This window comes from Apium graveolens, chromosome 3 (assembly GCF_009905375.1).
Source record: "Apium graveolens cultivar Ventura chromosome 3, ASM990537v1, whole genome shotgun sequence".
NCBI classification, from domain to species: domain Eukaryota; kingdom Viridiplantae; phylum Streptophyta; class Magnoliopsida; order Apiales; family Apiaceae; genus Apium; species Apium graveolens.
Window position 1 is genome coordinate 36437318 of NC_133649.1, and position 60948 is coordinate 36498265.

A 60948-nucleotide genomic window follows, 5' to 3' on the forward strand; every position below is an offset into this window, starting at 1 on the left:
GACACACTGGGCCTTATCATTCCATTATCTAATAACTCTTGCAGTTGAGAAGCTAGTTCCTTCATCTCAACTGGGGCTAGCCTATATGGGGCCTTGATACTGGTGCCGTTCCTGGTGCTAATTCTATAGCGAACTCTATTTCTCGGTCATGTGGCAATCCTGGTAAGTTTTCTGGAAATACATCCTCGAATCTGTTTACTACGGGTATGTCCTGTATATTAGGGACTTCCTTCTTACTATCTATCACATAAGCCAAATAGGCCACGTTACCTTTTCTTAACAATCTTTTTGCCTGTAGCATGGTTAGAAATTTATGGTTCTGTCGTTGACCTTTAAACACTACTTTTTTTTCATTTTGCACTCTTATCTTCACTCTCTTCCATTCACAATCTATTTATGCTCTGTTACTGGATAACCAATCCATTCCTAAGATTACATCAAATTCTCCTAACGCGAATGGGATTAGGTCAACCTCGAAGATCTTCCCTTCTAATTTCAACTTGCACTTAGGGTGTATTTGATTTACAGGAATTATTTCTTTGTTTGCTATTTCCACTCGTAATATCCCACATAAGGGTATGGCATTAAGCTTTAACTTTTTAGCAAAATCTTGAGATATAAAAGACTTGGTTGCTCCAGAATCAAATAGGACATTTGCATGTTCGAAATTTAACAAAAGGGTACCTGCTATCACGTCGGTGTTTCGGACAGCATCCTAAACAGTCATGTTGAAGGTCCTAGCAGCTGGGGGTCGGTTGGATGCAGCTCTGCTCATACCTGAGACTGGGGGCTTCATTATCGGGAAATCCTTCCTCATATGTCCTACTTTCCCACACTGGAAACACGTCTTGCTATATTGGGGACAGTTGTTGGCAAGGTGTCCGGGTTGGTCGCACCTGTAACATTTCAGAGGGGCTCTCGCCTGGTTGCATATCCTAAGGTGTCTTCTCTTACAGGTCTGGCACTCTGGTATTGGGGCACGGGGTTGGCTATGAAATGTTGCCCTAGATTGTCCGCCGCCCTGGCCAACACTCTCACTCGGGGCCTTTCTGAATCCGGGGCCTCGTGCAGGTTGGGACACCGCTCCCCTGACGAACCTGCTCGGAAAGCTCATATTCCCGGTTCCTATTCCTTGGCTTCCTATCTTCCTTTTCCTTATTTTTCCTTCACACTCTGCTCACTGCCAGCTTCAATAATCGAGGCTTTTTGCACTAAGATGGCATAGTCTGTCAGCTCTAACACCGCTACTCAGTTTTGTATCCACTGCTTTAGACCAAGCTGAAACCTTCACGCTTTCTTTTATTCGGTATTAACGAACTCAGGCACAAATCTCGACAACTCAGTAAATTTGGCCTCATATTCTGCCACAGTAATCTTATCATGTTTCAACTCCAGAAACCTAATCTCCATCTGGGTTTCCATAAACCTAGGAAAATACTTGTCTAAGAACAGTCGGGTAAATCTATCCCATGGAATCACAGCATCAGTCTCTAGGTTTCGTTTGGACTCCCACTAGTAGTTAGCTTCTCCTTTCAGCATGTAAGAAGTGAAAATAGTCTTATGTCGTTCCTCAACTCCTAGTATCTCGAAGGACTTTTCTATCTCCTTGAGCCAGGCCCATGCTTCAACGAGGTCGGAAGATCCTAGAAATTCTGGAGGTTTGAGAGATTTGAAGGCTCTAAAGGAAGTAGCTGCAGTCTGTTGGGCAGCATGTGGTTGTGGTGGAATAGGCTGTTGGTTCAGATTTGCTCTTAACAGTTCCATAAATTCATTCATGGGGTTTCCTCCCTGATGGGTATCCTCAGCCTCTTCTTCTACATATTCTTCCTCATCATATTCATTTTAGTCTAGGTCTTCTTCACTTTCCTCATTCACTACAGGGTCAGGTTCACCTCGTTGTTGGTTAACAGATTCTGCGAGCTGTGCCCTGGTTCCTCTTCTACGGGGTGGCATTGTTCTGATATTGAAAATTGGTCAATATAGTTGTAATTATAACAGTTGGATTATTTTATTCGTATGTAAGCATGTCATTTATTATCTAGCAGGTTTTTATAAAGTGCAATAATATAGACATCATTTCTTAATAACTGTTTAGATATATATTAATAAGATCTCCCACTTATATCTTGGGGATGAAACAACTAGCCGAGTTCATACATGCCTGATTACAATCTATCACTACTAGTTCTGAATACTGAAATGAAAATACATAAGCCGTGTACCCTGAAGGGCTAGGAACGATATCTACTACTAGCTACTCTATCAAAATTGGTGACAAGTCACCCAGCCTTCTTCAAGGTCTATATCTAGTCACTAGTCTCTCAGTTACTATCACTGCGAGTGAGGTCACACACCCTCCTCATCGCTCATGCAATCATCAGCTCTGCATCAACTACCAGGATGTATCCTCCTACTGCTGTCATCTTCATCTGAACCCTGGTACGGAGCTCGATCCCATCGATCTCTCTGCGGGCTATGGCTAGGGAAGCAGCTCTGAAATCTCCTGGGTATCCTAGTCGGGTGGCTCTCTCAGCTGTCAGTGCCTGGCATAACTCCGCAATGCGAGCAGATGCCGCAGTGATCTCAGCGTTAAGCTGACCCACTATCTAGTCGTGTACGGCTACATACATGGTCGCCGGTGGTGGTAGAGGTGAATCTGGGTCCCAGAGGATATGTCATGAACCACGTAGAACTGTGCACGTATCGCCTCCTCATCATCATCATCAGTATAGGGCATAGGGCTCTGGATCCCTGGGGGTGGTGTAGGAGAGCGAATAGCCTGGTGAGGGTACATCTCTACATCCCTCCATACTACGCCATTAGCTATGGGGATAGGAAGGTCAGTCTCCTCCTCTAGGACATCCTCAGTAGGGTCATCGTCTGAATCATCAATGGGTGGGCTCTCTGGCTCAGGAATAGGGTCACGCTCAGGAATCATGACATCATCAACATGATCAACCTCCCTTCCAGGCTCCACTGGTACCTGACACAATAGGCAAGGTGTTACTAACCTAGAGTTGGAATTCCATTGAGGGTAAAACGGTCAAGACTACCCGTGTAGCCCGACGACGAACTCGACTTGAGTTCTAATTAATTATTTTATTATTCTTATGTCTACGTATTTTATATCCGATCGTTTCCAAGATTTGATAACCTAAGGCTCTGATACCATTTCTGTGGCGCCCCAAAACCCGGGGTCAGGAGTCTCGGAGGCCACGCCATCTAAACTCACACAACTCACACTACAGTATATAAATACTCACGCTTCACAACCTCACACTTATCACACACACACACACTTACAGGTTATTGTCTTGGAAACGAACCATCATAACTAGAGTAATTGTCAATCATCAAGTGATATTTATTACAACCCAAAAGTAATTAATCTTACAGGGGAGTAACCTTTAAGTAAGGCTAGTCCGCCGGCCAAATATACGTTTCTTGTTTCTTACCTTACATAAGTCATACTTATAAATAAGCCGAACTATAAACAACTGAAAACTAATCCAGCTTATTCTAACTACCTGTGGTACAACACCAAATAATCTACAGAACAGCTGGCCATTTCCTACCCGTTTCCTGGCTGTGGGTCTCATGGCAGGCATCTTGATTCACTGTCGTGTTGTGTCAATTTAAGAAAACAAGTGTGAGCTATAATGTTCAGCATAATAATGTACAGTATGAGAATGACTGTATGATAATCATCATATATGATATTTATGTTTTATTCGAAAAATAGTTATCCTTGGTGATACACACCTTCTTATGAAAACAATTCCTTTAAGGGATTTTAATATCCTGCAAATACCTTAATAGTAATCCCAGCACCTAGGCTTGGGTTACGGTATTGCATCTCAATTCCAATTGGAAGAACTAGGACACTCGTTGGAGCCACCGTATACGATGATCAGTCGTAATACGATAATAGTAACCTTTTCTACTAGTAGAGGGACGACACCTTCACATCTTGGTTATCACCCTTGCCGCATACGGGCTATGTGTCCTCATTTCGGGTATACACACACTTCGCAGGTCCATAGGTACATATTGTACCGTCTCCTACGGTACCAGTAGTCTATCCAATACACAAAGTACTTGGATCCTATCCCTCCCTTGTCCATTAGGAGATCCTATCATATCTCGAGAACTCGAATCACATCGAAGTTCCTCCAAGCATTTTGCTTGTTGATAGGCATAGCTTTACTATATATATATATATATATATATATATATCTATGTACTTCCGAAAGTTTCGGAGGAAGTACTAAGGATGTGAGTTGACCGTTGTCAACAGATAATTAATAAGGGGGGAAATTTCTCCTTAAAACTATATTCAAAATATTAATAAGTCGGGATAATATTCACCGACGATCTGAAATTATTCGAATGATATTCCGAAATCAGAAAGTATGTTTCAAATCATGATCTATGATTTTTAATCAATAATAAACCCTTTCGTAAATAATACAGAATTAAATGATGATCGATAAATAATTAAACCTCGAATGAGTTTACTCTTTAAAAGAATATTTAAGAATAATATTCCTCAACTAGTTTGTGTCTACATAATTATTAATCTTTAATGATTAATCAGGTTTGAAATAAGTAATTATTGGGGTATACTACTCCCATGATAAAGGAATAAGTACGTAATATTTATTATTCAAACAATAAAATATAGTTGAGGGAATATGATCGTTGGGAAATCGTTTTAATAAAAGTTCGAGGTATTTTAATGTTTCGTAAGTGGACGTTGAGTCGCTTTAAAAGGTACTATTATGGACTTATAATCGTCCTATTATATCATCGGAATGATTCCCGGGTTTTACCTTAAATCCCGACCGACTCTCGGTCTCATATAATATGTCACGCTTAAAGCGAAATAAACATTTCACGATATATACTTATTGTACAACATCGCTACATTATGCGAAACTTCAACAACTATGTATCATGGCAAGCATGGTATTTATGCAATGATAGTAAAAAAATCCTTTCACAACACAACAGTAAAATGGAGTTGGGTTCGTAAACTTGCCTGGGTATCTCGAGGTGGAAGATACTCTAGGTTCTGCTCGGAAATCTATAACCATAACACAATTCATTTCGTTAGGTCCCGTTCTAATTTACGGCGACTCTCACTCAAGTGCTACTTATTGTGCACCCTCTCAACTTATACTACCCTTATTATTCCTTTAAATCATATTCACATTATGGTCACTTCATTTTTCTAAGTATTTTAGGTTCATTCTCATTATCGTCGTCGGCTCCGCTTATGGATTCTTACGGTTTCTACTCGCGCCGTCTCGGCTCCGACATTTTTATAAAATTGGAAAATCATTATTTTCACTTGAAATTTTTATGACAGTTAGGAAACTCAATATTTTACTCTATGTAAAAATTTCATGATTTATGAACACTTTTAAGTTGATCCTTAATATTTTCAAAATTCGTGATTTGTAGCAGTTTTCGTCGCGTAAATCGCTTTTAGTAAAATGGCCATAACTTTTGATCCGTAAATCAGAATCAAGCGATTCAAGCGCCTAAACGATCCTTATAACATTTTATATCCTAAACAAAGGTTATTTTTCAAGAAAATGCAGTTTAAAACTTCGGTACTTTCTGCAGAAACTCAAAGTTACGATTTGTTGGTTTTAACGAAGTTACGTTTACGATCGGGGTTTCGTTTACGCCCTAACTCTTAACACAACCACCAACAATCATCATATCATCATCAACACACAAACTCCTCTCAAGAACATCATATTATTGAGGCAACAATAATCAACCTTAATCTACTTAACTTAAACACCAAGATTTCATCAATACCACTCATTAAACTAGGTTTACTATCACATACTAAATGGATCTTAAAAATGAATCTTAAATAAAGTTGGGCCAAAGATTTTTACCTTTCTTGAAAGCTTGATATGTGTTCTTGAGGATGGTGGAGGCTTGGAAGTGCTTGGTATGATTTTTAGAACCTAAAACCACCATTGAAATCAAGAAACCAAAGAGAGGTTACTATTCACACTATTGATTAGTGAGTTTCTTGAATTTATTCCACCCATCAAACCTTGATAAAAAGAGATGAAAGAATTTTATTACCTTAGTTTAATTGCTAGGAGGCTTGAGAATTAATTGAAGGATTTAACAAGAGCTAGAACTTGGAGTTTTGAATTTGATTTCCCCTTCTTTTGCATTAGGGCCGAATGGAAGCATCAAGGGGGGTATTTATACTCCTCTTGGTTGATTTGCTAGGTACCTTCTAGGAAGATGGGTTGATATCTTGCAATTGATTTTATTCTCCTAGTATAGCATTCTAGGTTGATTCTTGGTTGCAAATCTTAGGGACAAATCTTTGTAGCTTGCTAGCTTACAAGCTAACTACAAGGTTTAGCTTCCTTAGCACACTATTTTGCTAGCTAGCTTGATCATCCTATGGTTAGCTCACTATTTGATAAAGTAACCATGGTTACTTCCTTACCATGGTTTAGTTAGTGCGTTACGTTTATTTAATCGCTTACGCGTTCGCTCGGTTACTTAAACGTTCTTCGTAATACTTACTCGTAAATGGTTCGCGACGTAATTTCTTTCGTATTTATTCCTTATACTTTTAATTATCCTACTTAAATATAAATCCGTAGGGTTTTAATCTCGTAATTATATTGTGATTCCCATAATCCTCGATGAGTCATAAATACGGTCGTTTTTCAAAATTCGTTTTCTTTGAAAACTAATAGCGTTTACATACACTCATTTGATACGTATAGTCGTAATATCAACTCCGAAACTCATTTTCTCATGCACTACATAGTGTGGGCTCAAAAGTTTTTCCCGTCCGTCAGGGTTACTATTCATTAAACGTTTTACAAGGTCTCAAAAATTCGAGTTATTACACAAATCCACCAGAAAATTTTAAAGCTTGTGTTTTATTACCTAGTGTTTTGATTTTTATTACTCTTTCATTCCACATTACAACAAATCAAACACTGTTATATATATTAAGCTAGAACATTTTTAAAATCTCAAAAGTAGCCAGAATTACATTCAACCCCCTCTTCTGTAATTCTTGTTATATTGTTAGGGAATAACATAACCTACTACTTATGAAGAGGCTTCTACTGATCCCAGATGAGTTACACCTATGTCTAAGAAATTTGAGGCTTTAGACCATTATAATGCTTGAATTTTGACTGATTTACTACACGGTAAGAGACCTATAGGATGTAACTATAGGATGTAAGTGGGTTTATAAGGTTAAACTCAAGTCTGATGATAGTGTTGAGAAATTTAAAGTAAGACTAGTATGTAAGAGTTACAATCAACAGTGAGGATAGATTATGAATAAATATTTTCATCAGTAGTGAAAATGATTACAATCGGGTGCTTAGCCCTTTGGAGTAATACGATGGGGGGCAAGACTTGCTATTGATGCTAGCCAAAACCGGTCATTGTATCAACTTGATGTAAATAATATTTTTCTCCATGATGACCTGTTTGAAGAGGTATAAATGACTCCACAACTTGGTTTTCATAATCCACACAATAAAGTACACAAACTTATCAAATCTTTCCATGGCCTTAAACAAGCATCTAGACAGTGGTTTGCTAAGTTAGTGGGGGAATTGCATACTATAGGCTTTATTTAGTCTAAGCATGACTACTCACTTTTTATCAAAAATAAAAATGGTCATATGACTGTAGCTGCAGTATATGTGGATGATATAATCTTAAGAGGAGATGATTTACATTAAATCTAAGATTTAAAGATGCATCTGGATAAGATTTTCAGCATAAAAGATCTAGGAAAGCTTAGCTATTTTCTTGGAATTGAGATTGGATACTTGAATACTGATATATCAATATCTCAGAGAAAGTTCACTTTGGAGTTGCTGAAGGATTCTGGGATCACTGAGTTCAAATCTGTAGTTACTCTGCTCACTATAAATCTGAAATTGAGTGCAAATAAAGGAGAATTGTTTCATGATCCTAGTCTCTATAGGTGTCTTGTTGGAAAGTTAAATTTCCTTACTCATACCAAATCTGATTTATCATTTACAATACAATATCTCGGTCAGTTCGTACATAATCCTAAAGTGCCACACTATAATGCCTTAATGCACACATTGAACTATGTAGTAGGAACAACGGGACAAGGAATAATTTTAAATGCTGGTTCTCAACTTACTCTTTTTACTTTTTCAGATTCTGATTGGGGAGCATGTATCGATACTAGAAGATCTATATCAGGATATTTGATGAAGCTTGGCAAGTCACCAATCAGTTGAAAATCTAAGAAGCAAAATGTAGTTTTTAGAAGTTCAGCTGAAGTTGAATACATATCAATGTCTGCAGACTGCAGCAGTTTCACACGTTAAATTGCTCATGAGTTTGTTATAAGAATTGGAAGTTACAAATCTTCTACCTGTTTTACTCCATTTTGATAACCAGAATGCAATACACATTTCTAATAATTCAGTGTAACATGAAATAACAAAACACATAGAAATTGATGTACACTGTACCAGAGATAAAATGTTAGAAGGGCTAATTCAGATTACTTATTTACTACCTCCAGTCAAATTGCTGATGTTTTTACTAGGATGCTCCCTGTTCAAATCAAGTAGTTACTTAGACAAACTAGGAATGTCTCAATCACATTCCAGTTTAAAGGGGACTATTAAGAATAATGCATAAAATAAAAGTGACAACTCGGCAAATAGAAACAGCGTATCCAAAAATGACTTGACAGATCGAGATAGTTAGCTATAACAGAATATTCCATCAACATATTAGTTAGTTACTCTTTATGTCCCATTTAATTCTATACATTATTTTTTGACACATTTTTTAATATTTTTTTAAAATATAACTCTATAATATTTTTTATTTTATCTTTTTTCTGAGTAAAAGTTTTATGTTTAAACTTTTATTCAAAAAAAATAAAAAAAAACAATATGAAACTATATTTAATAGAAGTCTCGAAATACGTTTAAATAGTAAACATATAAAACTAACGGAATAGTATATAATCAAAACATAACAGAGTGCATTGAATATTGATTCATTCGGTTTTGATCTTAAAAAGCACACACACTATTATGTGATCTTCTCTCTCAAGAATTGTGATGAGTAACTAGTTAGTAGATTAATGAATTGATCTTAGTTTTATTTTTTAATAATTTGTGCAACTCTACATTTGTAATAACTTGGAACAGATATGTGAGGTTTAAAGGCGGAAAGACATTTTTTATTCATGAATTTCACAATTCACATTGTTATATTTTCTCTATTTGGTCAGTGACGACATTCAAATTTTGTGTTCTATTTAAAGTATACTGCTATTTAAAAACATTTGATTATATTTTATCTTAATTGTTTACAATCTAATAGCTTAGTATGATGGTATAGATTTTTGTTTAGTGGATCAGCAATTATTGCAGTTTTTTTTTCACCAAGCAGTCGCAGTCGCAGCTTATTATTAGTCATTAGTAATCAGCCAATTTTGAATTGATGACGGTTGGTTGACATGTGTACACGCTAAATATAAGTTATCAATTAGAAAAATTTAGAACAAAACATGTATTTAACATGTTTTTGTGTGTAAACACCGAGTCCGTGTAATATTTTAGCTGATTGGTATGTGTTACGTAATTATGTACTCCATATATACTAGCTTAAATTCTTCCCGTTTTTATTTAAAAAATGTATTTATCCCTTCATATAATAATATTAAAATATTTATATAAATATATAATAATTATAAAGTTATAATAAAAATAATAGAATAACATATAGTCGTAATTTAGTAAAATAAGTAAACTATATCCCGTAATTTAAGAATTTAATTATTTAGCGGATATATAACATGTAGTCATAATTTAGTATGATAAGTAAACTATGTCCGTAGTTTAAGAATTTAGTTGTTTAGAGCATATCCAACCATAATAACTAAAATGGTTACCTAAATCAACATTATCTAAAATTTTATTGAACCTGTAATGTTTGTTGCTACAGTGATATTAGCTATATTGATTAGCTAAATTCAACAATAATATGTTATATGTATTTTCAAATTATTTTATATATATGAAAATTTCACATGTTAAAATAAATTTAAATATTTAATTAAATACAAGTAAAAATAAAAAAATTATTTAATGAAAAAAATTGAATATATATTTAAATAATTATAAAAGACACTTATATGTGTAAAAAACATATATACTTATATGTATAATAAAATTTTAAATTTAAATTTATATTAAATTTTATTAGATTAAATTAGATTAGATTTATTAATATTTTTATAAATATGTAATATTTTTTAAAATAATTAATAAAATTGGTCAATAAAAAAATCATATTTTGACACTTAATATAACATAAAGTTAAAATATTAAATATGAAATAAAATTTCAACATATATATATATAATATAAATATAATATGAATATATGTGTGTATTGATGTGCAAAATTAGGTTAAAATAAGGTAGAAAGTTAATACAGGATATCTAAATATTTTGCTAGCAGGTACCATGGCTGGAGTAGTATATTTTTTAGCTAATATGGATATAATGTGTCACCTAGACTTTTTAGCTAACATGTGTAGATGGTTGGAGATGTTTTTAGCACATGCATACCACAATTTATTTATTTTATTAATAATAAGATAAGTTGTAGTCGTAGTTTAGTAATATAAGTACTCTAAATCTAGTAGTTTATAGGATATATAACACTATTTATTTACTTTTTTAATAAGTAAAATTAGGGGTTAACCGTTGAACTAAATTGATGATTAGCTTATAGATACCTTGATTAAATGTGGAAGACAATTCGAGTTGGTTTTTTCTTCCATTTAAATGGGCTTATTGAAGTCGAGAATTTACGGTCAATCTTGTGATTCCGATTATCATATCTAAGTTTTTTTTAATTTGTTTTTATTTGTTTTTATTTCGATTTTTGGCCTGTATTTTCAGGTTATTTTCTTCTTGGTGAGAGTTTTGTTTTTCGCTTCTTGATTGTAAGCGGATGTCTTAATTCAGTAATAAAATTTTGTATGAAATTGCAATTCTGGTTGATAACACAAACAATAGCTCCTTTGGAACATGACAAAGAGTATACCAGTAATTCAACGAAACGAGAATGCATGAAGTGAGTACTTATATATATATATATTAGTTACATGAGAACATCCAATTACAATTTACTATTTGTTCGACTCGATCAAGGATATTGATGACGTATGATTTTTTAATAATGAATTAACATCTTTGTTCTTTCAGAAAAAAAAATGTTTGAAGTAAATTGTATATACTCCAATTTAAACGTATCAGTGTATAACTAATACTAGTTGGTAACCCGTGCTAAGCACGGGTCCGAAATTAAAAATAATAGTATCACATTATTATTTGCATAAAACTGAAACTCATAATCCGTGCAAAATACAGATCTAATTATAATAGATAAAATGCTGTTAAGATATGTAGTTAAAAAAAATCGAAGTTAAGTTTAACTCTAAAATTTCACCGTATAGTTTTAGTTATACATGCAACTAATTATTTACTTATACAAATCTAGCATGTTAACTTACTAATACGATTATTTTAAAGCAAACTGACGCTTGGATGTTCAGCAACAAATAAAAATTGAAGGAAAATAAAATTTACAGAGAGTAGAAGTTAAATTTTGTCAGTTGAGATTTTATTACATAAAATTTTAAAAATAGTTGTATAATTTTTTAGTGAGTGCCCAGATTTGGGACTTAAACATGATTTGACTGTTTAGTATAGATAGTTGATAGTTGATAACCCGAAACACGAGCCCGAGACTAAAAATATCGAATTAATATTTGTAGAGAATTATTCATAATCTTTATGAAACACGAATTAAAATTAATATATTGATATCAAATATTAAATTGGTACTTGCAAAAAATAGTTATGTGGTTAAAAATCGAATCAGTTATGAAATTTTTCACTATAATTCTAGTTTTGCATTGTTTTACTTGATATAGAAATCTAACATATTAGTTCTATTTTTGTGAAACGAATTGTATTTCTATCTTACGACCCAAATATCTGCTCTTTAGATAATTTAATATTAATTAATATTATTTGATAATTATCTTTTAATTAGTCTTTTCAATATAGTTTATTTATTATTACCTAATTATCGATAAAAATTAATTTACAAATTAAAAGTAAATAGATGTTATTAAACTTAATTTAATATTACTTAATATAATCTAAATACAACCCATAAATTTGTTATTGTTAAAATATATTTTTTTAATTTTAAGTAAATAAATGTTGTGATGGGCAGTAACAAATACGATCCTTAAATCAATAATTTTCAGTTTATAAATGTTACTAAAGTCATTTGTTATTACTTAATTATTTTTAAAATTATATTATCCAATTTAAAAGTAAATTAACACTAGGATTGACACTAACTAATAGAAAATAAAGTTTACAGAGAATAGAAGTCAATTCGTGTTAATAATTTACTTTGCGGTTAGTAGTTTTCCAATATAATTTATAAATAAATAAAGTTTACAGATAATATAAGTCAATTCGTGTTAATAATTTACTTAGTAGTTTGCAAAGAAAATAAAATTTAAAAGAATGGAAGTCGATTTGTGTTAAAAACAAAGTTTATACAGAATAGAAATCAACTTATATCAGGAAAGTACCGAAATTTGGTAATTTGGTATTTTTAGCATCAGATTTCGCTTATTAATAAAGAGTATAGATGATCTATTTCGCTTATTAATAAAGAGTATAGATGATCTTGTTTTTATATTACCGAAATAGATGATTAGCTCATAAATTCTTTGATTTTTTGTATATACTCCAATTTAATCGTATAGTGTATGGGTGGTGGCCCTAAATGTCACTTTGGGATTGAAATTGGTCCAAAATATCATTTCTGAAAATAATGGCCCTAAATATCACTTTAAAACGGTACATCATGTGACGTTTATGCAAAAGATCCAAAACGGTACTTTGTGTAGCGTTTTGGCACTTTGATTTTTTTTTATATGCGCAAAACGGTATATAAAGTAACGTTTTGGTACAAAACGCTATATGATGTACCGTTTGGAGCTAAAACGATACTTCAACTAATGTTTTGCACATTATAAAAAAAGTAAAAAAAAAAATAAAGTGCCAAAAGGGTACACGATGTACCGTTTTCATTTTTGAAAAAAAATACAAAATGCTAGACGAAGTGCCGTTATGAAATGACATTTCGGGTCATTATTTTCAAAAGTAATATTTTGGATCATTTAACACCCAGAAATGATATTTTGGTCCATTTATTCTGATAAATGTACAGTAGAAATAATAATAAAAAAAAATCCCCATATACATGAGTTGGCTAGACATCGCCCATGTATTACGACTTGGTTGGTTAGTGAAAGTGTTGTCCCCGTACTCTGCCATACATGGCGAATTAAATAATAAAGTTTAGGTGTGCATTGGCGTAAATATCTGCATTGGTGTACTAGTAGTAGACAAGTAGTAGTCTATATAAATACACCTGATTGATAATGTTACTAATATAGCTAAGCTTGTCGCAGTACTGGAGTAAGAATTCATCGACATATATGTCTGTCTTTCTTCAGGCTTCCACAGGTTCCCCTCCAATATTACAAAATGCTGATCAGATTGTTCGTCGCTCTGCGAGTTATCATCCCAGTGTTTGGGGAGACTATTTTCTTGCCTATGACACCGCTCATCACAGGGTAATTCCTTCATTTTAACTTTATTACTATTATCTATTGACTAGCGGCTTCATGATCACTCTTTTCTTTAGATTAATATTCAGCTCACGTGTACAGAATTGTGTTTAAAAAATTTGTACAAAATGATATGATAATTGATGTGAGATGTTTTAATTGGGGTTGTTGATGTGAATACAGGGGTCCATTCCAATTAAAACCTTATTTTGTACACAATTCTATATACCAAGCATTTTACATAAAATATACCGGTGGGTTATTAATTTATAAAGGGTTTATTACGTGAGTAAAAATTGCATGCATGTAGACTTATGCTTTTCATTTGTCTGCACCCTGCACATATAGAAGCCTGACAGTGACACAGAAGAAAAAGTTCAAGCACTAAAACAGGAAGCGAGGAAGATGCTACTAGCAGCAGCTCATCAGCCTCAACAGCAGCTTAAGTTAATTAATGATTTTCAAAGACTTGGTGTTGCTTATCATTTCGAAGCTGAGATTGAGGCAGCTTTAAGCAAAATAAATGATATCTACCATGAGGTCTGTGGTTCTCAAACAGAAGATGACCTTCATATGATAGCTCTATGTTTTCGTCTGCTTAGACAGCATGGGTTCAAGGTCCCTTCTGGTTAGTAGTTGATGACTTAAAGCAAATGAAGTGATATAAACATGCAAAAAAACAAATTGCTTTATTGTTAGCTATATAATTAATTACCAAGTTTAATTTGTTTAACAGAGGTGTTCAGCCAATTCAAGGATAGTGATGGCAAATTTAAGGAGGATTTGAGCAAGGACGTTGAAGGACTATTAAGCTTGTACGAAGCTGCTCACCTTAGAGTACATGGAGAAGATATACTAGAAGAGGCATTGGCATTCACCACTTCTCATCTTGAACATCTTAAGACTCAGTTGCAAAATCTCCAGGCAAAAAAAGTCATGTATGCACTTGAGACCCCTGTCTGGTGGAATGCAAACAGGGTGGAGGCCAGGCGTTACATTTCCGTATATGCTCAAGAAGATTCACACAATGACACACTGTTAAAATTCGCCATTTTAGACTTCAATCTATTGTAGAAACTTTATCAAGGAGAGCTAGTCACTATAACCAAGTAAGCACATATTCATGCATTGGGAGAATTTATGCCGTCTGTTGCTATATTGACTATTATAACGGAAGTAAGAAAGATTATAATAAACGTTGCGTCCCTGAAACCCTAAACCAGGGCGCTTCGCCCCTGGACCCCGACTCGCTGACCGGGCAGCAAGACCCCTGAAGTCCCATCTTTTGGGGGCATTTACAGATTTCCTGAAATCCCAGTGTTTGGGGCATTTACCGATTCAAGGCATATTCTAGCATTGACAATTTTTAATATTTATTATACTCGATATGAATGTTTTTCAATTTCAGGTGGTGGAGAAAAATTAACTTTACGGAGAAATTGCCATTTGCAAGAGACAGGATGGTGGAATGCTACTTCTGGGTATTAGGATTATACTCCGAGCCCCAACACTCCCTAGCCAGAAAAATACTAAATCAAATATTTGCATTCATGATAACTCTTGATGACATATATGATGTCTATGGTACTGTTGAAGAACTCGTAATTTTCACTGATGCAATTGAGAGGTAATAATCAATATCAAAATCTTAAGAACCGTCATCCTATTAATATTACATAGTTCATAATAAAATTGCATGTTCAGGTGGGATATCAGTGCCACGGATCAGCTACCGGAGTACATGAGGTATTTCTATGGAGTCCTTCTGGATACTTTTACTGATATAGAAGAAGACTTGAAGAATGCAGGCATACCCCTATACCGCGTAGATTATGCAAAAAAAGTGGTGAAACAGTTAACCAGATCATATCATTACGAGGCTAAGTGTTTTTACAAAGGCTATGTTCCGACGGTAGAAGAGTATATGGAGCATGCACTTATAACTGCAGCTTTAATTTACTTTGGTACCAATTCCTTCCTTGGGATAACAGGGGACTTGGTTACTAAAGAATCCCTTGATTGGATCTCTAATAATCCTCTCTTTATCAAGGCTGGATCCTTAGTTTGCAGACTCCTTGATGATATGGTGGAATTTGGTTTTAATGAATTGTATACTATATGATTGGTTGAATTTGAAGGCCGAGAAGGAGACGATAGACGCAGCTTCTGCTGTGGAATGTTACATGAAGCAACACAATGCTTCAAAGGAATGCGCATTTGCTGAATTTAACAAACAACTAGTGTGTGCATGGAAGGATATAAACACTGAATTTCTGCGACCAACTGTGGTTCCAATGCCTCTTCTGACGATAGCTTTTAATATGACTCCAGTGTCGTACATTCTCTACCAGAACAATGACGGCTTCACTACCTCAGAAACCAAGACCAAAGAAATTATGACCCCGGTGCTGGTTGATCCCATTCCCATATGAAGCCCAAAAAGGCTTGTGTGGTTGCTGATTCTGCCTACCAGTTATGAGCACTTCCTGTTGATGAAGCGACCCTGTTTCTTCTTAATGATGTTTTGATTTCACTTGTTCAGCCAGAAAGTTGTGTAAGCTTTGAATATTAATTAATGCTTTCATGAGGCTTTACAATGGAAAATGCGTGTTGTATTTGTCATCTTTGGATAGGCCTCAACGGTTTTGAATAAAGAGTGACTCTGTTTTTCTACCGGTAAATCCAGCTTGATGCTAATAACCAGTATTCCAGAAAGTCTCGAGGCGGGGCTATATGGTTAATTAGACACTTTTCATAATTCGGTCAAAATCAACAAAAAATTAATCGGTTAATAATTAGACGAAATTTATAGGAGATTAAGTGGTAAACAAATTAAAAAATTAACAAATTAAGGGTAAAATTGTAAAATATAATATTTTTAATAGAAAATGAAGCTGATATATGAAATAAGAATATTTACCTACTAGATTTGATATTAAAAATGTGGGTATTTATATTTTACTTATATAAAAAAATTAATATTAAAATAATATAAATATAAAATAATATTTAAATACAGCCGAATAATGATCCGATTAATTTTGCAACCAACCGATATATTACTGCACATTTAAGTATTTATTAAAAAATCTTTGTGAATAACTCTAATCACATACGATGGCTGGGATAACACAGAATCATATCCTATTATCAGGGGATACAATGGTCGACAGAACTGTGCCAAGTATACAAGTCATGCGAAAACAAAGCTGAACAGATCCCTGATAATGGAACTAAATCATTGTTGCAGACACTATATATCCCCAGCGCTGCCACTAACAGCACTAGCCATCAAACCAAAAGTAAACTGCAAGCTCACAAGGTGGCACCAAACCCATCTCATAACATTTTACTGTTGGAGAAGGGATGAACCCCCAATCTCTCAAATGAAATTTTGCAAGGGGGTAGGCTCTGTAATCTGTTTGATTCTACAAAGTTAAATTAGCTGCTGAAGTTGTAATATTACTCGTGCTTGTCTGTCAAAACATACATGTAACTCAATCCCTTCATAAGAAAAAAAAAACTCTCTTGAACAACCCTGCTTCCCTTTTCTTAAAAAAAAAGTGTAAAGTTGCTTTGAATACCTCTCCTACAGTGCTCGGAACAATAGTGGAGATGAATAGTAAACTATAATTTTAAATCAAACCATCTCAAGCATGGAACTTCTTCATCTTCTTTACTACAGCCTTCATCTGCTTCTTCATCTTTTTTTTGTATATTATTCACTATCAGCTGCTTCTTCATCATTATGTAGTGGCTTCAACCTTTATACTTCCATCTTGCTGCATCACCACTGGTAATCCCGACTAGTCCTATGCTCCTTGTTTATATCTACTGATATTACAAACACTGTTACTGTCATACTATGATTATCCTGAAAAAGTGCCAAATATCTGGTAATCTTATAACTACTTACAGAAAATGCAGAACAATCTGTCTATAAGTGATAACAGGTTTACATAAGGAGGTTGTACATAATCTGAGATTACAACAATTTGGCAATCTTGAGCACGAAAAAGAATAATAATCAAAAAAACTAATTAAGGAACAAAAATGAATAAAAAAAAAGGCAAAAACTTTACTGGCCGTCTGGCTTGCAGTACCAAGGTAGTATATAAATTTATAAAAATAACAAGAGTTTTGTACCTAACGAATATGCATACCTGCTAATAATATCAAAAAAGTAAAGTACATAATAATTACTCAAAAAGATAACAAATATTAAGTGTTGACAATAAATGACCAATTTGTGTCACCGGAAGCAATCTAAGATTTCATAGTAATCTAATACGTAAATAGCAAAATCTAGTCAAAAGCGAAATCAAAATCACTTGGACTAGAAAAGAGCAACATACCTGAACTGATTTTCAGAAAGCCAAGGCTACAAAGAAAATTTTTAGAGATCTATTTCATCTATAAGGATTTAGCAACTAAACTTAAGGAGATCAATGATATACACAACAATCTAATATATTAGGAAAAGAAGGCCAGACAAATAGGAAATAATAACACAGAGACTTATAAGCAATTTTATGGCTGAGAGGGATATTTATCTTCTGGAATAACACTCATTCACATTGTTTTAGGTTGAAAGGGACGGAATGCATTATGAAGTCACCGGTTGACATTTATGCATCATAAACATTCGCAACTTCATTAAATTTCGCAAAATTTGTTCGAATATTTATTTAATTTCTGGAAAGTCAAGTCACTCCATTCTACACCATTTTTCACAAAGTTTATCTTCTTCCACTTCTATATCATCTCCTCAACTCTTATCTTCTCTTAGCCCCCTCGATCCTCATTCCCCTTCTACCTCTACTTATCCTTCACAACCTCTCTAGTCTCTTCAATTCTATCTTTACTTTGCTTCCAAGCAACCACAACCTAAATGACAAAAGCAACTCTTTTATCTACGAAGTGTAACTATTAATGACCACTTAGATAGTTAGTCTGTACCGTGCCAAATTTTCAATAAAAAGTTTATATCGCGTCAAATATCCATTAGAAATCTCCTCTCTTGTGTATTTAAGGAACCAAAATGGTCAATATTCATTTGTAATATTTAAGCGTGTTGGCCACTGTTCTTTCCTCTTCCATTTACTAAGAATATGTTACAAGGACGCAATACTTTATAATAAGGAACAATGTGTTTTCATTTTCTGTAAACTCGTACCTATTCTAGACCTTGTATTACCTGCTAGATACAGCCTGAAAAAGCTAATCAACTGACAACTTTATCAATTTGAATTGAGAAATTAAAACCAAACAGTCTCTGTCTAGATAAATCACTAAAAACACAAGGAATTTTACATCTTGCAGAAATGTCATTAAATCTGGTTCAGTAAAATCACAAGCTTGCAGTCCCTACATTTTTTAAGTCATTGTGCATGTGTTTAAATACTGCAAGATTACAACACTCAACCTCGCAATAATATTACTTCTCCTTGTAAACATAGAGGTATCATATTAGTTTAGCACAAAAATTTAGAGGTATCATATTACATTTAGCTCTTTTTCTAAAATATCTAAACTGATAAATAGTCAATGTTTAATTGATATCAACAATGGTCATGAATTTACTCTTGTAGGATCCTACTCTACTGATTAACTAATATTTCAGACAAAAAAATTGTGAGGCAGATCTGAACCTATGTGAAATGCTCTCAATATAAAGGGATAGATCAAGGTTTTATTGTCATCCCGGTTTTTGAGATTCCAATGCATCTACGATTCCAATTGTTTAATGTTTGATTGAATCTTTCTAATAGTAATACCGAATGATTATATAATTATATGTGTGATCTATATTCAGCACAACCTTAATTAATGAGAAAGCCAGTGTTGAGTTGAAAATCAAGAAGATTTGAATCAAATTTGGACTCTGAATATATAATCGAACTGAAATTCGATTACAATAGTGTCAGATCCATTGGATAATATTCAAATTTTGACCATCAAAGTTGAAAACTAAAATATTTGTTATTCAACCTCAACAAGCTTAATCATCGACAGAAAATTTAATAGCAAGAATTTTGAGATATTAGCCTAAGGACTTATATACAGTACATATAGTGTTAAGTGGTAAGTGGTAACTTATATTTACATATAGACTTTACATTCCAAATCAATGGATCACTAAGCTAAGGAAGCAAGACCATATACTTATTATGAACATAATAATGGGTTGAAACATGTTTTGAGATTAATGAAGCTCACAGCTTGGAGTTGTGGTCGATTTTGGTAAAATTCTGCCGCAAGATTCTTCTCATAACCTTATTTGTTGCTGTTCTGGGAAGAGATGAGATGGGCACAATATGAGACACCTGAAAATAAAATTATAAATGGAACACGGTTTAGCAATTATATAAGCCTCAAATGTCATATATAAAGGCTGCTAATCAGCCTAGTTTCAACAGAGCTATTAATACCTTAAAAAGAGGGTTCAATTTCTTCTGCAGTGCTGAATTAAAAGATACCCTTAACCTATCTAAATCTGGTGTTGAAACATTTGAATCTTTAAAAACCACAGCAATAACCAATCTCTCGGGTCCACCTCCCTGCGGTGGCACCCCAATGGCTGCTGTCTCGTGTACAGAGTCGTCAACTGCATTTGTGATACGCTCTATTTCAACTGAACTTACCTGCAACAGGATGAAATTGTTATCTTAATTAACCTAGGGCATTAGAGCATCTCCAAAGGCTCTTAGTGCATTCCTTATAAATATTATAAATATTTAGGTTTAAGACGTTATAAGGAAAGACAACTCCAACAACACTCTTTATATATGCTCCTTATTGTTATAATATATATATATAGAGAGAGAGAGAGGGGGGGGGGATTAAAAATGGAGGGAAATGAATATTTTAATCATAAAAATGAAATAAGGGATGAGATAGGGTTCCTTAAAAATAAGGTAGAAGAGGAGTATGTCAATTTTTTAAGGAACAACTAGCTAGTCTCTTGGAGTGAAATTTATGTCAAATTCCTTATATTTTAAATTTAACGGGTCACATAGCTAGTCTCTTGGAGATGCTCTTAGGTCAGTTCACATAAAAATCAACATTTAGTATTATTAAATGAAATGAATTGGCTCCTACATAGCTAATATGGTATTGAATTGCCAAGATTAAATCAATGAGAATAAAACTAAAAGAGAGCTTCCATTTTACTGATCATACATATAAGTGGGTATTCTAAATTAGGTTTCGACTTTGAACATGTGCTCTGGAAGACATGCTAATACGTTATCTTCGTACAACTTACTACAAGAGATTGAATGCAGACCTTGATACCCCCAAGATTCATTGTATCATCTGCACGACCATGTGCATGATAGTATCCACTTGAAGTACGCTCAAACATGTCACCATGTCTTCTTAATATCTAGAAGAGGACAGGTACGAGTTTCTTTTCATTAAAGCTGTAAACCAATACAAACACAAATGGACCTTTATTTACCTTTCCATGCCATGCAGGCATATCTTTAAAGTAGACTTTATAGTGGTTCCCATTCAGTAGCGTGCTTGATGAGCCGAATATGAAGGGGTGAAGGGCCAGTTCACCAATCCCAGGGACATTCGGTGGCTAAATTAAGAAAACGAGATAAGTTCAAATGCTTTAGGTAAGCATTACATAATTATACTTATGAAGTAGCATACTCTCATACAACTATCAAACATAGCAAAATGTCATCACAAACTGAAGTTACTATATTACTGTAATGCATGCTATCGTGGATTAATAACAGGGGAATTACAAGAAGTAAAACTGATAACATTAGAAAACTACAAGTGCTTGACATGATTATTAGTGAGCTGTCAGAAATGATAATAGGCACAAGCACAACTATTGTAGTTTTAAATCTGAAAAGTAGATGAACCATAATTTTATTTGCATTGTTCAGGTATCTGATTTTTTTCTATCCATCTTCCTCATTGATACAATATTCACCTTTTCAAGAGAAAAACAAAAATTGGACTTGGTCTTACACAAAATACACATTTATCAAGTGGTTCTCCGTGAAGGAACCTCTATAGTATTTCATACACGGCTTACTACGCCAACAAGACAGATAGACATGACTGTAATACTTTCTTACAACCTTTCTTTATATCTCGGCTAACAATAATAGCACGGCTAAAATATATTTTTCTTGCAACCACTATAAATTCATCAATATTACTAGTTTGCCTCATATGACTTGAGACCAAATTAGTAGTTCAATCAAATTTATTTACCATGGAAACAAAAAGGTTGATGACATAGGGGACAAAAGCAGAGTCTAGACATTGTATTCTTAAGGAGTTGGAAGACAGCAATTGTGTTACTTGCACATGCTAAACTGAACTCCAAGTTGCAATTTTATTAAGACAGATTAGTATATCATATCCGCATGCAAGATCAGACAAATGCTTACTATAGGAATTCCATCATTGTCAATTATAAATAGACTACATCCCATAGCAGGTGTGCTAAAGGCAGCCAAAGATTGACGCTGCAGTAGTGATCCAGTTACAAATCCACCCCCAATCTCAGTACCACCGCAATACTCAATGACAGGCTTGTAATTGGCTCTTCCCATTAGCCAAAGATACTCATCTACGTTTGATGCTTCACCAGTGGATCCAAAGCAACTTCCAATGAGAAAAATCAAATTTTCAGTATTGAATAGGAAAAAACTATGTATAAATACACTTAAAGCATGGCCACAACATATCCATGTATTTCTAAATTGTTAAAATCTGATACCACAATATTTCCTACTGCAGTATAAGGTCAGGTAAAACACAAATTATTCACTTACCGAATGGCTGACCAATCATACCCATCTGTACAATTAGTAGTTCTCCATGTCCTCACAATACTTGGAATTACACCAAGCATTGTCACTTCCGCATCCTACATGAAGTTGCAGATTTAAAAACTTGTGAAACCCTTATTGGGATAAAGATTCAAAAATTCCCATGAAACCAGTCTACGCCGAGGACTCAAGACATAATGCACTGGAAATTCACCAAAATTGCGCGTCAGAGGTTATATTACAGTGCATTCAGTTATGATCAATTTAATGATCAAAGATCCGGTAGTAGGCTACGTTCTAAGATTAAATACTCTTAATTATTTACACTATTAACAAAATCACAAACAAGGCTTTAATAGCTAACCACACATAACATAGAATATAATTATCCACTGTAATAGACTTCACCTGCAGGAGACTCTTCTTTGGTGAACTTAATCCAAAAGTCTCTGCATTTTACTTGCATAAATTTCAAAAATGTGCAGAAATACACAAGGATAATCTTCCAAAATCAACAATGAACTCCATCTCTAAAATTTAAAGCTTGTATTTTCCTGCACTTAATGGTAGGGGAGAGCATAAAAACCGATTTATAATCGAAACCGATAAAAACTGAGCTGATTAAAACCGAACCGATTATTTTTATATATATCATATTGTATATTATATATGTGTTTTATAAATTTAAAAAATATATTTGTACGGAAAATAAAATTTAGATAGCAGAGTGAAACTTGAGCCTATGATTACATTACATTTACATAACTCACTTAGATTTAGTCCATTACACATAGCATTCTCAGTTTACGCACGAGAGGCGAGAGTTGCTCAGATTTAGGTTTCAATTTAAAGCCGTAACTCTACATTCTAATCATGTCTTCCCAGCAAAATCTTCAACAATAACATGCTAACGAATAAAGAATTGATACAAATTTGTATTTTAGATGTCTCTCAAATGTTAAGTGTTAAATGTTTTGTAGTGAATTAAATGTTAAGTGATTTAATTGGTCAGTACTTACTGCTTGGTAGATCGTGTATATTTGTTGCAACTGATTCTAGTGCCATTTGCATATTCTGCTAAATTGTTTTCTTTTGCCTTTTATTTGCACATGCTCTCGTCTCAGCTATTTTCATTCTTATTAGCTGCTTATTTTATGTGCATACATGCTATTTTTATTTGTAGATGCATGTAAACTTGGAAGATGATGAATTAAAAAGTAATGATAAAGAAGGAAAAATGTGATAAGAAGGGTAAAAAGAGATCACAAGCATGAGATTTTTTAATGAAATGAAGGTTGTCTAATTGGTTTAGAGAGAACAGAATGCATATTATGCAAAGTGATTATTGGATGCAACCTTACATCTGCTATGATGAACCATTTGAAAATGACATGTCTAAAATCACCGCCGCAAGAATCTTGATAATTGCAAAAACCATTGCAATTTGAAAAAATATCCAAGGAAAACAAATTTCATTCGGTTAAAGCTCACACATTTAATCAAGAGAGATCGAGGAAAAAACTTGCCTTAACGTGTATCAAATACAATCAACTATATAGTAGTATGGAACACGACGGATTTAAAGAAATATTGAATGAAGCGGAATCAAAGTTTAAGATGTCAAGGAGATGGACGGTTGCAAGGGATTGTCTCAAAATATACAGTGAAGAGTTAATAAATTGAAAAAATGTTTGGCTTCTCAAAGTCCCCTTCATACGGATACGTGGACATCGATAAAAAAAAATAAATTATTTGTGTCTGACGGGAAGATTTGAAAATTAATTTAAAATTTTCCTCAAATTGGAAGCTATAAAGGAGTTGATATTTAAAACATGCTACTTGACTTATTTGCAAGATGGGGGATAACTGTGTATTTACCATCACATTAGATGATGCATTTTCAAATGATGCCGCAATCGCACAATTTAAACAAGTTTTCTAGATGACCGGAGGCTATCTTGGAGAATTAATTTCTATACATGCGATGTTGTGCTCATATCTTGAATGTAGTGGTAAAAGATGATTTGAAAGAACAACATGATTCAATTGCTAGAATTCAAAATGCCAGTAGATATGTTAGGTCTTCAAGGGAAAGACTTGAAAATTTTGGAAAATGGGTGGGAAAAAAAGAAGATAAAATGTAATAAGATGGTATGTCTTGTTGTTGATATTAGATGTAATTCAAGTTACACCATGTTCAACAAACAATTGCTATTAAGTAGGGGAGATAGGAATAGCTCCAACATCGTGTAAGTTGAATTACATCTAGTATCAACATCAAGACATACCATCTTCTTACATTTTATCTTTTCTCTTTCCACTCATTTTCTATATTTTCAAATCTTGACGGTGAAGACCTAACATATCTAGTGGCATTTCGAATTCTAGCAATTGAATTATTTTGTTCTTTCAAACCATCTTTCACCAATATATTCAAGACAAGAGCACAACAATGCATATGTAGAAATTTATTCTCCAAGGTAGCCTCCGGCCTCTAAGAAACTTTACTTAAATGTAAGATTGTGATAATATTTGAAGATACATTATATAATGTGATGGTAAATACACGAAGTATCCCCCACCGGGCAAATAAGTCAAGTAACATTTTTCAATTGAAACTCTATTACGACTTCCGATTTGAGGAAAATTTAAAATTCTTTTGCAAATCTTCCGATCATCATTTGATCCAATGAGTCGTAAAACACAAATGATTAGTGTTTTGTATCAATATCCAAGTATCCTTAGGGAAGGAGACTCTTTGAGAAGCCAAACATTTTTTTTCAATTTTATTAACTTTTCTCTATATATTATGAGACAATCCCTTGCAATCATCCATCCACTTGGCATCTTAAACTTTGGTTCAGCTTCATTCAATAATTCTCTTAACCCTTCGTGTTCCACAATCTTAAATGATTATTGTCTTTGATACACATACATTCAAGTTTCTTCCTCAATCTCTCTTGATAAATGTATGAGCTTTAACCTAATAGAGTTTGTCTTCCTTGAATAATATTTCAAATTGCATTTTTTTTTATCAAGATTCTATTCAAATTGCATTTTTTTTTATCAAGATTCTTGCCCAGTGGTGATATGGGACATGCCATTTTCATATGGTTCATAATAGAAAATGTACTGTTTTGTGCATGGTTGCATCCAATAATCACTTTACATAATGTGCATTCTGCTATCTCTAAACCAGTTGGACAACCCTTTATTTCGTCGTAAAAATCTCATGCTTGTGAACTCTTTTTACCCTTCTTATCACCTTTTTCCTCTTGTTTATCATCATATTTAAATTCTTCAATCTTCCAAGTACACATGTATGTACAAATAAATATAGTATTTAACAGAAAATAAGCAATTAAGAAGAATGAAAATAACAGAAATTACAACAAATGTAAATAAAAGGCAAAGCAAAAGAAAACATATTAACAGAATATGCAAATAGCACTATAGCAGTAGAATAAATTGCAACCATATATGCACTATCTACCAAGTACTAGCACTAACTAATAAACTCACTTAACACTTAACATTTAACTAATACAAAACATTTAATACTTAAATTTGAGAGACATCTAAAATACAAATTTATATCAGGAGTGAACAATTATCTTATCTCTTTAGCCTGTTCATATTCTTGTTGTTCATATTCTTGTTGAAGATTTTGCTAAGGAATTTACAGAGAAGACATGATTAGAATTTAGAGTTACGGCTACTTGACTTAAGACTTGAAAATTGAAACTGAGTAACTCTTGCCTCTCGTGTGTGTTACTAATTGAAAATGCTCTCTATAATAGGCTAAGACTAAGTGAGTTATGTATATGTACTACTGGACTTGCTCTCTGGCCCAAGTAATTATTAATCACATGCCCAAGTTTCACCCTGCTCTTTCTATTGTTTTCCTTACAAATATTTTTTAAAATTTATAAAACACATATATAATATATAGGCAAAAATTCTGTGAAATACTCTTAAATGGAGTACTAATTTAAGTACTATATGTCATGCAACTTGTTCTGCTTTTTGGTTCAGTTTCGGTTTTTTCGATTCGGTTTTGCTCCAAAACCGAAACCGAACAACTAATATTGGTTCCTTTTAATTTTTGGTTTCGGTTTTAATCGGCTCGGTTTTTATGCTCTCCCCTAGCTTGCCACAAGATACCAAGATATTTTCATTTCTACTACTCTGTCTAGACCTTAGCTCACAACTTAGTAATTTCAATGTATTCCAGTTCAGAAAATTATGGAAAAATTAAGCGGCTCTTAATTTTAGTTTTCACAAATCTTACAAGACAGTCCTCATCTCTGAGCTATAATCATAATTATAAAATAGAAACTATCATACTTGCGCTGTGTAAATATCGACATAATCCAGAATTACAAGCTAAGGGTTAGGTTCAAATTAGAACCTTATACAAAATTAGAACTTAGGACTAATCTCTACCATAGATTTTGTTTAATCAACAGCTGGTATATATCCATTCTGCTGAAGTACACAATATGTAAAGTTTTGCTACAACACACAATATTTATTTGTAAATATAAAGTATGATGTACTTATGCAGCACGCAATATTTTTTTCTAAATTATATTATTTTTCAAAACAATAAATTGTTTTGCACATGACACAACTTGTATTTTACTCTTATAGTACGTTTAAGAATATGATTATCCAAAAAATAATTCTTAATAAATGAATTACTAAGAAAAAGTTTTATGTGCCGCACCATAGTATATATAATAGTTTTAAGGTTCTAAGAATATGATGGTTTTGGCTAAAACATATGTTAATCAGATTCAGAAATGTCAAAAAAAGTCTCCACCTGAACGAACTTTGCGAAGCCAGAACTCAGGGGAACTCCATTATATAATGCTATTGAAGCTCCATTTAACAGAGGAGCATAAACTAGCCAAGGACCCATCATCCAACCAAGATTAGTGGGCCAAGCAACAACATCGCCTTTGCGAATATCCATGTGGCACCAACCATCTGCAGCTGCTTTCAGAGGTGTTGCAAGAGTCCAAGGAATAGCCTTTGGCTCCCCTAAAGAAAGAATATAATTAGGTTACGCATTACTGGCTAGCCTGTGCCATCTACACTTTAAACATGCGGAACTGCATCATGCACTACTCATATTAACAAGCTCTTGAGTATCTTCTAAGGTTTACTGTTAATGTTATTTTATCAAATTGTTAAGACAACTCACATCTGATAAAATTCCAGAAGGATTTTGTATACTGAGATATTAATACCATAACATTCAACTGTTGCATATAATTAATATTACACTAAACTACAATATACTATAGTCTGATCTTATAAAAGTTTATCTGTCCCTAAGGAAGACTGAAGTTCAAGGAGAAGCTATCCGCTTTCAGGATAAACAAGAACTTCCTATTGTCATACTACATAAAATCATCAGTAAGCTTATGCTACTTTTTCACAAATTAGATAAAGAAGTATGCATAGCCTTTCACTTGCCTGTAGTGCCTGAAGAGAATAGAATATTAGTGAATGATTCAACTGGTCTTTCTACAGCAACATATTCAACTTCTCTGCAGGATGACATAAAGTTTGCGTCACCAGTCTAAAGCATGAAAAGGTTTTGAAGGATTTGAAGTAACTTAAGCTAGCAAAGTGACTCTTTAATATCAGTCCAAGAGATTAATGAGATTCTGTTGCAGATACTACCACACGTGAACAGTGACAAAGATGAGTTAGAGGAACCTGGCACGATAAAATTATATATCCCTGCAGATCCTTAAAATTAGAAATAAATCATCAAATTTAGTGAATAAATATCTCTAGTTCACCATTCTGGATTTTTTACCCTTAAATATGCTTTACATAAGATGGCTCTTTGAAACAAACAGGGTATATATCGTTATGATAATGGCAACTGGCGGCCAGAGACATTTCACAAGGAGTGCAGATTTCAGAAGCATAATCATTTCACAATTACATGAGATTGCTGCAAGGGAAAAACATTAGTCTTTACCGCGTGTAGCCTGATGAAGTATGCTAACAGTCTTTCATGAATTTCACCTTTTATTTCTACTCAACAAGTATTTGTGTGTGAAAGTTAACCTGGATGATTCTAGACTGTAGCTCTCGCTTAGATCAAAAGTTCTCAACCACTTTATTGAACTAATTAACTATATTCTAAATTGTTCTTTAGAGTAGGGTGGTGGCAGGAAATATGATAGATATAGTCTGCCAACACTAGTACTACATAAATGTAAAGAACTCGTTGTCACTTTGTAATAGGGTCACAACTACTAGTAATAATTTCCAAACATATTGGAGTATCATAAATTATTTAAATTTAAAGAAAATAACTGAAGTTTTTGAGAAAAAATAAATATATTGTAAGAGAGGAAGGAGATGAATTGGTGCCAAAATCCGGTTGAATTATATATGACATTCATGTGAAACATGATCAAAAAAAAAAAAATCTACTGTCACAACTAGCAAAACATCAAGTTTTATGACAGTTCTGATATCAATAAATCATATGATTTGGGCATAATATATACATAAAATATTGCATACTTGAATCTTTGAACCCTTTTAAGAAAGTCATGCCATGAGATGTCACCCTCGCGTAACATTGTGCTAAAGCTGGAGTCTTTTGTTGGAATTACAATCGCTGTTGGCGATTGGGCATCAATAACTCTACTGCGGATTTGAGCCTATATGTGAGAAACCGTAATAAAATAATAGAGAAAAGTATATATATGATAGGAAAGTGTCCTTGCCTGTACAAAGGTAGTCGCCTATCACCACGGACAATGAAATCCTGAAAATTGAAATAATAATTAATTAGTGGGGAACGAAATTGCACAAGTTGGCAATTCCTAAAGAGAAATGGAGTCAGTTTATGGAATTGATTACAACTCACTAATGGAAAAAGAATAATAGAATAATTTTTAACTTGCAATAAGGAGATAAAGGTTTTAAAAAAATAATTAAGTTGACCTTAATTCTGATCACAACTCACAAATTGACTTAATTATTCATGACTTGAGGTGCCAATACCTAACACTCGTTTATATGCTAAAAAAAATTATCTTCCTCTCCATAGCTGTCTTTCTGAAATAATGGCACCAGACCAGATTAACTATAATTCTTTTGTGGTAATATTCAAGCTTAAGGTACGAATCAAAAGTGCAACTTTACTGCATAACTGAAGAGCCAAAATATTGAAAGAATTAGAGCTCAAACTTTGACTAATATACGTTTAACTAATTTGAATATTGGGGAATCATCCCTTAGCGTGAGAAATCCAACACATTGTTCTTATAAAAGAAAATAAAATAGAAAGTAATTTTGGACCCAGGTACTAAGGTACAAGGAGATAATATCCAAACATCTAACTGTCAAAGAGCATTAGGTCTCATTCTGGAAACACCTGAAATGTAAGAATTACCCTTCCCTACTGTAAAGAGACTGACCTGAGTGAAAATCGCTTTTGCTTTGGACAACGTGAGCCTTGTTGATATCTCAGTTGAAGCAAAACTATCAGCTATTGACACTACTACATAGCCTGCCAGAACAATAGCCAGGTAGATCACCACAGAATTAACATCCATAGGCATATCAATTGCAATTGCAGATCCTTTCTCCAATTCAAGAGTTTCAAGCGCATGTGCGACTAGCCTACAGATGAAGTTTTGATGTAATTTCACTTATAGTCAAACCTCAAACCAACATTCTTGGATAAAGATCAAACAAGTAAAATATAACGCAAAAGTTTGCAATAGATTTTTTACGCCTTGGTGCAGTCTTAGCAATTTCACAAATCCATAACATACAAGTCTACAAATATTGCACCACAAAGTCTACATGTAGTAGACTGAGACAAACTGCTATGACATCTACATATTACTTCAGAAAATTTAATCATTCACCCTTAACAAATAAGTAGAGCTAAAAGCTATGTACAAAGTAACATACCAGACTTCTGAGCACAATTCCTTACGGGTCAACTTGTTGACTGGCATGTCATCATTTCCTTCATTACGCCATACTACCATTATATCATCCAATGTTCTGTTACTATTCAAACACAAGCAATTCTTTGCAGGATTTAGAAATGCTCCAGGAAGCCACTGACCCCCTGGGTGACTCTGCTCGCTTCCAGTACAAATATCCTCCTTCAAAATACATTGAGGCGGCACTGAGAATGATATATTCATTTCTTGCAAGACAGTTTTCCAATACACCTGCAAATTTAATGATGTAATTTAAGTGGTGCAAGCATTAAAGTTTGTCAAACAATGAATCCGTATTTAATAAATTACCTCCGGATTCAAGACTGAAAATTCCTGAAACTCTGGGAAGCTTGATACAGGATCTTTATATCTTGATCCTAAAAACTCCTTCCCACTTTTCTGTAGAAGTTTCCCAACATTCGTTATCATTGCACTATCCCTGTGAATAAATAACTTTATTAATATTCATAATAACCTAACCAGCTTATTGACTACCACTCAATTTCACCGGTCACCTAGGCATGACTAGCATTCTCTAATTTCATGTTATGAAACTATTTAAAGTTAAATGCTTAAAGTTCCTTATAATTTATTTCTTGTATCATTTGCTACTTTTTTATGTAAAACCTTAGAGTACCTTATGAAAGACATGTATTTTACATGCAACAGAGATGGATAAATAAGACTCCAGGACCCAAAATATCAGCCAAATTTATTGCAACTAAATTGTAAAACCATAATGAGGGCTATTAAGTCTAATGGAGACCACAAATAATAATAAAGCTTGCAAATCATTATCGACTTTCCACCTCATTCCCATTCTATTGTTCCCAAATCAGTCCTTTTAAAGAGCATTGTTCTAAGAATCAGCATAGGCAGAGTATAAAAAGCTCCAAATTTGTAAACATAAAACCAATATATGCTTTTCAAAGAAAAACTTGGAATAATCATAATAGGACGGAAAAAATTGGAAATAAATAAGCCTACACGGATTAATACGAAATGAAATACTTCATAAAAAATTTACATTAAACCAAATTGATAGATTGCTAATAGTTACATTAACCACCTAAATCCATCTAGATACAATCTTTCCCTAAAAGTTACTTTAATCGCCTTAACCATTTTTAAACACCATTCAAGAGCACCCAAAATAATCTATACAAAAAAAATAAGTATTTATAAAAAAAAAATACTCAAATTAAAAAGGCCATCCTGATCAAATATTTAATGACACATAACAGAGGACGAAGAAACACATACGGGGCGGGTATCCAAGCAGGTGGGTCGGGTCCAAAGTCGTTGTAGCAACCATAATACATGATTTGATGAAGCAAGAAAGGTAATTTGGGGGTGAGGATGGTTGTACAAATGCTCTGCCATGTATCTGGAGTGGCAGGGCCGTAAATTTGGATAATATTGATGAGTTTATTGTAAATTTCATGGGCAAGTTGTGAAGTTACTCCAGTGGCTTCTATGTCTGAAGAGGTGATACAATCTAGACCTTTGTAAGCCATGTCTGAATAATTTGAGTTGCACAGATTGATGTCTATCTATAATACAAATGATATGACGTGCGTGCATGTATGTATGTGTTGGCTATAATTGGATATGGGTAAATGGTTGTTGACTGACAAGAATGATCTGTGCTTGATGTGTGTGCATTTTTTTTCTTGGATATACGAGTAGTAATTTGGTTTGGGAGGATAAATGTGGGCCCAAAGGCTTTTAAATTGTCATATTTTAAAAAAATCAGTACCCTCCAAAAGACAAAACTGTAATTTGCCATTTTTTTTGTTTTTAGAGCAAATAAGCTTGAAACGAAAAATCTGTACCCCATACACAATAACAATAAACGAAAATATAAGATAATGGCAATTTAGTTTTTTCATGCTTAAACTTGATCTGAAAATAACATTTTTTTTATTATATTACCTAGTTAAAAAAAATAGTTGTAACAGTCTATGCTAGTTTTTTCTTTTAAAAAATTTTGAATCCTCGATAATCCCCTTCAAAAATTTAGAAGAATACAAGACTTGGTAAATTGTGGGTGTTATATACTTTGCTTTCGTGTATTTTCGCATTCCGTGCACTAAGATTCGTGTATTTTCGCATTCCGTGCACTAAGATCAAATATAAAAATTGACTTATTAGAATTCGTGTACTTCCATTTTTGTGCAATTTTATTCCATTTGTTTTTCATGTTAAATTCAATATTAATATATATAAATAAAAATATAAATACTTTTGGTAAAAATTTACAAAATATATTAAATGTACATTTTAGATCATATTTATATAATAAAATATAATAAAATCAAGTATTATTTTAAAAATAAATATGCATATATTTATTATAAATATTAATATTTAATTATAATATTTTTTATGGCATATATTTAATATTTAGACGTATACTCTGAAAAAAATACAAAGCAGACACTAAATTTCGATCTTATACTTTTAAATTCATTTACTTATTTACTTATATATCGTATACCTAAATTATAAATATAAACACTAAATTTTCATATGAATCAAATTGCCAAAAGTCCACACTAAAGTCGTGCCATTTTTTCCATTAAATAACCTTTTTCAAGAGATTAACTTATTTAATTGAAATATTCCTAATAATATTTTCTCTTGTAAAGTAAATTAATTATTTCATTCAATTTATTTGACAATATTGGACAGTATTCCTAATAACAATATTATATGGAATGATCAAATACAAACTAATATTAAAATAGACGTAGGAATCAATCTAAGCCATTAGATCTACCTAATCTAATGGTCTCCCTAAATCACCCCACCCAACTACTCTGCACCCTCCCACACCCAATTTCATCTTTTCTCCTCCGTTTTTGATTTGATTTTTCCCGTCAAACCGTAATTGTTTCTTAAAATCCGATTTCACTCTATTTTTCTACATCTCTCAACGATCGATTTGCATACCATATGTGTTATATTTCGAATTAATATTTTTTTAAAATTTATTTGGTTTTCAGTTTCTATTCTAAATTGGTTTTTATTAGAGTAGCCCTATATATATATAACAATATTTATTATTGATATATTAGTGTAACTTTAAATTATAAAAAGTAAGAGAAATTTAATTACAAGCATATTTGTGTATAAGAGCATTACAATGCACACCCTTCTTTACCTAACTTTACCAAACTTATACTAGTGTCAAGTATGGACCAACTTGGTTTTATTTTGTATTTTTATGTATTTGATGTCCTTTTATTTTTTGATATTTATAAAATAAAATTACATACATTACTTTTATATATGTCGAAAACGATAGGAAAATTGAATATTTTTTTTAACTAAAATTACTTATTATAGTATGTATAATCAAAAATGAAAATATACATTTATTTAAGTATTGTTAACTTTGTTATCAAGAGATTTGGTATCTTTGGATTAATGTTATCCAAGTTAGTATATTATTAAAAAGAGTAGACATTGTCAACTTGATGTTTCCTTCAAAATTCTATGAAAATTTACTTAAAATCAAGTAAAAAAAATTAAACAAAACTAATAGAAGGTTTAGTAAAAAAATTCCTTTCTTTTAAAAATAAAAGAACATTTTTACTTTTTATTATTTCCTTTTATCTTAATATAATTGTTAAATTCTGGCAAAAAAAATAGAATTGTTAAATAAGATTAATGCATTCATGGAACTATTTAATGCAAGAGTTTGTGCATTCAAATATTCACTTGAATTATTACAACCTTTTCGTAGAATACACGATAGACATATATCATCAATATTTTAAAATTTTAATGCATCATAATATACAAAAATAACTCATACTAAATAATAAAATAAGAATTAATCAAAAATAAATATGACTTTCCATGAAAAGCCTCATGTAAATTCAAACTTGGTAGCTTGTTTGTATGATTAAATTATAGTATAAATATTTATTATTAACGGGATTCGGCCTGCTGACTTCGGTAAGATATAAAAAATAACATAATTGTTTGTTGTTGGCTCAGTTAGAAACCAAGTAATATTTTAGTATTTAAATCTTACATGGTTTGTCATGATTGGGATAACTAAATCAAACAAAAAAAAGAGTATCAAATTATACCATATTCTTGTTTATTATAATTTACCTAACTTTACAAATAATGCGATGCACGGATTTACTTTAATATTTTATATTGTATATTTTACATTTCATATTATTTATAATTTTATTAAAAATTAATATAACTAATACAATATGATAAAATTAATTAATATAAAATTATAGATTTATTATTTAATTTGAATGTGTATAATTCTAGTTAAAATAAAATAGCACAAAAAGTATAGGGATTTTTTCATAAATATCCAAGTTTTACAATTTTTTTGTGAAAATACTATCACTCACTTTTTAAAAATATTTGCAAAAATACGTGCAACCATTTTTGCAACCACGTTTGCAACTAGAATTAATAAAAAAATTGCAAAAATATGTTCTGTAAATTGGAATCATATGTGCAACCTAAAATGCACCATAAAATGCAACTCAGAAAGCAACCTAAAACAGTTATACAATTTTAACCAAATTGCAATGTATCGTATTTTTGCAAATATTTTCAGAGTAAAATAGTATTTTCACGAATCTTTTAAGGAGTTGGTAAAATCATAAATAATTTTATAAGAAGTTATATTTTTGATAAATTTTCAAAAATAATATATGATTTACGTGATTTGAACCATTATCCTTATTAGTATGTTTAGAAATAATAATATAAATATTTGTGAGGGGTGGGATTTGAACTTGCGGGTTTAATTTGATATTTAATATTTTATATTAGTTTATAATTTGATTAAAAATTAATATAACTAACACAATATTAAAATTTAATTAATATATAATTATAGACTTATTATGAGAATTTTAGTTTGAATATGTATAATTGTAGTTAAAATTAAATAGCACAAAAAAATAATATGATTGATGGGATTTGAACCATTAGCTTTATTAGTATGCTTATAAACAATAAGATAAATATTTTTTGTTAGTAGAGTTCGAAGTTGAAAGCTTATTTGTATCCTTATAAATATAAATAATAATATAAATGGTTGTTGCCGGAGGAATTTGAACTTGAAAACTTCGATATGTATAAATAATAATATAAGCGTGTTTGTTGTTGGCGGATTCGAACTTGTGAACTTGATTAATGTATAAATAATGATATAAATATTTGTTACATGTGGGATTCGAACCTTGAAACGGTTTTGCATTATTTTAGTACGGGAGATTCCAAATGGTATTGTACCATTGTACAATTAGCTTTTTCATTTGGTACCATTCAATCTTTTTGACTTCCAAATTATACCATTGTACTTTGAACTTCATCCATGTGATACCATTATGGTGTATTATTTTAGTATGGGATATTTCAAATGATATCATTGTACAATTAGATTTTTCATTTGATATACTCAAATATTTTTGACTTTGGTACAATTATACTTTGGATTTCATCTGAGTGATATCACTCTATCAATCAAACGTTAGTTGAATATTATAAATTTATAGAAATTACAAATGGTTTTATTGTATAATTGGATTTGGCATTTATAATAATTAATCTTTTTTTATTCTTATGTAGTCCAATTTTTCAAAATTTGTCACAATTTTCATAATTTACTTGTACATTTTTCCCTACTAAATTATTAGTCCTCTCACTCATAGTACTTTACATTAGCAGTTCAAATTATTAATATTTAATAGTCTCGTATTAGTAGTTCAAATTATTCAAGCGGGGCGGCCGCGCCAGTTGAAAATTGAAGACATCGAGCCCGCGCTGGAAGCGGGGCGGCCGCGCCGGGTTATTTTTGTAGAATCCTGATTCTACTCTGTTTTGAAGATTTGAAACGTCCAGGCCTGCCAGGAGCCTATATATAATGAAAGAAAAACGTTTTTAACAAGAAGGAAGCCAGGAAGAGCATAACAAAGACCTAGAGAGCACAAGACGGCTACGGAGAAGAAGACCTAATTTATTCTTGTGTATTCTTTGATTTAGTCGATACTTTGGATGCTTGTTTTTGTTTTGTTCTAAACCTTAGTACTTATATATTATCTCGTAATATTCTGGACTTAATTACTATCATATTTTCATTGGAACCATGGTAACGAAGCGTTCGATTATGAACTAATCGTTGTCATGGGGTTCTGGCGGATTTATTTATGGATTTCAATAGTTGATTGTTCTAAATCTGTAGTGTGTGGTGATTTATGATTTCCTAGTTTGGTTGTGCTTATTCGTCTTTAATGCGTAGCTAATATCTAAGATTGTTTGTTAATCTCTATTGAAGCGAAAGTGAATATAGAGGTTTAGAACTTGCCATTCTAGCATAGGTTTATGTATGAATTGACATGTATAATTCGTAGTGTAATTTTAACCATCTTACACACCCTATGTAATCACAATAGATAATTTGCTCTTCAACCATTATGTTTTCAAATTCTATAGACATATATGGTCTAAGCATAATTGGTGTCTACTTAACTTATATCTTGATTGTGGATGGTTAGTAGTAGGGTGTACGTATATCGAAAGATAGCGTATACTACTTTTGTGTTATCTGATTAGTTATCATCACCGTCGTATATTATTGATAAAGACATAAACTTTCAATGAAGTATTTAATGAAGTTAGAATCCCATGTTTTATTATCATATAAGTAAATCACTTTTAATCTCTTAGTTAATGCATGCTAGTATAATCTCTTTAGTAGTTAATCAACTCAAACTTGTTACTTGTCTTAACTGTGAACGATAATCATACATTGTTGCATAAGTGCATAATCTAAACTTAACCTAAACCAGTCTCTGTGGGAACGAAATCGACTTAAATCTTATACTACTTGTGATAACGTGCGCTTGCGTGTATTTTCGCGTGTGTTTTAGTGCGAACAGCCGACCCTGAGGGCTGATGTACACCAATACGCCAAGAAATGCAGGAAATGTCAGCTGTTCAGCCCAATTCCGAAGCAACCCTCGGAGGAGATGACTTCAGTCCTGAGCCCCATCCCATTTGCCATGTGGGCGGTAGAAATTGTGGGAATCCTGCCGACTAGTAACAAACAGGCGAAGTACTGCATATTTGCCATCGATTATATGACTAAGTGGGTGAAAGCTCGTCCTTTGTCCACTACAACCGAGGAGGCGGCAAAGAAGTTCATGTTGGAGATGGTCATACTACGATTTGGAATTCCCAGTATGTGTGTCCGATAACGGCACTCAGTTCATCAGAAATAAGTTTCGAACCTTCTTACACCATTTCGGAATTCAGCAGAAGTTTAGCTCTGTGGATGACCCCCAAGGCAATAGTTCCATTGAAGCTGCGAACAAGATTATTTTTGACAACATTAAAAAAAGATTGATTGAGGCGAAAGGCCTTTGGGCCAAAGAGCTACCTTGGGTCTTGTGGATATCGAACAACACCAAGGTCGTCCACAGGATAAACTCCTTTCAGACTAGGCTACGGGATAGATGCTCTCCTGCCAATTGAAGTGGGCCTAGAGTCCTATAGAACATAAGTTTTTGAAATCCAAAACAACGAGGTCGGTCTGTGAGCCAACATAGACCTCCTCGAAGAAGAAAGGGTGTTGACGGAGGAATCTGGTAATAACAAAGTTTGAGGTTTCTCACCGGAATTAAGATCTATGACGGTGGTTCCTCGTCGGAAAATCAAACGGTGTGTGGTGGTTGTGTGTTAATTGGTGGCTGAGATTGATTAGGGAAAGTGGCTCATTTTCAGCTTTCAACTTCTTACCCCTCTCAATGTGCCTACGTACCCTTTATATAGGGATCAAGCCTGGCGTAGTTCTTGGGGAACAAGAAATTTAATGGGCTTAGACTTCTTATTTCTAGGTCCGGTAGAAGTCCATCATTCATCTTTCGCTAGCTATAGGAATGTCCAACAATGAGTCCCAACCGCGAAGGCCCAAGGCTCGTCCGTAATCGTAGGACTTCACGGATAATGCATCTCCATGCGCAAGGATAACACTCGGTTATAACTATCTCCCTTGATTTACGGACGCAGGTATAGCCACGGTTCACCCCAAATGCCGGACGCGTCCCTGTCCCCCGAATGAGGATAACCCACTAGATAACAAGACAGGTGATCCCAAGCTCTTGGGTGCAAAGTGCAGGATGACTCCAAAGTTCTCCAACGAGGACACCCGTTGAATACAAGAATAGAGTTCCCCAAGCACACACCAAAGTTAACCCCGCATCCCCAACGAGGACATCCGTTGAATACATGAGGAGGCCTTTAATCATCAGGCATACCCCTAGAGGCCTTCTAGCTTTTCACGGACATCCCCCTCCTTCACCGTCTCAATGAGGGAATGCATCAATGAGTACCTAAAACAAATACATTAGTAAAAATAATCCTTCTTGGCTCCTTACATGCATGCATTGTCCTGAGCTCACTCATGAAAATCCATTTCCCAAGCATAGGACGCGTCCTAAGCCACTAGGCGCGTCCTGACCTTTACGAAGCTTGTATCTTTCCTCCAGCAAACACCTTTCATGACATTCAACACAAATAGAACACGACCTACCCTTTTGGGCGCGTACTTCAAGCTTCTTCGCTAAAAGACCATCCCTAGTAAACATTTCACCCACAGTGGATGCGTCCTCATTGACCTCGAGCGTGTCCTATTTCCCTCCTTAAAAACACAATGCCAAGTTTGACTCTAATTAACCCGTGTTTGACCCGCATTGATCCAATGCCAAATTTTGGCTATAACAAAGGGAAGTGGCCCATCAAAGGAAGTAATATAGTTAGAGGACAAGCATTTCGAAATAACCCGAAGTAATATAGTGATTGACATCAGTCTAGACGCGTCCTAAACCAGGACGTGTCATCATTTTATCTGAAAAATAAATTACATCACCCGTGCCTTTTTATTGGGAATTAGATAGTGAACGCGTCCTCACTTTCCATCTTATTTCATGAACTGCTAAAATTGGAGCCTTGCTATAAGAGGGCGCGTCCTACCAACAGGAGCATCAACCAAGATTATACACATGTTTGCTTTATATTTTAGAATTTTATTTGATAAGTTATATGATGGGCGCGTCCTTCGCTCAAAACGCGTCCTAATTTCAGTTTCACCTGAGTTTCCTTTAGTTTCCCCTTTACAAGTCGTGTTCCTGCCATTGTAAACAAAGGACTACATTATCAGGGCGCACCCTTGATGGAGACGCGTCATCACACTTTCTATTTAAATCTTTTCATAATTTTATTCTAAAGACGTGTCTTTTTATGAGGACGTGTCATACAACCAAGCAAACAAACAAGCAAGCAAACAAACAAGCAAACAAACAAGCAAACAGCCATTGGCAATTTTTTTAAAGTCTTTATTAATAATGCGCTCTAGTGTCAAAAGTGCACCAGTCCCATAGCTACTATGCTCTGTGGGGAATTTATTAGAAAATACGATCCTTCAACTAGTTCTAGGGTATGTAGAACATGGACTACCCCCTAGGCTAGGAGGAATTTTATTGCTTTTAGTCTATGACTCGGGCACATCCCTATGTATATAACTGTAAAAGTAAACATAATATGTAAGGGGCCAAAGCCGCGCCTTACTGATAATACTTTCGGAGATGCTCCGCATTCCATGCTCGCGGAACTAACTTCCCTTTCAAGTCTTAAAGGTGATAAGTCCCCTTCCATAAGATTGCTTTTATCTTGTATGGTCCTTCCCAATTAGCTCCAAACATTCTGTGATGGGGATTCTTTGTGTTTGGCATCACCTTCCTGAGCACCAGATCTCCTACCTTCAATAGTTGTCCCTTTACCTTCTTGTTGTAGTACCGTGCAGCACGCTGTTGGTATGCCGCGAGCCTTAGCTGGGAGTTTTCCCTGGTTTCTTCCAAAAGGTCAAAATGAAGCCTTTGGTTAACTTCTGCATCTTCCTCCGTGTAACGATCTCTGCGAAGCGATCCTGAGCTAACCTCCACAGGAACCATAGCTTCGTACCCATAAGTGAACATAAATGGAGATTCTCCCGTAGTAGATTTTGGTGTAGTGTTGTAGGACCATAATACTTTTGGGAGTTCCCCGGGCCAATTCCCTTTGCGCTCCTCCAGTTTAGTTTTGAGGGTATGCTTTATTATTTTATTTACAGCCTCTGTTTGTCCATTACTCTAAGGATGATAAACCACTACAAATTCCTTTTTAATCTTCAAATCCTCACACAACTTTCGCAACTCCTTACTATCAAACTGTTTTCCGTTATCAGAAACAAGTTTGTAAGGGATTCCAAATCTGCACAAAATGGAGTTGAAGACAAAGTCTTTGATTTTTTTTTGCGGTGAGAGTCACCAGCCGCATAGCTTCTGCCCACTTAGTGAAGTAATCAGTCGCAACCACTGCATACTTGACATCTCCTTTAGCCTTAGGTAATTCTCCAATAAGATCAACCCCTCAAATGGAAAATGGCCATGGGCTCACCATAGGCGTTAAGAGCGTCGCTGGCATAGATGAGTTCGCAAAGTGTTGGAAGCGATCGCATGCTCTAACAAAATTCGCGGCATCCTCCTTCATCATAGGCCAATAATAACCTTGGCGTAAAACTTTCATCACCAACGAGTTACCCCCCGAGTGATTACCACAAATTCCTTCATGTACCTCTCTTAAGATGTAATTTCCCTCTTCTTTATCGATACATCTGAGCAGCGGTTGATTAAATCTCCTTTTATACAAAACTTCATTATATACCACATACCTTGCAGCTTGGTATCAGAATCGTCTAGCCTTGAACCTATCCTCGGGAAGTGCTCCCTTGTAAATATAAGCAAGAATGGGCGTCATCCATGTTTCCTTGGGAGCCTCATCTATTTGCATCACCTATACCTCTGGGATACTAGGAATCTCCTAGATTTTTAAGGGTATAGATCCCAACAACACAGCCTCCTGCTGGGATCCCATTTTTGCCAGAGCATCTGTGTTGTTGTTCTTTTCACACGGTACACATTCCAGCCTAACTTCTTTGAACTTCCCAATCAGGCGCTGGGTGCACCTCAAGTACAATTCCGTTCGCGGTTCTCGAGCTTGAAACCCCCCATTTACCTGGTTTACCACCAGCTCTGAGTCACTCTTTGCAATTAGGTTCCGCACTCCCATTTCCAAAGTGATCATTAGGCCATTGATCAATACTTCACATTCCGCATCTTTTTTTGTCGCACAGAATTTGAAGTGAATTTCACTTATCAGATGATGGCCCTCCGGAGATAAAAGTACTATGCCCGCGCCTGCTCCTCCATTGTTAAATGCTCCATCCACATGTAAAATCCACCATGGGTGTAGAAACTCTTCTAAGAACTCCTTATTATGATATGGATGCGACACCACCAAAGCCCTATCATCAACCTCATAATCAAATTCTAACAAGAAATCAGCTAGCCCTTTGATCGTTGTGCGGGGCATATACTCCAAGTCAAACTGACCCAACTCCACAGCCCATTTCAACATTCTTCTCGAAAATTCTGGCTTGTGAAGGACTTTTCATAGAGGATATGTTGTACGAACTTCAATTCTCTATGCTTGAAAGTACAGACGTAATTTCCTTGATTCAAGAATTAAGGCATAAACCAACTTTTCCATGCTGGTGTAACGAGTCTCAGTATCGTGCAGCCGTTTACTCATATAATACATTGGCGAATATTGCGCATTCTCTTCTCTCACCAATACTGCGCTGATTGAATACCCCGAAACTGTAAGGTATAGGTTTAGAGACTCTCAATCCAATGGTTTTGACAATATGGAGGATTCCCCAATTGCTATTTAATCCTCCTTAAAGCTTCCTCACATTCTCGTGTCCACATAAAGTCTTTCCCTGCCACCTTAATCGCCTTAAAGAATTCCTTACATCTGTCGGATGATTTAGAGACAAATCGATTCAACGCAGCGATTTTTCCGGTTAAGCTTTGCACCTGCTTTACACTCGTGGGAGACTTCATGTCTAGCAGTGCCTTAATCTTCGCAGGGTTGGCTTCAATTCCCCTATGGTTGACAATGAACCCAAGGAACTTGCCTGACTCAACACCGAAAACACACTTCTATGGATTCAACTTCATACGAAACCTCTTTAAAATGTTAAATATCTCCATCAGGTGCTCAATATGATCATTTGCCTCCTTCGATTTCACCAACATATCGTCCATATAAACCTCCATGGTTCTTCTAATCTGATTCTTAAACATCATATTCACCAATTATTGGTAGGTCGCACCCGCGTTGTTCAATCCAAATGGCATCCCTATACAGCAATATAACCCCCTATCAATAATGAAGGATGTATGTTCCTGATCAGGGCCGTACATAGGAATTTGATTATAACAGGAGTATGCATCCATGAAGCTTAACAAGACATGCCCTGCCGTCGCGTCGACCATCTGATCAATTCGTGGGAGCGGAAAGTTATCCTTCAGACAAGATTTATTAAGATCTGTGAAATCGACACACGTTCTCCACTTCCCATTTGGTTTTTTTCACAAGCACCGTATTCGCAAGCCATTCGGGGTAGAAAGATTCCTTAATCAACCCAACTTTCAACAGCCGATCTACCTCCTCCTTCAATGCTATCGCCCTTTCTCCGCTCACCGGGCGACGCTTTTTTCGTATTCCCGTGTAGTTAGAGAAGAAGTTCAACCGATGACACATTACCCCTGGGTCGATCCCAACCATTTCTGAATGACTACATGCAAAGACGTCAAGATTTTTAATCAAAAAACAGGTGAGCCTTTCTCTCATCTCATAACTTAACTGAGATCCCACCTTCAAAATCTTGCATGGGATATCTTTATCAATTGGAACAGATATTGTGTCCTCAGCCGACCCCGTTTTCTCAGCAGGCATAGGGACCCTAGGGTCCAGATCAAAATCAAAGTCCCGGGGGTCTTCGACTTCCATTCTTTCATTTGAAGGCGTGTCCCTACATACGGAAGCATCCATCTCAGGACAAGGCATAGTTTTATGCATTGCAGGTGCTGAGCACGCATCCTCAATTGAAGGAGCATTATTCTCTGCAAACATGTAGGGCGCGTCCTGTCTTTGAGGAGCATCCACCTTGGGGTTACTTTCCAGGCTCTGTAAAATCTCACTCCTCCCTTCCAACTTTTCTCCATTAACTTCCTTCTGCACAATATCTTCTTCATGATTCACCATGACTTCCTCCACACTGCGAATCCTCGAGACATTCCCCAGTGTAAAAGTAGGAGTCTTGGTTACATGATTTTCTTCTTCCTCTGGATCTTCCACAAAATAATGGGCATGAACTTCTCCATTCGGTTTTACCTGAATGTCCGCCGCATCTTCAAAGGGAAGATCTTTTCCTTCATACCTTCTCCTGCGAAATTCTTTAACAGCCTTGTGACAACAGTCGCGTGATTCGTATTGCGACTCCCTCATACTTCCCACTCCGTTAGAAATTAGAAACTTTATCATTAGATGATGTATCGAGGTTATCATCCTGAATGCTCGCAACCAAGACCTGCCCACCAGCACATTATGCACAGAATCTTGATCCAGCACTTTGAAGTCTATCATCTGGGTAACAGATAGAACTCCTTCCCCAAGCGTGACAGGAAGTCTAATCGAACCCATAACTCTCACCGCTTCTCCAGTAAGGCCGTAGACGTGTACATCTTCAAAATTCATGGCAGTGTCTGAGAAACTTAATTTCTTGTACGTGCTATAATACAAGATGTTAACAGAGCTTCCGTTATCCAAGAAGACCCGATACACGTTCATCGTTCCAATGAGCATAGTTATTACCAAAGCGTCATTATGAGGGTGACGTACCCATCTTGACTCTCTTTCTCTGAAAGTAATATCAGCAGATTCCCCTTTGAATATTTTTGGAGGTCTATCTTCCAGGCTATGAATGTTGATGAGAGGTAGATGTCGTGTCTCTCTAGCTTTTTTTTCCAGAGCACGATTACTATCTCCAACAAATGGATGCCCACCGAAAATTGCCCTAATACTTTCAGCTCTTTGGAACTTGACTTCGACTGGCTTTTCATCGATGTCTGCCCATGGGGAGTGCCTTTCATCTTTCTCCTTATCATCATTTCATCTGCGTCGCTTCACCTTGTCAATCCATTCTTCCAGATATCCAGCTTTTATCAACTCTTCAGTCTCATCCTTTTGGTGACGACATTCATGGGTATCGTGACCAGTAGACTCATGGTACTCGCAATATTTTTTCTTGTCTCTACTCTGCCATGAAGTCAAACAGTCGGGTTTCTTGAAGATTCCTCTGTCCTTATTTACCTCAAAGATGTCATCAATGGATGTTGCCAGCGGAGTGTAATTGCTCACCCTCTTTTCATAGTTCGATGGTGGACTCCACTCTCTCCGCACGTTCACGACATTCACCCTATTAGGGCTCCGAGCAGTCCGCCTATAATATGGACTCGCGGACCTATCCCTCCTCTTAGCTTGCCCCTTTGAACTGTGGGTATTATCACTCTTCTTTGTCTCGGCAAGCGATTGCTCAATCGCTTTGAAGGATTCAGCCTTCGCAAGTACATCAGCCCACGACACAGGGTCTTTTTCTTGTAAATGTTTCCAGAAATCTGTTCCCACACGTAGACCAACTATAAGAAGTATTTTCAGTATTTCGTCAGTTGCGCCTCTCACCAAGGTAGACTCTGCATTGAACCTTTTGAAATATAAAGTCAAGCTTTCCCCTTCATTCTGTTTCACATTGACAGTGTGGTAACTGGCGGCGTATACTTCACCGCAGCTTAGAACTGAGTCAGAAACAAGGTTTTCATCTGTTCCCAAGATGTGATAACTCCTGGACCAATTTTTTGGAACCACTGTTGAGCACCTTCTCTAAAGATAGCCGCCAAAAGACGACATCGTGCTAAGTCAGGTACCTGATATACATTCATCTCAATATTGAAATGTCCCAAGAATTCCATTGGGGTCGGAGTTTCCTTGAAAGCGCAAGTCATTGCTTGTGTTCCTTGTATCTCGCAGGCAGCTGCGCTTCCCTTACAACAGCAGAGAAAGGGGATGGGCTTGAGCAGTTGTTGTTACCCTACCTCCTTCGAGATGGTTGAGCAACCTCTTAAGATCATTCACATTAAATGTTCATACTCCAGGAACGGTTTGAATGTTAAGTTGTTAGGGATGCTCCGCAACTTGTTGTTGTTCCCCTTGATTACCCCCCGGGTGCACCGGTGGATCTTGCCGCCTCTCGCCCTGAGGCTGCGGCTGTGGTATATTTCCATCTTGATTTTGAACATCCCCTGGTGCACGGAGTTCTTCCTGGCCGTGTTTTGGTATTTCGTTATTGTTTTGCAACCTTTCTTGAATTCAGATGCTATCCCGGTCATGAGGACGCATCCTGGATCTATTGCCTGTAGCACTGTGTGAAGCCACAAGGACAACGCCAGACGCTTCATCAGTTGAGGGTGCACATTCACGTCTCCCATTATATGGCGCCCTTCAATGTTGGTATCTTATCCTTCCTCGTCCATTCCTCTGATAGCCACGACCGTAATTTCCAAACCTTCCTCGTGGAGGGGCATGCTCGTGCTCGCGGTGCCGCACCCTATCATCCCTTGGATATATAGATGGCACACGCGTGATATCACGGGGCCTCGCTTCTTCATCATTTCTTTCCTTTTGCCATTCTAGTAGCAACATTCTTAAATCGTCGTCTTCCAACCTTATGCTGAGCCTCCTATTTAAAGTTGAAAAATCTCTTCTGTCCTCATCTTGATTCTAAATATTTTCCGCGCGATGACGCTCATCCATCATACGCCCAGACCTATGTGGGTGTAGTACAACCTGATTGCCAAGATGAGGTCTCTTCCTTCCATCAGTATCCTCATCGATAAGCTCCACAATAGGCTCTACATCATCAGAATATTCCAAGCACCACAGAGTGATTCGCAGGTTTCCTCCGTTGGCCTGGCCACGGGTATCCTGGGCATCTCCCTCAACCACGGGTGCTTTCCCCAAGGCGTGGCCACGGCGGGGTAAACGAAGACCCCTCCTTATTTTTCGACGCTCCACCGTGCTCAGCCTCGAGTGAAAGTTGTTCAAAGTATCTCACATGCGATACAACTGCTCCAAGATATCAGCGCTGCTGATAAGAACTGGAGGTGTTCCTCCCACATCTGGAGCTCTCGGAGGATTCACTATGTTTTTGAGCACGTAGGGTTCATGGCGAGTGTAGCCTCCCTCGCCCTCTCCTTCAGACCTGCTATCACTTCCATCATAAGAACTTCCATCATGATTATAAGACATCTTTTCCTTCTAAGATTATGATCTTAATCAGAATCCTCCCTTCTAGAGCCAATTTGTTGACAGAGGAATCTGGTAACAACAAAGTTTGAGGTTTCTCGCCGGAATTAAGATCTATGACGGTGGTTCCTCTCCTGAAAATCAAGCGGTGTGTGGTGGTTGTGTGTTAATTGGTGGCTGAGATTGATTAGGGCAAGTGGTGGCTCGTTTTCAGCTCTCAACTTCTTACCCCTCTCAATGTGCCTACGTAACCTTTATATAGGGATCAAGCCTGACGTAGTTCTTGGGGAACAAGAAATCTAATGGGCTTAGATTTCTTATTCCTAGGCCTGGTAGAAGCCCATCCAGAATCCATCTTCCGTTAGCTTTAGGAATGTCCAACTATGATGCTCAACCGCGAAGGCCCACGGCTCATCCGTAATCGTAGGACTTCACAGATAACGCAACTCCCTGCGCAAGGATAACACTGTGCTACAGCTATCTCCCTTAATTTACAGACGCATGTATAGCCACGGTTCACCCCAAATGCCGAACGCGTCCCTGTCCCCCGAATGAGGATAACCCACCAAATAACAGGACATGTGATCCCAAGCTCTTGGGTGCAAAGTGCAGGATGACTCCAAAATTCTCCAACAAGGACACCCGTTGAATACAAGAACAGAGTTCCCAAAGCACACTTTAAAGTTAATCCTGCATCCCCAACGAAACACCTGTTGAATACATGAGGAGGCCTTCAATCATCAGGCATACCCTTAGAGGCCTTCTAGCTTTTCACGGACATCCCCCTCCTTGACCGTCTCCAGGAGGAAATTCTTCAACGAGTACCTACAACAAATACATTAGTAAAAATAATCCTTCCTGGCTCCTCACATGCATGCATTATCCTGAGCTCACTCCTGAAAATGCATTCCCCAAGCATAGGACGCGTCCTAAGCCACTGGGCGCGTCATGACCTTTACGAAGCTTGTATCTTTCCTCCAGAAAACACCTCTCATGACATTCCACATAAATAGAACACGTCCTACCCTTCTGGGCACGTACTTCAAGCATCTTCGCTAAAAGACCATCCCTAGTAAACATTTCACCCACGGTGGACGCGTCCTCATTAACCTCGGGCGCGTCCTATTTCCCTTCTTAGAAACACAATGCCGAGTTTGACTCTAATTAACCCGTGTTTGACCCACATTGATCCAATGCCAAATTTTGGCTATAACAAAGGAAAGTGGCCCATCAAAGAAATTTGAAATACCAGCTACAAGCTACCCAATACTATGACTCAGGAGTAAAAAAAAGTTTTTTTGTGGGTGATTTAGTACTTCGGGAGCTAGCTACCTCAGTGCCAACTAAACAAGGCAAGCTTCAGCCCAATTGGGAAGGCCCTTATGCAGTTGCCGAAGTGGTCAGGCCGGGGACATATAAGCTGAAAACCATGACCGGGGAGCCTATCAAAAACACTTGGCACGCTTCTAGGCTCCAAAAGTTTTTTGAATAAGACGTACGAAGCCCTGTTAGCTCATTTCAGTTCATTTAATTCTGTCATTTAATTCTGTATTGCAATTTGAATTCCCTAAATGAGACACATGTACAAAATTGTGTGAACATCTATTTCCCGATGAAAGTTACATGTTTCTAGTTTCCATTTTTATTTAGCAATGAATTATACATTCCTAGTTATATATTTTGGAACTTGAATTACAACCTTCAGATAAGGGCAATAAACATGCCAATATAATACTTATCTGAAGGCATGCACTATGTTGGCAAATTTTACTAAGACCCAATATAGGCCGATGAAGTAAAAATGTTAAAATTTTACTAAGCCCAATTTGAGGCCGAAGAAGTAAAAAAGTTTTAAAATTTTAATAAGGCCCAATATGAGGCCGAAGAAGTAAAAATGCTAGAATTTTACTAAGGCCCCAATATGAGGCCGAAGCAGTAAAAAAGTTTTAAAATTTTACCTAGGCCCAATTTGAAGCCGAAGAGGTAAAAAGTCCTAAAATTTTAGTAAGAATCAATTTGAGGCCGAAGCAGTAATTTTTTTTTAGAATTTTACCAAGGCCCCATTAGAGGTTCAAGAAGTAAAAAAGTTTAAAAATTTTCTAAGGCCCAATTTGAGGTCGAAGAAGTTAAATAAGGAAAATAAAGACGATATTAAAGATGCTAAAGAGAACGAAGAAGCATCAAAAATAAAATATTATAATTCGCCCGGAGACATTAATAATCCAGCCCGAAGGTGAAAGTAATTCAGCCCGAAGGCAACAAGTTCATGATTAACTTAAAGATTAACTAAATTATTCTGAAAAAACTTCTTCTGGATCGGAGGAAACATCTGGGGGACTGTCGCCATCAGTCCAGCCGACAGGATCTTCCATGCCGACGTCAAGCATAAGCTTGTATTCCCAACCCCCGTTGGAAGCCCTGATGACAGCCTCGTCAAAGCCCATCTGAAAATAACGTTCTTCTGTTCGCCCCAGCGTCTTCTTCTCCTTTCGGAGCATCTTCCTGGTGGCTTTCAGCTGAGCGTTCCGTTGTTCCACACGCTTCTTCAGATGGGCCACCTCCTCCTCTAGATTCCGCTTGTTTGTAGCTAGGGCTGAAGCCTGACCTTCGGACACCCCCGGGCTCTTTGCTCCCGCTCGAGCTCTTCCTCGACCTTTGTACACCTAGTTTCAAGCTGACTAGTTGCCTTTATCTGGACAACTGTCATCATGGAGGCAGGCACAGTCTCCCAAGCGACGCTTTCCGCCAAAGACATCTAGTGGGCCGAGGCTCAGCCGAAACCCAGGGACATGTTAGAGGCCCACTGTGTTAGGCCCATGTTTCGAGTTTGGGCTGAAGAAAAGAGAGTATTATGTGGGTCGAAGGGAGTTCGGCCGAAGAAGAAAGATAGGGGACAACCCAGTAAAGGAGAATACACAGTCTCCTACCCACAACATCCATTATCCCCTCTAAGTGGAACAGACCGGACTCCGGGAGGAAAACATTAACTTGGTATAGGTTATATACCCAATGAGACATTTTGCTCATGGACACACACTCATATTAGTACTATCTCGTATCCTGAATTACCCATACTTAAACCGATTAACTTATTCTCCGGTGAATCGGGGATCGTCCCTCGCATTTTCCCTTTGCAGGCCAGAGTCTATTCGTCAAACCGTAGACAAGATCGGCATAAATTTGGTTATAACAATCTCTTTAATATTTAGATCTAATGATTCTTATTGCTTGATTAAGAAAAATCGACAGTCATCATTAAGCATAACCAAAACAAACCAAAATAATACTTTCCCAAATTATATTAGAGTATAAGGGTTTTAAATGGAAAACAACACTGGTGCTCTACATCCCTTTAATTTTTAAAAGAGAGAAAACTCGAGCAAAATTCAATCTCCAAAAGCTTTCATGTCAACTCTCACTTACATTTCAAGCTATATTCTCGTCTATTTTAACACTTTCTTTTTTCTTTATTTTTACTTATTTAAATTACTAATAAAGTATTACTTTAAAGTTTAAAAGATATAGAGAACCGACATACTGAATACCGTTAAAGTAAAATAACTTTTGATTTGCTATATTTTAGAAATTACTTATTTTATTACATTTTAGGAGGTCAAAATAAGTATCCCGGAGGTTGCTTTAAGTGTTTTTATGGGATAAAACGTTTGAAGTGGAACCGGTCCTTGTTATAGCCTTGTTTTAATCTGCTAGATTTGTCTTGAAGAGCTGGTGTAGAACTCTAAATTTTAAGGGGTTGTTATATTTCCATTCTTTTAACATCATTTGGTCACTTAAATTGTTAATTAATCTCCTTAGATCGCATTATGGGAATAAACAAACATAAACAGTTAATATTGACGGAGATCGAAAGAAAGTGCTGAAGGTTTAACAATTATGATTTTGTAAACAATACATGTCCCCTGAAACAAAGTCCATTCTTGATTCCCTGTTCCATTTAAAGGTAAACTTTGCATTTTCACAAAAGAAGTTCACCAACAGTGGTATAAATCAAAATTATAGAAACACTGATGAGGATGGTATTTCTCATTCTCAACATTTGGTAAAGAATTTCATGACAGGATCACAACATGACTCTAATCTAAATAAAGAATGTACTTTCTGAAACCTTAATAGTTGACATTATGATAGATTTCTTAATCCGAGAGCAACTTAGTAGAACTGGTTGTTCCAAACCGCGATCCAGATATGATCCGAGATGGTGATAGAACCTGTGCAAAAGATAGATTGTACGAATCTGTTCCTAATCGACTCTGCAACCACCCTTTGCTTCCGGAGAAACCATCTGCCACTATCCAGCAATTCTTGAAGCCCAGGCTTGTTAGTACTTTAGCAACTATTTTGGCTGAATCCGAGTACCTGTAATTTTTCAAATATTATGTAGTAAACATATTATATATTGAAAATTATGGACATATATACATAGAGAGAAAGCTTAATAAAGAATCAAGCATTGATATATAAAAATGACAAGATAAAGGAAGGTGTAGAAAGGACGTACGTGCCCAGAATCACAATGTTGGAACCTTTACTTATTTTCTTGAGGTAAGAAACCTTGATAGCTGCTAATTCAGCTTCTAGCTTCTTAGAGTCTCTGACAAGGCCTCTAATTTTGCTAGGCAATTCTTCCAAACTGAATATTAGAAAAATAAACTGATTAGGTGATTGTAACATGATAATGAACTGCAGTTTAGAAACTATATAACATCACATTGGGTAACATGTTGTAAGATCAGATTTTAAGTACATACTAGACTTTATTATTGCATCTTACTGGTGCTACTTTAGATTTCTATTTTCATGTCAAGGAAAATTTAAATTTCAATATGTTAAATGATCCCAATACGATCAAACATAAACACTTCAAATCAGATAAAAAAAGGCTAGAAGGACATAGTTGAAAAATTAAAGTTACTCACGGGATTGAGATCATCTTGTTCTTCGCACTTGAAGGGAGACGAGGAATGCCAGCCTTGTCCTTGTCCTTCTCTGATCTAATGTCAATCAAAATGTAATTCTTTGTAGATATGAGATCAAGAGTTTGAGCAGGAGTGAGCCCGCCTAGAAAGTAAAATGCAAGATTAATATCAAGAGTAAGTACGACATACACAACATATATAAAGAATTAATTTTTTTTTGGCAAATTTCAGTTTATGCAAACTCAAATAACTTTCAGTCTTTCACTAGCTACACCCTTGTGATTGATTACAATGAGCTGTAATTTAATACCGAGCACATGTTTTTTGTTTTAGTTCTTAATATTTTTTAAGGATACATTCATATCCTTTTTTATTGCTAATATGAAGAGATTCTGATCATGGTAAAAGAAATGGAGTATAAGCTTACCTTTGAATCCACGAAAGTTAAAGGAAATGACAGATAAGACAGGAGGAAGTAGCAAATATGCAAGGAATAATGCTCCGCCAGTCCCTGCAAGTACCACAGGGTCGGTTGAAATGATGGTTTCAGCAGTTGATGATGCTATAGGCTTGGCAACTTCTATCACCTTTGTAGTCTGTTGAGCTGCATCAGCAACTGTCTACAAACTGGAAACAGTTAGAATTCTGTGTTTTATATGGTCTAAACATGTGAAACTATAATTACATTTGAAGCAAATTTCCTGCAAATTACTGCTGTCAGATTCGACTATATCTTAATGTTATGTATGAATTAAGTTTACAATATGATTTATACTAAACAAAACTGAACTGAGAAGAAACATGTATTGTACAAAGACCTTAACCTACTCTATATAGTACAGTGACGATATTAATTGTACTAAACCAAATGTATCAAATGCATCTCACTTTGAAGAGGAAAAAAGATATGTGGACCTTATCCATACTTCATTGTCTCATGGAGTAGGGAGAAAATATTAATGTACCATCAGTTTTATTTTCATTGCAGATCCCATCCTATAAATCAGTTGTGCAAGCTTTTGCAACGCATATATAAATTGATCCTGTATTGACATTTGTTCTACCAACTACTAAAGGCAGCTTATCCCTTTCCAGTGTGTTTAATGCAACAGATCTTGACCGGAAAAGCTCAAATAGATCTTTAGTACAATCAGCAAATTTGCCTTATAAAGTCAGAGCAATGGTGAGCCTATATATATGATTCAACAATGTGTTACGAATGACGATAAACATGCTTATCAATTTATCAACATTTGCTGATATCATCCTGCCTGACGAGTTTCCCCACTAATTGTTGAACTAATTTACTTGTCAAGAACATTATTCTGTCAAAATACAACTCAACGTTGTTCTTGAAAGACATTCAGAATTTTTACATGGCCCTAATCCTGATACTAACACACACGCCTCCATTGAGGCTCAAACACTCATTTTCTTGTTACTACAAAGAGAAAAGGGATTTCCGCTGTACTCGTAGTCTCTACTATAATGATAGGGACATTTCAAAATAAGAGCTCCATACAGCGAGTACAACTCTGTAAAACAGTAAGAATATACCATGTAGCAAACTTGATAAAATTTGAAAGGAAAATATGAAAAAAACAGAAACCTAATGAAAAATACCGAATTGAAAGAAAATTAAAAACCTTAGCAGCAGTTTCCATATCAAATCCAGAGCTTTGCATTATTGCTTCTTGAGCTTTCTTAGAAGCTTCTGAAATTGTAGGAAAAGCATACTTTCCAGCCTGGTCTCCAGCTTGCTGCAAGATGGGCAATGCTGCATCAATCCCCGGCTTCACTGCTTCAGACACAACTCCAAAAACTTTGCCTAAAACATCAAAAACACTAGAACCAACTTCTTGAACTTGACCAATTGTATCTTCAACCTGCAAAAGCAATCAAGAAAACAAAATCATCATATTGGTTACTAATTTTCCCAACAGCCCTTTACATAAATTCAAGAAACTAAATGATTTATCAAGTAAAGTTACTAACTTGAGTGATGGATGACACAATTTGTTCTTTGGGTAGACTAATAGCTTTAGCATCAAGTGGAGCAGTGAAAAGAGCAATCAAAGAAAGTGTGTTTGTTGTAGATATAGAGACAGTTTTGGGCTTAAAAATTTGTGGCTTTTGTGTTGTTTTAGTAGGTGAAGAAGTTCTAGGTGGTGATGAAATGGGTGGTCTTGCTGTGGCTGAAGCTCTCAAGGCCATTGCTATGACCTTTTGCAACCAACAAGTTGGCCACTAAAAATTTAATAAGAGAGAGAAAGAGAATGTAATGAGATTTGTCAAAATGTATCATTGGCTTAAGTATATACAAGGTGGAAATGTGACAAGATATTGAAACCACACAAATCTGTTAGATGAGGATTGGGAAATCATGGAAGTTAAGGTATGATATTAGCTTTATACTAGTGACTTATCACTTGTTTACTGCTCTGTGCAACTTTATTAGGCCTAGATTCTGATGATGTGGGCTCTAATTCTCAAGTAGGGGTCCCATGAGAGCACAAGATGTTTGTCTGTTATCATGCAGTACTGGCATGAAGTACTGGCGTACTGCAGGAGACTAGTTGTACATTGGTTTGAGCCTTGAGGTTTACTTAAAATTTACTAGGACAATTTTCCAAAGGTTTATACCGTATTGAAGCCAATAATTAATTTCGAAGATGTAACAAGAGCCTGCTAAGTTCAACTCCGAAAACTTATTTTATCGTGATAGATATCTCAAATTTGATCCCTCTATCTCCAATATTCTCACCAAAACTCCTAAAACCTTAACATAGTTTACTCAAATCTTAGACTCCTTCCTAAACTAAGCTATGGTATGATTTTGTCATTTCGAGTGAAGAGATGTTGAAAATGGTAAAGAGTATAAGATCCTCCTTAAAATTTTACATTAGCTGGTTACTTAACATAAGATATATTAAGATCCAATTTATCATGCATATAATATAGTAAATATATGTTTAGGATTGCTAAATTTATTATGTATGGACCAAGTAAAGGAAAATAAGTAAACGCTTTGACAATCAAGCACTTTGTGTTAATAAAGTTGTTTTCTCCTGCAAAGCATCAAATCACAATATGTTTTCATTAGTCCATTTGAACTAATATCCCTTACTACTTTGGACTTTGAAATTATATATTTAGTGTGAACTAATTAAAAATCAAGCTCTCCTATCAAAGAAACCTTGATTGAGTAGAAGGGCAAAAAAAAATTATCAAGTGAAAAAAAAGAAGCAGAAACTCATGGCTGAATATATAGTTGCTTTTGTTTTAGATAAAATTGCAGGTTACCTGATTGAAGAAGCTGGATCTTTTTCGAGAATTGACGTTCAAGTCGAATGGATAGAAGCAGAACTAAGACGCATGCAGTGTTTCCTTCAAGATGCAGAAATGAAACAAAATGGAGATGAGAGAGTTAAAAATTGGGTAGCTGATATCAGAGATATTGCATATGACACAGATGATCTGGTAGACTTTTGCATCCTCAAAGTGTCACAACAAAGGTCAGGATTCTTGTATTTCTTGAAAAAGTTTACTTTTCTTGATGAGGTATTATTTCGGAGAAAAGTCAACAAACATATTGATAAGATCAAGAAAAGAATTGCTCATGTTAAGGATAGTAGATCAACTTATGGAATAGAAAATTTAAGGATAGGAACTCAAATGACCAGTTTTTCTGGTAATCGGCTTAATGAGAAAAGACGATCATTTCCTTGCAATGTTGAAGACGATATCATTGGTTTGGAGGACGATATTGAGGCATTGATGTCTCGGTTGATTCATGGAGATTGTCGACGTTCTGTGATTTCAATTATTGGGATGGCGGGCTTAGGAAAAACGACTCTTGCTAAGAAACTGTACCTTAGTCGTGATATCAATAAACATTTTGATTGTTGTGCTTGGGTTTATGTATCTCAAGAATATAGGGCAAGGGACATTTTACTTGAACTAGGTAAAAAGTTAATGGGTTCTAACAAAGAAGGTGTGGAAAAGGTAAATGATGAGGATCTGATGGATTCATTGCGTGTTTTCTTAAGTGACAAGAGGTATTTGATTGTTCTTGATGATATCTGGAAGCATGAGCATTGGGATGATCTGAGACCAGCCTTTCCTGAGATGAGAAATGGAAGCAGAATCATCCTAACTACTCGCTTCAAAGATGTTGCTTTATATGCTGATGTGAGAGATCCTCCACATGAACTACGCTTGCTTGATGATGATCGTAGTTGGGAATTGTTTTCAAAAAGACTATGTGTGGAATGGAATTGTAGCTCAATATTACCTCCATGGTCTGAAAAGCTCGGTCAACAGATTGTGAAAAGATGTGGAGGTTTACCTCTCGCTATTGTTGTGTTAGCTGGACTTTTATCAAGAAAGGAAGTGGTTTTTAATGAGTGGCAAAAAGTTTTGCAGAGTGTGAATTGGCAGTTAAAACAAGGGCCAGCACAATGTGAAGAAATACTAGCATTGAGTTACTCCGATTTGCCTTCTTATTTGAAACCATGTTTTCTTTATCTTGGTCTTTTTCCGGAGGACTTTGAGATTTCGGCTAGAAGGCTAACATTGTTATGGGTTGCTGAGGGCTTTGTGCAACCACGGGGTCAAGAACGCCTTGAAGATGTTGCAGAAGATTACTTGGAAGAGCTTATAGGAAGAAGCATGGTTCAAGCTGCAAAGAGAAAGTCTAGTGGAAGGATTAAAGCGTGTAGGGTACATGATCTTTTTAGAGACCTATGCATATCTCGAGGCAAGGAAGAAATATTATTTCACGTCATTTATGCAGGTGTTAAATTTGGTTCAATTTCAAGAGCTCGTCGTCTTGCTATTAATTCTGGCGTTCCTGTATTTACCATGAATGTCACAAAAATCCGCTCATTGTTGTTCTTTAACCTCTATGAATGTGTGCCTCTAGACCTCAAGAAGTTCAAACTACTACGCGTTCTTGATTTGGAGGGGATGCAAATAGCTCAGCTTAGTTCTGCTATCGGAGACCTCATCCATTTGAGATACTTGGGTTTACGAGAAACTTGGCTAAAGAATTTTCCATCATCTATTGGCTGTCTGTCCAATCTGCAAACTCTGGACTTGAGATCCACATTAATAGATTCCATTCCTTTAGCTGTATGGAAGCTTCAGCAGTTACGTCACCTGCATTTTAGCAAGTTCAAGGCGATGGTTGTCAGCCCACCATATAATTCAACTCTTCCAAATTTACATACATTACATGGAATTTGCCTATGTGAATCTAGCTGTATGAAAAATGGTGTGGAAAATTTAGTCAACTTGCGTGAGTTGGGGTTATATGGAGATCTGCACTTGCATGAAGAGGCAGTATCCAAGTGGATTCATTTAAACAAGAAGCTTGAAGAGTTGAAGATTCAATCCAGTAATAACTTCGCTTATGTCAGAAATGCTGCCATTCCCAAATTGATGTCTTTTTCGAGTCACATTCGCCTCTATAAACTGCATTTTGAAGGAATTATTAGCAAGATGCTTGACATTAAAGATTTCCCACCAAACCTCACGGAGCTATCCTTGGAGGATTCATTCTTAAAAGAAGATCCAATGCCAATACTAGAGAAGCTCCCGAGCTTGAGAGTACTAAAAATGAAGCAAGCTTCCTTCCTGGGTAAAGAACTAGTTTGCTCGAGTGGAGGATTTCCACAACTTCAGTATCTCAAATTTAGTTTTCTAACCTTCACGACATGGACGATAGAGGATGGAGCGCTGAGCAATCTTAGACAACTAGAGATTGTTGAGTGCAACCGACTGAAGATTGTTCCAAAAGGGTTGAGGCCACTGACTACTCTTCGTGAATTAAAGTTGGGATTTATGCCGGTTGATATGAAATTTAAAGTTCAAGATCGACAGGGAGAGAGCTGGTATAAAATTCAACAAGTTCTTCCAATCTAAAATTATGGCATTATTCGTCTGGGGAACAGAGGACCAAACAAGCCTCACTACAGAAATAGATTGCTCTTTGATTTCCCCTGACAAACTTCTTGCATTTGCTTGGAACACTTGATCTAATATGCCACACACCTTGACGCAGAACATTCACTCTTATAGTTTTAACTTTTAAGCAGCATGTCATTATCACATCTGCTACCAGTAGCTGACCATCACAAGGCTCCTGCACATACTATCTTATGGAATGCTTCAGCATGGCATTACTGCACAAGGCTCTCGCATGGAGACCATATCGTTAAGACTTGCCTAATAACACCCGTGTGAAAGGCTCCCAAATGGGAACCATACCATCAACAATCTTGCGTAGTACTGCATACCATCATTCACAAGCATCTCACATGAGAACAACACATCATTGGACAAGGCTCTCACAGCAAAAGATCCAGATGCATTCTGCATTACAATTGTTCTTGTAAAGGTTGCGTTTGATATTATTATACAAGAATGCATTATACACTAGTAGTAGTAGAGATGAAAATCATAATACATTGTGAAAGTATTCTTCTAGCTAGTTTCATATATTAATAAATGATAAGTTATAAAACATTCAACAACAATACTACATTGCTCATCAAGCTTCTCAGCTACTGGTATCAATGCTTTTGTATCTGCTTCTGAACAAAATCTTTAACTTCAGAAATTAGCATTGCAGATTCCGGAAAATCAGGGAACACATAAAAAGCATGAATCATATTTGGGTATTCCACCAAGTAAGCTTCTTTCCCGGACTTCTTAAGCCATTCATAATACCTCCTCTGCCAATCTTGTAAAATATCCAAACCACCCACAAACACTAGAGTTGCTGGGAAATCCTTTATTCCGGTAATATCAGCTGCATTTGGACCGCTAACATTGATCACCTCGTGGTCGCGATCTCCTTTAGGCATGAAAGCTTTCCAAGCCCAATCCGTTCGTTTTGTATTAATGACAATCTGACTTTTCATCTTCTCGCTCTCTGTCCGTTCTTGGCCTCCGAAAAATGGCTGTATTGCCACTACTCCAATCACCTACATTACAATCGTAGCAGAGTCATTAACAAGCTAAAGATCAACGTAGCAACATTCACATTGCCTACTTGGTCATTGTAATAACAAAAATCTTTTGATTTTTATACAACCATATAGTTTGCAATATTTTTCATAACAAAAAAGAAAAAGAGGAATTATCATCATATGATTATGAACAACGCCAGAATATTAGAATTAGAGGAATAGAAACAAATTCGTATGCAAAATAGTGCTGCACATTTTACAAAATTATTAGCTTTGAAGAATTCATCCACTAAACATGTCATGTGTTCAAATTTATGTTCTGTTAAGTATCCAATAACACTGAAATCTTAATGTGGTAGAGTAAGATCCGAATATGGTCTTATATTTTTTAATAAGATTTATTATATATTAATTAAATTAAATTTATTACAAATATTTAAATACTGGGACAGAACAATATGACTAATCATTCTCGAAATTATCCGGCCAGTAATTGGTAAAAAGGAGTACATATACCTTAAGTTGACTAAATTTAGCGTCACAAGCCCTTTTCGAAACATGATGAGCTAAGTTCCCACCAGCACTATCTCCGGCAAGAAAACACCACTCAACATTAGCACATTCCGGCAAGACTTTCCGATCAGCATCAAGAAACTTCAACACATCAAACCCATCATCAAACTGAGCCGGATAGCAATGTTCCGGGCTCAACCGATAATTAACCGACACAACTACAGCCCCCACTTTCCTCGCAAATTTTCTACAAACAGTATCATAAGTGACGCTATCAGGACTCAGTATAGTGAATCCACCTCCGTGAAAAAACACGATGACGGGGAGTTGGGTGTCTTTTGCATCTTGAACAGGTTCGAAGACACGGAACCAGAGATTGCGTGACGGGTCTACTTTAATGTCGTAGGTTTTGACGTTTCTTACAGGGGTGGAGTTGGCGGGAGACTTAACGTTAATGAAGTCGAGGAAACGGCGGTTGGTGGTGCCGTCACGGCGGATAGCGGCGTCGTTGAGGGTGGTGATCATCCAAATGATGGCACGGGTTTTGTAAGGGAGTGGTTTTGGTGGCATTTTTTGAGTAGGATGGACACAAATTTGTGGTTGGCTACAAGCAGGGAGGGGTCTATGAGTTTGTTGTGTGTGTAACCAAATGTAAGGTTTTGTCTATGTACACAAAATACTACCCCGTCAATTATTGCAATTATTTTATTTTATCAACATCCTATTTTATTAATGTGTCATTTTTTTTTTAAAGTGCACATGTATTTTAAAACTGAATGAATAGTGAATATTACAAATCCAGTCACGTAATTGTACTTCCTTTTCTAAGAATCAAATTAATCAATTTTTGACTTAATTTTAAAATTTATTGATTATTTTTTTCCCAAATCTGAAAATTACGTTTTAAAATAGATTAAATATACTATTTAATGATATATATTTTTAATATTTTTTCAATTATATAGTAGGTATAAATTTCAATCAATAAAGTTGACCGGGAGGGAGTAAGTAATATACTAAGGTATTTAATAAGTTTAAAATTCTCTTCAATAATTCGGAATATTAGGTCAAGATTTTAGATAATTCTTTCAAATCTTAATATATTAAAAAAATCTGTGTTTTTATTATTTATTGAAATCCAATCAAATTTTATGAGATTTTTATGAATAAATGGTATAGCTTGTCCACAAGACATTGTACTAATCTAAGGATAACATTTCGCGAAAAATGGAAATTAACAATTATTTTAAAATTATTTCAAAGTTTTTGTAACCATAAAAATTTAGAAAGATAATTGTGTTTGGTGGTGGTTAAGGATGTTTAGTTTTAGCTCCCATTATATTTTCATGTTAGTAATTTAGTAATCTGTAATTACTATTATGTTTCTTATCTCTTTTCCTGTGCAAAGTTGATAAAAATGAGTAATACATTAAATATATATGTGTATCAATTCTCAATTTCACTCCCCTATGTTTGTAAGTAATTTTTTGATTATATTTTTTATAAGACATTTTCATTTTTGTACATATATTAATATTTTAATATACTTTGAGTGATTAGTTAAAATATAATTTTTAAATAATCTTTTATAAATTAAATTATTTACATATTGTCTATTTTATTTACAAAAAAATACTAATACTATTTTTAATTATTCAATTAAAAAATATTAAAATACATG

At 35.3% G+C, this 60948-nt stretch overlaps 7 protein-coding genes and 1 pseudogene across 10 annotated transcripts; 2 read left to right on the forward strand and 6 right to left on the reverse strand.

Moving 5' to 3' along the window:
* Positions 1-13585: 13585 nt before the first annotated feature.
* Positions 13586-16430, forward strand: LOC141712129 (sesquiterpene synthase Cop-like; annotated as a pseudogene).
* Positions 16431-17190: 760 nt separating this feature from the next.
* Positions 17191-32213, reverse strand: LOC141712130 (putative acyl-activating enzyme 17, peroxisomal). 4 transcript variants are annotated; one of them, XR_012571529.1, is made up of 15 exons: positions 31814-32213; positions 30860-30989; positions 30513-30781; positions 30011-30215; positions 29315-29355; positions 29109-29234; positions 28038-28111; positions 27379-27599; positions 22557-22651; positions 22170-22386; positions 21212-21337; positions 21038-21136; positions 20181-20393; positions 18105-20075; positions 17191-17580 (listed from the first exon to the last, which is right to left on the reverse strand). XR_012571529.1 is itself a non-coding variant. In XM_074514946.1 (15 exons), exons 1-15 carry the CDS (start codon positions 32065-32067, stop codon positions 17562-17564), a joined length of 2196 nt encoding a protein of 731 aa, XP_074371047.1. In that variant the 5' UTR covers positions 32068-32213; the 3' UTR covers positions 17191-17561. The 4 variants fall into 4 exon arrangements, 3 of the variants coding, with proteins under 3 accessions (XP_074371047.1, XP_074371046.1, XP_074371048.1); XM_074514946.1 differs by having other exon boundaries at positions 19969-20075; XM_074514945.1 differs by having other exon boundaries at positions 17191-17583; positions 19969-20075.
* Positions 32214-40227: 8014 nt separating this feature from the next.
* On the reverse strand, positions 40228-40548 carry LOC141714112 (uncharacterized). Its single transcript, XM_074517650.1, has one exon. The coding sequence runs from the start codon at positions 40546-40548 to the stop codon at positions 40228-40230; it is 321 nt and encodes a 106-aa protein (XP_074373751.1).
* A 907-nt stretch (positions 40549-41455) lies between these two features.
* LOC141714113 (uncharacterized) lies at positions 41456-42052 on the reverse strand. Its single transcript, XM_074517651.1, has one exon. It carries the CDS (start codon positions 42050-42052, stop codon positions 41456-41458), a length of 597 nt encoding a protein of 198 aa, XP_074373752.1.
* Positions 42053-42360: 308 nt separating this feature from the next.
* On the reverse strand, positions 42361-42756 carry LOC141714114 (uncharacterized). The gene is made up of 2 exons (XM_074517652.1): positions 42665-42756; positions 42361-42583 (listed from the first exon to the last, which is right to left on the reverse strand). The coding sequence occupies exons 1-2, from the start codon at positions 42754-42756 to the stop codon at positions 42361-42363; spliced, it is 315 nt and encodes a 104-aa protein (XP_074373753.1).
* An 8008-nt stretch (positions 42757-50764) lies between these two features.
* LOC141712133 (calcium sensing receptor, chloroplastic) lies at positions 50765-54140 on the reverse strand. The gene is made up of 6 exons (XM_074514949.1): positions 53776-54140; positions 53427-53666; positions 52208-52400; positions 51781-51922; positions 51363-51494; positions 50765-51220 (listed from the first exon to the last, which is right to left on the reverse strand). Exons 1-6 carry the CDS (start codon positions 53992-53994, stop codon positions 50998-51000), a joined length of 1149 nt encoding a protein of 382 aa, XP_074371050.1. The 5' UTR covers positions 53995-54140; the 3' UTR covers positions 50765-50997.
* Positions 54141-54317: 177 nt separating this feature from the next.
* LOC141712132 (putative disease resistance protein At1g50180) lies at positions 54318-57978 on the forward strand. Its single transcript, XM_074514948.1, has one exon. It carries the CDS (start codon positions 55036-55038, stop codon positions 57703-57705), a length of 2670 nt encoding a protein of 889 aa, XP_074371049.1. The 5' UTR covers positions 54318-55035; the 3' UTR covers positions 57706-57978.
* Positions 57979-58117: 139 nt separating this feature from the next.
* LOC141712134 (putative carboxylesterase 18) lies at positions 58118-59917 on the reverse strand. Its single transcript, XM_074514951.1, has 2 exons — positions 59271-59917; positions 58118-58769 (listed from the first exon to the last, which is right to left on the reverse strand). The coding sequence occupies exons 1-2, from the start codon at positions 59835-59837 to the stop codon at positions 58356-58358; spliced, it is 981 nt and encodes a 326-aa protein (XP_074371052.1). The 5' UTR covers positions 59838-59917; the 3' UTR covers positions 58118-58355.
* Between the last annotated feature and the right edge of the window lie 1031 nt (positions 59918-60948).

Coding starts and splice junctions, on each gene's coding strand:
- LOC141712130 (XM_074514945.1), bottom strand. CDS start 32,067: ATGGCTTACAAAGGTCTAGATTGTATCACCTCTTCAGACATAGAAGCC. Junction 30,990..31,813: donor CCTGCTTGGATACCCGCCCC/GTATGTGTTTCT, acceptor ATTTATTCACAG/GGATAGTGCAATGATAACGA. Junction 20,076..20,180: donor AATTGAACCCTCTTTTTAAG/GTATTAATAGCT, acceptor TTTTATTTTCAG/GTGTCTCATATTGTGCCCAT.
- LOC141714112 (XM_074517650.1), bottom strand. CDS start 40,548: ATGGTTCCTGTGGAGGTTAGCTCAGGATCGCTTCGCAGAGATCGTTAC.
- LOC141714113 (XM_074517651.1), bottom strand. CDS start 42,052: ATGTTGAAATGGGCTGTGGAGTTGGGTCAGTTTGACTTGGAGTATATG.
- LOC141714114 (XM_074517652.1), bottom strand. CDS start 42,756: ATGGAGGTTTATATGGACGATATGTTGGTGAAATCGAAGGAGGCAAAT. Junction 42,584..42,664: donor ATATTTAACATTTTAAAGAG/GTTTCGTATGAA, acceptor TGTCAACCATAG/GGGAATTGAAGCCAACCCTG.
- LOC141712133 (XM_074514949.1), bottom strand. CDS start 53,994: ATGGCCTTGAGAGCTTCAGCCACAGCAAGACCACCCATTTCATCACCA. Junction 52,401..53,426: donor ATATGGAAACTGCTGCTAAG/GTTTTTAATTTT, acceptor TCCAGTTTGTAG/ACAGTTGCTGATGCAGCTCA. Junction 51,221..51,362: donor AACATTGTGATTCTGGGCAC/GTACGTCCTTTC, acceptor GAAAAATTACAG/GTACTCGGATTCAGCCAAAA.
- LOC141712132 (XM_074514948.1), top strand. CDS start 55,036: ATGGCTGAATATATAGTTGCTTTTGTTTTAGATAAAATTGCAGGTTAC.
- LOC141712134 (XM_074514951.1), bottom strand. CDS start 59,837: ATGCCACCAAAACCACTCCCTTACAAAACCCGTGCCATCATTTGGATG. Junction 58,770..59,270: donor CTAAATTTAGTCAACTTAAG/GTATATGTACTC, acceptor ATTGTAATGTAG/GTGATTGGAGTAGTGGCAAT.